This window comes from Sciurus vulgaris, assembly GCF_902686455.1.
Source record: "Sciurus vulgaris genome assembly, chromosome: 5".
Taxonomy (NCBI): Eukaryota; Metazoa; Chordata; class Mammalia; order Rodentia; family Sciuridae; genus Sciurus; species Sciurus vulgaris.
In genome coordinates this window covers 145,965,922-146,038,010 of record NC_136465.1, presented here as the reverse complement: position 1 = coordinate 146,038,010, position 72,089 = coordinate 145,965,922, and the positions used below count along the sequence as shown (strand labels likewise).

The 72,089-nt window shown below is 34.0% G+C and overlaps 1 protein-coding gene across 2 annotated transcripts; it reads left to right on the top strand.

Moving 5' to 3' along the window:
* Window positions 1-15,376: 15,376 nt before the first annotated feature.
* SLC6A15 (solute carrier family 6 member 15) lies at window positions 15,377-68,971 on the top strand. 2 transcript variants are annotated; one of them, XM_079141187.1, is made up of 12 exons: window positions 15,377-15,637; window positions 39,684-40,151; window positions 44,475-44,632; window positions 44,979-45,105; window positions 46,107-46,288; window positions 54,024-54,134; window positions 57,125-57,366; window positions 57,468-57,660; window positions 59,337-59,529; window positions 61,991-62,150; window positions 66,311-66,473; window positions 67,602-68,971. In XM_079141187.1, exons 2-12 carry the CDS (start codon window positions 39,863-39,865, stop codon window positions 67,980-67,982), a joined length of 2,199 nt encoding a protein of 732 aa, XP_078997313.1. In that variant the 5' UTR covers window positions 15,377-15,637; window positions 39,684-39,862; the 3' UTR covers window positions 67,983-68,971. The 2 variants fall into 2 exon arrangements, with proteins under 2 accessions (XP_078997313.1, XP_078997314.1); XM_079141188.1 differs by lacking the exon at window positions 15,377-15,637 and adding an exon at window positions 38,825-39,305.
* The last annotated feature ends 3,118 nt before the right edge of the window (window positions 68,972-72,089 follow it).

Below are 72,089 nucleotides of genomic sequence, written 5' to 3'. Positions count from 1 at the left end.
ACCAATACTTACGCATTATTAAGTTTCAAAAGGCCCAAAATATTATTTTCAAAGGAAATTTGATCTTCTTAGCTACATTTCCTACAACAAACAAAATGATTCTAAGAAATTATTTGACAAATTCTTACAGCTGTGATTGGATGACAGTATTCAGACTTAGAACTAAAATACCCTATGTTTATTACATTGTAAACAAAGTTTTTTTTTGTTTTCTTGTGTAAAACCTTGAACACTTAAACTCTCTTACAATTAGAACCTCTTTAATAAAATACTTGGTATTATTTAGAATTACCATGTTTCCTGAACGTGTGTTTTCAAAATACTTGCTGCTTCCAGCTCCCGAGCTCTTGCTTATCTTTTAGAAACCTTTTCTGGTGATGGACAATATCAACTTGCCAATTATTCAGACTTTGGCTAATAGCAAACTCTCACTCTTTTTTTCAGGAAAGTAAATCCAGTTAACATCAAATTCCTTTGTAATTGTTCTTTTCAGTGTTTCTCAAAGGTCTTTCTTTTCCTAATATTTTGCTGTCTCAAACTGTTAGCACCTCTTTTTTTTTTTTTTTTTTTTTTTTTCCATTTTATTCAGTAACAAGTTTTTTTTTTTTATTTGATGCGCTGCTATATCACTCAGATTAACACATTTTAATAAATGCAAACTAGGTAGATAGTAATAAAATGGGCACCTAGAACAATAGCTTTATGGCAAAATGGGCAATCAGTTAATTCTAAAATATATCAAACTTGTGGAAAATTCAGAAACAACCAGAGAAATTATATTGATAATAGTAAATTATTGCTTCAAAATGTTAAAGCAGATAGACCATAGTCCATAATACACAGAAGAGAACCTACTTTAAGTGTTTTTTTTTTTTTTTTAAATTGGGTGGTATAAGCTAAATTAGCTTAGTAGAGAATGATACTTTATGCTTAAGCATATCATCTGCTAGTTTTTTTCATACATTAGGCTTAACAATGAGAAGCCTCCATTAAAAGTAAAACCCACAAAAGTGAACTGGGAAAATGAGAATTTAGAATTCTTTTCCAATTATCTACTCTTCATCACAACATGATTTGTACCCCCAAATTAAGGGAATTTTAAATCATGCCAGCATAATTTATCACTTCTTGATGCAAATTAAGCTTTAAGAACTGCATCAAGAAATTTATTTTAGTATATAAAATATCAAAAAATTATAATACTACTCAGTGTTACAGAAAATATAATTATTTACACAACTGAGGCAAATACTTTTGTAAAAAACAATTATTTCAAATACAATCAGGAATGTATACCTTGGTAAAAGTTTCTCAAGAATTGAATCAATTACATGATTTTTATATCTATCAAAGGGCAGTGTTGCCAGGTGCAATAGCACATTCCTGTATTCCCAGCAGTTTGGGAGACTGAGGTAGGTTCATTGCAAGTTGAAAGTCAGTCTCAGCAATTTAACAAGGTCCTAAACAACCTAGCAAGGCTCTATTTCAAAATTGAAAATGCAAACAAGAGGCTGGGGAGCTGGGGCTGTAGCTCAGTGGTGTGACACTTACCTAGCATATGCGAGGCACTGAGTTCAATCCTTACCACTACATAAAAATGAAACAAATAAAGTAAGACATGCTGTCCATCCACAATTACAAAAATACTGACAAATAAAACAGGCTGGGTATGTGGCTCAGTGGTTAAGCACTGCTGGGTTCAATCCATGGTACCAAAAAAAGAAGGTGGAGAAGCATTTTTGCTGCTAATCCCACTCTACCACACCACAATACAATTATCACAAAATAAAGCAAATAAGAGGTAGTTCAAAAATAAATTATCTGACAAATGTCATTAGCAGCATTATTAATAACAATATAAAAATAAATGGCCTAAATGTCTCCCAATCAATAATTGATAAATTAAATAGGGTATATTCAATAATATAATATGGAATAAATAATAATGGAATGATATGTGGCATAAGAAAATGGAATAATATCTGACAGTAAAAAATGAAGCAGTGATACATACTCCAGCAAAGATCAACATTAAAAATGTCAAATGAAAGAAGGCAGTCACAATGAACCGTATTTATTATGTTCACTGTCACATCATATTTATGTTAAAAGTCTGGAATACCCATTACTATACAGACAGAAGGTATATTAGTTTGACCAGGGCCTAGAGAGAACAAAGAAATTGTGGGTCAAAAAACTTTACTCCAAGATTCAAATAATCCAGTCGACAAATGGGCTAAGGAAATGAATAGACACTTCACAGAAGAAGATCTACAAGCAATCAACAAACATATGGAAAAATGTTCAACATCTCTAGTAATAAGAGAAATGCAAATCAAAACCACCCTAAGATTCCATCTCACCCCAATTAGAATGGCGATTATCAAGAATACGAGCAACAACAGGTGTTGGCGAGGATGTGGGGAGAAAGGTACACTCATACATTGCTGGTGGGGCTGCAAATTAGTGCAGCCACTCTGGAAAGCAGTGTGGAGATTCCTTAGAAAACTTGGAATGGACCCGCCATTTGACCCAGCTATCCCACTCCTTGGCCTATACCCAAAGGACTTAAAATCAGCATACTACAGAGACACAGCCACATCAATGTTCATAGCTGCTCAATTCACAATAGCCAGACTGTGGAACCAACCTAGATGCCCTTCAATTGATGAGTGGATAAAGAAACTGTGGTATATATATACAATGGAATATTACTCAGCCATAAAGAATGATAAAATTATGGCATTTGCAGGCAAATGGATGAAATTGGAGAATATCATGCTAAGTGAGATAAGCCAATCTCAAAAGGCCAAAGGACGAATGATATCGCTAATAAGTGGAGGATGACACATAATGGGGGAGGAAGGGTTAGTGTTAGGGTTAGAGTTAGGGTTAGGGAGGGGGGCAAGTATGGAGGAAGGAAGTACTGTATAGAGGGTAAAGAGGGGTGGGAGGGGTGGGGGGAAGGGGAAAAAATAACAGAATGAATCAAATAACATTACTCTATGTAAATTTATTACACAAATGGTATGCCTTTACGCCATGTACAAACAGAGAAACAACATGTATCCCATTTGTTTACAATAAAAAAAAAAAAAGAAAAAAAAATGTGTATTTTGTGGTGGGCCGGGGATGGCTCAGTTGGTATAGTGCTTGCCTTGCAAGCAAAAGGCCCTGAGTTCAATCCCCAGCACCACAAAAAAAAAAAAAGAAAAGTGTATTTTGTTTATTCAGATGTGTAACCTTAACCGTATTCAATTTTGTAGTATCTTCAATGCTCCCCAAAGCACCTCTTTTTTAAACCACTGGAAAGACTTCTATGGTGCTCACACTTAGCATTCAGCCAATGTTTCCTGTAGAGAATGAAGGATAGGTTGCTTCTTCCATCTCCCCATTCAAACCCTCTCAGCATTGCCCATTCTGTATGGCATTAGACTCCAAATCTTTAACCTTGTGATAAAACAACTCTCCAGAAGATGATTTAGTTACCTTTGCAACTTCATCTCTATATCTAATAACTTTATTTTTCTGTTATGGTCAAAATGCACTCTTATAAGCTAATGCTTTTGTTAATAATATTCAGTGGATTTGAAATACCTTTCTCTAGATTTTCTATGCAAAAAAAAAAAAAAATCTATTTTTTTTTTCCTGAAAGACCCATTTCAACTCTTTAGCATTGTCCTTAAGATCACAGACTTCAAATATAGACCCATTTGGAAAAAATTCTGTCAGATTCTATAAAACCAAACATATACTCTATGGCATAGGAATCCTATTCCTAGGACTTTACCCAAGATAAATGAAAAAAAAAAAGTGTCCATTAAAAGAAGTGTGCAAGAGTATTTGTAGCAAAAATATTATAGCAAAAAAGGAATATTTGTAAAAAAAAAATAACAGCCAAAACTACAAATATCCTAGTTATCCTTCATAGAAGTATGGGTAATCATTGCATATTTGTAAAAAATTCCGCACATTAATAAAAATAATAACTCAAACCACACATAAATCAAACATATAGGTAATCTTTTTTTTTTTTTTTCTTGCGGTACTGGGGATCAAACCTAGAGCATTAGTGCTTATGAGGCAGGCACTTTTACCAACTGAGCTTATTCCCAGCCCCAGGTAAGGTATCTTAATAAAAGAACAAGACTGTCATGATTTTACTTATATGAATTTTAGAGTTGTAAAAACTAATGTATTGTGGGAAAAATCAAAAAGTGATTGCCTTGGAGGGAATGGTGTAGGTATTGCTTGGAAAGAGGAAGCAAATTTTAGGTGCTATTGGTGAGTTTCACCTCTTGATAGGTTTGGTTGCATAGTTATTGGAAAAACTCATCAAGGATACACTTACGTTTAGTAATTTTGTTTTAGGTAAATTTACTTCAAAGGGAAAAAGAAACTATAAACGTATATGGATCAGGAGAATGATATCTATGCCGAAAGTGCTTAGAGAGTGAATGGATTGACGTGTAAACTTAAAAAAAAATGATTCAAATAAAATGGGATTGATGGACAGTGGAATGATAGAAAGATGTATTGATAGATAAAGGAACTTTGTTTCTGTTCATACACAACACTTCTGATGTCAAATGTGTGGATTTTCTACACCAAGCACTTTTCTACTTCTCTGTGGACACCAACTGGGTTCCTACAATTAATCCAATGTGGATTGCTAAGTAACCTCAGGATAAGGGCTCAGTACCAACAGACTTGCCCCATTCAGCCCCTGGTCACAAGTAGTGGTCACTCACACTTCTATCCCTCTTGGCTACCGACTCGGGGTTCCTATGATTCCCTTCCATATTTGATAATTGACATAATAAATCCCAGCACTCAGGGAGGATACTTTATTGTTTATTAAAGGATATTATAAAAGTACAGTGAATGGCCAGATAAACTGCACATAGCGTGAGGTACTACAGGGCCCCAGCCACTGGAGCTTCTGTCTTCAAACGGTTGGGGTGTGCCACCACTGGGCACACGGATGTATTTCCAACCTGGACGCTCCTCACTCACCACAGTTTAGGGATATTCATACGTATGTCATCACATCGGCATAAGCAATTATTAAATCATAGTCCAGCCTCTCTCCCCTTCCCAAAGAATGAAAGATAAGGTTTGGAAGCTCCAAACTTTTAATAACCACATGGTCTTTTTGCTAGTCAGAATCTAGACAGGAGCACATAAAGAGCTGGCTCTTTAGAACACAGGATGCTTACATCATTCAGGAAATTCCAAGGGATTTTAAAGCTCTGTGTCAGGCCCTGGGGTCAGAGAACAATGTGTATATATATACATATGTATAATTTTTTTATTATATCTTAATGTCCGATAAGCCACATGTAGCAAGATGTTAATGGTAGACTAAGTAGTGGGTAAAGATCAGTGTTTTCTAGAAAATAATTCAAAGTTATCTGTATGTTTATAACTTTTCATAATAAATTTTGGAAAACATTTTTAAATACCAATTTTAGAAATCATAGTTTATATTACGCAAATCAATTACTGTTCTGGTAGTTAAATTCCAAATTCATCCACCTTTATTAGTTGGCATTTTACTATAACAAAGTGTTTTAACTTCTTCCTCTGAATTATTGATTCTCCATAGTTAATAAGTGGGAAGTCTTTTTAAGCTGTTGTCTGGTTCCATCGTAGTGTCTCTTTTTGGATCACTTCCGGCACAAGATTTTTCCAAGCTCGCCTATCTGTCTTTGCACTACATCTAGATGCAGCCATTCCTTTCAGAAACCTGGATTCTTTTGAGTGCAAAATGGTAATTTAGTATCCAAAACCTGTCAGCTAGAAAAGCTCATTGGTAGGTGTGTGTTTGCTTCTAGAGTTTAAATATATATAAATTTCATACTGAATATGTTGAATATATATATTTAAATTAATGAGTTTATTCTGATACCTGAAACTGCACTTCAACAATAGGGGATGCTTCTTTGGATAGTTTCCTTCTTTGGCATCCTTCATTGCATATTTTATTATGCTTCTTCACCAGTAAAAAACACTGCCTTCCAACATCCGTGTATTGTACATTATTCAAACCTATAAGATGCTATATTGTATAATCAAGATGATGATGTAGAGCACAGGCAATTACTCCTCCTTGGATTCTGACTGCAATGATCAAATGGAATTTTAAAGGAGTTTCTGAATACAAACTGAAAACTACAAGAATGATGTTTAAAAGAACTGTGAAGAATTTTAAGGTAGGAAGGGAGGTACAAAGAGGATTCTTTTTCTCCTTGAAAATCTGTATTACTTCGAATAATAGTCCATCTTTAATGCATTGTGACTTGTAGAGCAAGCATCAAGTTTTCTAGGAACTATGGACAGAGATATCATTTTGTCTTTTTAATTTTTACACTGTGGAAGAGTGTACATTTTGAAGCAGCTGAGACTTAAAACTTAAGACAATAGGCAACAGTCCCTGTAAGAAAATTACTCAAAGAACTTGCTTCTCTTCTCTCTGTCATATGAGGACACAGCAAGAAGTTGGCCATCTGCAATCCAGGAAGCAGACCTCGGTAGACACCAGATCTGCTGGCACCTTGTTTTTTGAATTCCAGCAATCAGAATCACAGGAATTAAATGCTGATTGTTTAAGCCACCCAGTTTATAGTAATTTGTTATAGGCAGCATAAACTCACTAAAACACAAGCTTAGTGGGAAAACTGATTTCTAAAGTATAAAATAATCATATGCACAACTCTATGTTTGATATTCAATTGAAAAAAAAAATTCCTGAAAAAAATTCCAAAACTACCAAAGAAGAGGAAGAAAATCTAAATAGGCAGATTTTTAAAAAAGATCTTGGAAAAAAATGTGAAAAAATTACCTCCCAAAGACTACTAGGCCCAGATGGTTTTACAAGCTAATTTATTTCAACTTCTCTGTGACAACTCAAAAAGATATATATACACACTATTCAACAATTTAGTAAAAGAAATATTCCTAATTCACTTTGCAAATCAGTATAGTAATAATAGCATGTAAACAAAATAGGTCACAAAGAAAAAGAAAAAAGCAAGAAAGCACACTCCTGAAGAAGATCTCAATTATAAATAAAAATACTTTGTGCTAAATTGACTGTTGGCTATTTGATACTGCCCATTACTTCCTCCTGGTGCAGTGGACATTATTATTTCTATGAATCCACCTCACCGTATGTTCTCAGAGATTACTTAAACATATATATATATATATATATATATATATATATATATATATGTACTTTGAAAGATAGAAGTGAAATGAAAGCCACCATTCTCAGTGGGTCATACAGTCAGGTGCAGAGGCTTATTGAACCCTCTGCACTTGAGAATCTCCACCTGCTACATTGCTTGAATCTGAAGTTGTAATGAATATTCTGTAACTATCTAAATATTTTGACCTTTACTTCTCTAGCCCAATTACTTCTATATATTTAAAGTTCTATTCCTACATTAAATAGGAAATATTTAATATAGGAATATAGTTATTCCTATAACCTTTATAGTAGCTCTGCTTTCCTGAACAAACCAAGGAAGTAGAAAAGTTCATACCAGAATGGAATGGGCAACAGACCTACAGGAAGAGAATTTGAAATTGATTCTAAAATCTGCTTAAGTGTCATGGCTTTAGTGACTTAATGACTGTGGTAAATGAGATTCTGATAACCTCTCTGATGTTAGCAAAGAGATTAGAAAACAGTGACAAAAATCTCCGAGAGGGCCATGAAGAAAGAGTGGGAAAACTGAACTCAAGCTATAGTGGCTACAAGCTTGTAATATCTGAACCCCATTTGTAGATATCTGATCTTGATCTCCCTTGTTGTTTGATTCCACAGGTAGATGCTCATACTGGTACTGTTCCTTTCTCCCTAGAACAAGCTTCCATTCTTTATAACTCATTCTCTTACAGTGAATAACTTTGTCTTGTTTATTTTTGGGTTCCTCATACAACAGACATTATCATAACGTTTGTTCATCTAAAGGTTGTCATTGTGATTCTTGGCAATTCTGTTAGAAAGCTGTTTATTTACTTACTGTCCTTGTTAGGACAAATGAGGGGCAGCAGTGAACAGCCAAGGTGTTTAATTTCCCAGGTGTCCTCTCTTTTATATGTGCTCCCCAATGAAGAAATACTGGAGTTGGACGAAAGACCACTGGTAATGTATGGGTATTTGAGGAGAATACACAGAGGTATTTATTTGATAGTAGGCAAACTGCATATGCAATATACCCTTATAATTATGACTTATTATTAGCATCTAATAAGCTAAAGAGGCAACAAAGATAAAGCCAAGATTAACTGTAGGGTTGGGAGAATCCTGTGCAGGAGGACAGTGGTCTTAGCAGATTCCTGTGCCCTATGTTTGGAATGGGAACAGCAGTAAACTGAGGGGATAATGTGAGCAGGAATAGTTGATATCTTTGTGATGATATCTGTTGACAGATAACTAATAATGAAAGGATATAAACCCTTCTGCCGTGAGTTTCTAAAATCCTTGATGTAAAAATAACAGGAGTGAGATTGGACACAGAAGATGCTTGAAGATTGTAAGGAAGTCACCTAAATGATTGAGATACATTTTTATTTTTGCCATTTAAATTGTATGTGAGCTCAGAGTGAGAAATTAAGTCAATTTACAGAAAATAACAAATGCAGGTACTGCTGAATATGATTTGATAAATACAGGAGATTTACCAATAAGAGTGTAGTGTATGCCAACTTTTGGATGTGGGCATGGACATGGGAAGCTATTTCTATCTGCAACAAAGTATACACATGCTGAACCCATGTGCACCACAATGACCCAGGGCTCCCGGACCTAAAACCGATATCTGAATTAGTAGACAAGTGACCTACAATCTAACCCTAGTTCAATGCTTATGAGGTAGAAGCCAAGGGTGAAGTACAGCAGTAACACTAGGAGACAAGTGATTGCACCATTACTCAGAGATGATGATCTTCCCTCATCTTTGGTCCTCATGACTCACAATCTCACTATTAGCTGAGAAAGCCAGACCTCAATTTCAATCATTTGCCAGCGGTGTTACTTGCCAGACTCTCATATTTTCTCTCAACAACTCAAATTCTCCCAGTTCCTAGAGTCCAATGCATATATTTCCTGTAGAAGGTATTTTCATACCATGACAAGTAGCAGCTCTTTTATTGGCTCATAGTTTTGGTCACTTAGATTTTAATTCCTTCTTGTTCCTTTTCTGTTTATATTGCCCTTTTGTCACTGGGAGAAATTTCTATCACTCTATGTGATCATTAAGGAGTTATGAACCTCATCTCTGAACCCACTAATGTATAAGAACAAGTATGATGAAACACAGATAAGCTTTTCCCTAGCAAGCACAAACAAAACAGTAAAATACATGCAACCCCCTCCTGAAAAAAAAAAAAAAAAAAAAAACCAACCCAAAAAAACTCCACATTTCAGTTTTTATAATCTAGCTACAGTAGGATTATGTAGTCAGATGGGACTTAAAAGTGTATGTAACATACGTGAAGATTTAAAATTCAAAATTAATAAGCTGAATTCAACAACAAAACATATATGATCTTTGGAAATGAACATACATGATCTAAAAAAAATTGAACAAGTACTAGGTCACAAAGTACACATCATCAATTCCAACGGGATCTATACCATAAAAAAAGCTTATGCAAATAATCAGTAGTAAAAATAAAATTCAAAGTATGCTTATAAATCATGCAAAGAAATTGAAATTTTTTAAAGGAATGCTTAATTAAAGTGATATATAACCAAAAATTGTAGTCTGTAGGAGCCATATTTATAAAGTAAATCATAACCTTGAAGCAACTTAGAAATAAATACAATAATGTTATTCCAAATATAAAAGCTAGAAAAGACATATATTAAATTCAAAGAAAGTAGAAGAAATACAAAACAGCACAAGCAAAAGAATTTACAAAAAACAAAAAAAGCAAAAATGCATGAGCAATAATATCACAAGTTGGCTTTTTGAGAAGTATAATAGATAAAAGTTTAGCACCTGATTAAAAGGATATGCAACATTATGCAGAAATGCATATGTTTACAAATACAATCTAGGATTTAAAACTCAAAAGAAAATAGTACAAATGAATTGATGGAAACAAAATTGGAAAAAATGAATAATTAAAATAAATGAATTGCCAAATGTACTCATTTACTTAAGAAGAAATAGCTCACTGAAGTAGATCGATAGAAGAAACTGAGTCAATTGTAAAATATTTGTATCTGACCCCCCTTCCTCCCTCTCTTAATTTTCCAGATGAGTGATAAAGAATCTCCGTCTTATGAGAGTTTTTGAAAGACTAGGAAAGAAGTGTAAACCTTGGATCCTCAAAGAAACTCAAATAACCATGACTAACCAAAAAACTTTATAAAAAACAAAATAAACAAATTACAAATCTACTTCCTTTATGTAATTAGATGAAAAACCCTATAAATAAAATATATAACTTTGAATCTATCAATTTATATAAAGAACACTCTCATCATTAAGTAGGATTATTTCTGGAAATGTAAAAGTATTTCAATAATAGAAAATGTATGAATGTAAGTTTTAAAAAAATAAATATTAAAAACCATAAGTTTGTTTCTATGGAGAAAGATCAACATTTGCTACTTCTGGGCTTCCTCTCCCTTCTTCAAAACGTATCAGATAACCTTTTCCTTAGGGTATTTTCATTCACCCCTGAGTGACAGAAAAGACCCTTTTCATTGACCTCTACAGCAAAGGCACCTCTGCTTCCTAGCTTCTACAAGGCTAACTTGTATAAGTTCTTCAAGTCATTGCTCCAATAAGATCTCAGTGAGACATTCCCTGATCACCCTATTGACTCTATTAAGACCACTCTGTTTAAAATTGAACTCCCTGCTCCTTTCCCAAGATAAGGAATATATAAAGGGCTTTAACTTTTCACCATGAATAAGCCCATGGGTTTGAATTTATTCAAATAGCAAGTATTTTTAATATTAAAATAATAACTTTAGAAACAAAAAAAAAAACCCACAAGTCTATAGAATCTGAATTTATTGGTTTTAGTTTTTGCAGTAAAAGAAAGAAGAGGCAGTTCACAATATTGCAGACAAAACAAATACCACAAAACATTTAGGTTTTGGATCTCGATTAATTCTGAACACAATATCTAATATATATATAAAGTGTTTTAAAAATGTACTCTATTATTACAAAAAATAATTTATAATTGAAGAGTAACTTAAGGACTAGGGATCATGATCCATACACGGAAACAGGGGGTGCATTTCTGCATCAACAAAGTGACAGCTTGTGTTGGTATTTTAATTTGCCAGAGCCATTTAGGCTTTATCTACAAAGTGCAGAAACATTAGCAAAATGTAGTCCTTTTTTACATTGTCGTGAATGCTTCACCATTCAGCCAATTAGTTAAAAAGTGAATTTAATTGCTTTGACATTTGTCAATTCAGTTAACACATTCTTTATCCAAAGAGAATTAGATAACCTAGTTATTGCCTTGTCTGTAGCATGCAGTCCTTCATCTGTCATGACAATGTAGGAAGAATAGAATATAATTGTCTTTTGGTGTGTTAGTCAGCTTTCTGTTGCTGTGACAAAACACTTGGGAAAATCAACTTATAAGACGAAACTGTGTTCTGGCTCACCATTTCATAGGTTCCAGTCCACGATTGCTTGGTCCTGTTACTTGGACCTGGGGCAAGGGGGAACACAGTAAAGCCTGTGACAGAGAAAACTAGTTCACCTTGTTGCTGTAGAAAAGGTTGGGGGTGGTGGGGTGGCGGGGGGGGGAGAGACAGAGAGAGAGAGAGAGAGAGAGAGAAAGAGAGAGAGAGAGAGGCAATCATAGGGCAGTATCCCAATATCCACTTATCCACGTCAACTGCATACCCTCAATGATCCGACTTCCTCAGATTAGGCTCTTCCTTTTAAAAATTTCATCACCTCCCAGTAGCATCATGGGCTAGGAGCCAAGATTTCAACACATGGGCCTTTGACAGATATTCCTGATCCACACTATAGTAATTGGAATCCATTGGGGATTGGTTCCAGGACCCCTGAGGATACCAAAATCCAAGGAACATTAAGTCCCTTATATAAATGGAGTATTGGCATATAACCTAGGCACATTCTTCTAATTTATACCATCTTTAGATTACTTATAATACTGAATACAATGCAAATGCTATATAAATAGTTCTTGTACTGTATTGTTTCAGAAACAATGAAAAATTCTGTACATGTTCAGTACAGATGTTATTTTTTTCTAAATATTCTCCAGGGGCATTGGTTGAACCTATGGATATGGAGGGTCAAGTGCATTCAGTAGATATTTGGGGACTGTGCAGATTGTGGTTTTCATAAACATTTTGAAACCATATGTCAAATTACATTTGGTATGGAGGACACTATAATAAAACATTTTATTAGAATGCAAAAAGGAATTTCCACAATACACTACACAAATAACAATATGGGAAACTAAATAAATAAAGTCTCACAATATGAATTGATTTCAATATTTCCCTTTAATATTGTGGTTTTAATTTTTTTGTAAATCTAAGAATTATTTCTGTGAACTATGGTGCTACATCTTTTGGAATTTTTACATTATATCATAATTCTGAGAGATTGTTTTAAGAAATACTAGTGTAGAAAAGCTTGATAAATCAGATTTTTCCCCCCTCCAGTCAAAAACAATGCTCAATTCTCTTATGATCTTTTATCAGAACTGTGTTCATCTGAGATATATGGTAATAATAGTTTAAAAGTAGATATCAAATTCGGAAAGTGATGGGAGTAGAGACAAGTATTTATTTACAGTATCTAGCAGATGCTTCTTGATCATGTAACCTTGAATAACCAATTCTTAGTGTTTTTCTTCTACACTGCTTGGCTACTTACCACACTATATCAAAGAGCTATTGTAATTTTTAAGAGAAATAAGATATATAAATTATTTTATACATTGCAAAGGTAACACGATTATAATTGAATCAATATCTTGCTAAAATTTTAAAAATACAGTGTAGTCAGAAATACTAGTCTCCTGTCATTTTGTGGGTTGAAATATTCTTCCAAGTACTGCTATTCCCCTTCTGTGTCCTGCCTCCTCCTGCTACAACATATGTGGTCATTTTTTACACAGTGTGATAGGAGAAGCACTGAATGACTGTCAGCCAAAAAGATATTAGAGGGGCTTGGGGATATAGCTCAGTTGGTAGAATGCTTGCCTCATAAGCACAAGGCCCTGGGTTCAATTCTCAGCACTGCAAAAAAAAAAAAAAAAAAAAAAAAAAAAAGTTGAACTTTAAATTTTTGAAGAGTTTTTGCTTCTAGAATTTTCAAATGGATATGCTTTACCCATGATTGGCGTTCCCAGCATCTTTTTGTGGAGAGGTCTTTCCACCCACTCTCCACTTCCTTTCAAAGATGCTAACACTTTTATTGATTCCTAAACATTTCTCCCAGGAAAAACTATGAATTCATTAAAACTTACAGGATATTATTTTAAAACGTAACTCTGAGAAAAGTAGATTTGGGTTTTATTCTCCATTCCGTCACTGAACTAGCTGTGTAGCATTTTGCATTTTTTTCTGTGTATCACCTCTCTCTAATCTCTTTATTAGTAAGTCACCTTATTAATTAGTTGAGGAGATTAACATTATAAGCCCAGACATGTAGTAAGAAGCTTTCCTATTTCTTTTAATCAGCATCAGATATCAGTCATTACTGAAGACATCATTAGAAGTATTTTGTGATACACTACTTTGTACATGTTTCTGAAATAGGTGTCAAACACCAGTGAAAAAGTGTAAAGGAGAAATATTTTAGTACTTCTTGGTACTACTGTAACCACTCCTGCAGGTATATCAATAACTTTGTTTCCCATAGATAAATGCGATCCTGATTATGGTGGACATAGCCCTACCTATATTATTAATTCTTTTTAGTTGTAATTGGTAATACTTGTACCTGTCTTTCAGTTTGAGTATGTAAAAAAATGATATTTATCAACATAAATATTTGCTTGTCACCATTATGTGAAGTAAAAGCAAGGTGTGTGCTAAGAAGTTTATTGTAACTTTTAAGTTTTTCCTGTGGTGCATCTATAAAAGAGCATTAATTTACCAGTGGCAGGGGAGTGAAATTCAAGGATTAATTTATTATTATTATTTCTTTTATTTTTAAAGGTGGGATTTGAAGAGAGGCTGAGAAAAAGCTCTCTTGGCTGCTTTAAAAGGATTAGTAACAATGTTCTGACCTGAAATTTAGGTCTTGTGATTTCTTTCCAGGAGATTTTTTTCACTGCATTAAAAACCTGTCGGCAATGGTCTTATTATTTAATTCAATCTTAATTAGATACAATCCATTAAAATTTAAGGGATTGTTGTAAGGTCTAAAAGTGCAGAAGGCATTTTTTAAAATGATAATATTAATCATCTAGAAGTGAAAAAGAGACTTTGCCAAGTAACCTTTCTTCTATAATAGTTCTATGATCATTTTGCAGTTCTTTCAAATTTTGAGTTTCAAAGATCATAAATTTAATCCCTAGACCACGTTCCCTGTTTAGGGGACGGTTCAGCCATTTTCAAAAGGAAGCTAAGCTTTGTGTTCAGAAACTTACTATGTTTAAGATTACGTGGTTTAATCGTGAGCATGCCTTGATTATCAGAGGAGGAAAGTCAGACCTCAACTGGTAATGAGACCCCTTGGAAAGGAGTCGCATAGTGAGGCACCAACATATGGTGGGAACCAGCTTCCTAAAACAACCTTTCAGAACCTTATTAGAATCACTGAGCACTGTCAGGCCACCGCTTGATGGAAAAGCAAATGCCCAGAGTGCTTTTCTTCTGCAGGAGATGTAAATGGCTGGCCTGAAAAGAAAGCTAGGGTCCCTTACTTAAAAAGCTTAGGGTCCTGTTAAAGACTTTAGGAGAATAGCCAGAAGGTTCGAGGTAGGACCATTGGAACAGGATTGTTATCCTCCCTGAGACAAAGGCAGGTGGCGGGCAACTGGTGCCCATCCTTTCACTTGAGTGGGCTGGGGGAAGACAGGGTGGAGCGCGCAGAATTGTGTTTTGTTTTGCTTTGCCTGGGGCTCCCCAGTTCCACCCTACATCCAGTCTGCCCAGCCCCCGAGCGCAGGGAGGACGCAGCGGGCAGCCGCAGTGGCCTCTGCGTCAAGGGGTGGTGGGGCGGGGAGGTGCGGCGCCCAGCCAGCAGACCTGGCTGGCTCCTCAGAGCCCTGTCGCCGCCCGCTGCCTCCTCCCCTCGCCCCGCAGCCTTCCGCGGCCGCAGCACAGGCGGGCCGGGCACGTGGCACCTCCGTCACACCCTCACTCACACACACTCACATACACCACGCGGGCGCGCGCGCATACGGATCCGCGCGCCTGTATCCCGTGCTGTTTCCCTGGCAGACACACAGGCGCTCACGAGTCTTTCCTTGCCAGTCCGCAGGGCAGCGACCCTCTAAACCCAGTCCCAGAGCCCGCCCTTGGCAAGCAACTGCTTCTCTCCAGACAGCTCCTGTGTGGCCTCTGTCACAGCTGCCTGGACCCGACCCTTTCTGGACTGCTGCTGGGACGTGGAAACAGCAAGAGGTGCTGGGTCAAGACAGAGTAACGGTAAAGACACACTCCTATGCTAAGGCACTGCTGCGGATGGGGTGGGGCTCGCCATTAGTAGCCCTGGAGTCCGGGGACCAGGAGCCACAGAACTGATGGATGGAAGGACTCAGGCTGGGTCCTGGAGTGGAAGGAGGGGAGAATGGCTTAAAAGCTCCGGGAAAGCTCTTCCAGGCTCAGTTGGCAACCCTTTAGGCTCTGCGTCCTGCACCTGTGCAAGTCTGAGATTGGGAGGGAGGAACCGGGGTGTGGGGGTGAGGAGAGGAGGCACTTGTAGGGAGAAGCACATGGGTCGAAACGTGCCGCCATCCTTCCTTCCTTCCTGTGGTGGAAATTGCCCTCAACATCCCTGGAGACCTACTGGTTTCCAAGTCAAGTTGGGGGTTGAAGGATGGGGTCAAACATCAGAAAGTCCGAGAGGAAAGTTGGGAGGGTCGGGGCGGAGAGGCACTTCCGAGGTGAATTGGAAGCTGATCCTCGTGCCGGTGGGCGGTGGGGCGGGGAGAGCTTCGAGCCTCATTTCTCATTCGCTTGAGGTTCTTTTGCAACTGCAGAAGGGGACTATGGAAGGCAGAGTGTTTTCACGTGACCCCAATTCCCTTTTGCTTAAGGCAGCCTGCGATAAATGATCCCAAAGTGGGCCTTTCGCCGCGCAAAAGGCACGTGGTTGCTGAAGAAAGCACACTTTGAGCGTTTCTGAGCATCCTGGAATTTGACAGCGTGGCGGCGAGGGTGGTGGCGCTGGGATTTTAAGGAACCGATGGGAAAGACGGGAAACCCGGATTGTTTTTACCTTTTATTCACTCGGTCTTTGCGTAGTTGGGGCAGAAGACAGTTTTAAATACAGTGCAGCAGGGAGAAAGCCTTTCACTCTTAACTGGCGCTCCAGCTTTATAAATATGAATGAATCTAAATGCCCGAGGCGTCCCCGCGAAAGACGTGACCCACCTAGTCGCAGAGGCCGCCAGAACGGGATCGTTTTCTCTTTAGTAAGGAAGCAACATTGGGTCTGTTGGAAGAGAGAGAAGCCTCCAGGCTTGCGCTCTCTAGTGTCTCCTTTCCCTTGCCATCCTCCACCCTCACAGGGAATGGCTGGAGTAAGGGCGGGGTCTGGACTGGGGTGTGGTGACGTCGGCAGTGTTTGGGTGCTTATGCAAATGAGACTGCAACCATTTCTTTTGGTCAGGCGGTTTCCCCCTCCAGGTCTTAAAGGTAGACCCGATCTTGGTCTGAACCATTCGTGCCAGTGGTTCACTACCGAGCAGTATGGGAAGAATGAAGGGTTGCCTTATGTGCTGCATTTGGGCTTTTCATTGCCCATTCTGTAAAAGGATTTTTATCCTTGTCAGTGCATGGTTGCTTTTTTGAACTATCAGGTACAAAGTGTTTGCTTTGGGGACTTACCATTCTCAGCCCACACAGTCCCCTGAGACTCCCTGACTCCACCCGCCCCCATTTCTGCAAGAAAGGTGTTGAGATACAGACCTACTTGTCTCTTCCAAACCCAGCACTAGACTTGACAGGTTGTAAAAACTTAATAAATACTTGATTTTGAACTGAATGTTCTTTGAAGAGGTTGTGTATTTCTCTCAAGTTAAATTCGGGGCATTCAACCGTAAGAATGAGACCGACCGTTTAATATCATTCCACCAACTTTAAAATTTAATTCATTGACTATTTTCTCTCCAATTTTTCAGAATGCATGTTATATAGTGAATTCAAGAATTACTACAATTTCAGTCTCAAAATGTAGTATCTTAATGGAATTGAGGAAGATATATACGTATTTCTAGAACATATGTACTTTGTCACCCAAAAAATGAGAAATACTAGAAATTTTTATATTGGATAACTGATATTTGAGATACCAGTATGCTGATGAGATGCCTTGTCCATTATTGAAACATTTAGAATAAGTCAGACTAGTTACAGAAACTTAAACTCTATTTATAACCATTAATTTATCCAGTGATCATAGTTCAAATTTTACTATGTACATGTTAGAAAATAGGCTTCTCCTATCATTAAAATAAAACTTGTGTGTGAATAGCTAAAAAATTTGTATTATTTTATATTCTGGGGTTTTCATCCTAGCAATTTAAAAAATCATTTACTTAATATGGCAGATCTGAAAGAGACCTGAGTACTTATCAAAAGCTCCCTAGTTTTTCTTTTACTTCTCAATTTGCCTCTCAACTTTTTTTAAGACTATGTTAATTCTTTATTGCTGCATACATATGCATGATTGGATAGTTAATGTATTCCTATGCAGAGTAGATTTTGAAATGATTTCTGAGCAGATGGCATTATTAACAAAAATCCACGGGCATAGTCTGATGCATGAAAAACATTCAAGGTTAGATGGCAGGAATCTTTGGATATAGTAGCAATTTACTTACTACATTACTCTTCTGGTAGTGTTCACTAAATAATTTTTGATCAATTTAAGTATTTAAATATTGCCTTTAAATTGTGGAATGAATCATAAGCCAAAAATATTAATTTTGATTAATAATTATGTTCTCTTTCTCTGTGAATAACAGGTCCCAATGATAGACTGGAATAAATACACAATATTACTTGATATAGGATAAAGTTGTTTTTAGTCTTGATGGTCACTTTATTTCCTTGCAATTAATGCATTAAGGTATCCTTTCACATATGACTGATAATTGTCTTTGAATAGAATGCTTACCTTGGGAGCTTTTTCACCTATCACATTGGCAAAGATCAAAAACATTACTAATATTGAAGTGATCAAAGACAAGTCACTCTCATCTATTGCTTGTGGTAGTGAAAATTGAGATAATTTTGTAAAGAACCACTTGGCAATATTTATCATAATTGTAAAAACATATACCTTTTGATCAAGTGCTTTCACTTCTAGGAATTTACAGACATGAAAAACAAAGTATACAGATTTTTTTGGAACATATAATAAGAAATTGTAAGAAATAACACATATATTGTACATCCAAATCATACTTAATTTTAAAATTAAGCTAGTTTATTAATATCAAAAGTTTTTGAAAATTTTAAAAATGAAAAACCAAGATGCAGAATAGAAATAATTGTATGAGAAGATATAGGTTGGAGTGTTGGGGAGAAAATACATATTGACTCTTTTTTCAGTGAATGCACTGAACTTTTTTTTTTTTTAATTGTAGAAAACAAGTTTTATTTGAAGAATGTTAATACAGATTCTTCACAGAGAAGGGGACCCAGAGTTGGGTGCCTGTGGGAGGGGGTGAATCTTGTCCTTTTTATAATTCCAAGGTTTCTTACTTCTCATGTCCCCTCCTTTTATTCCCCCTTCCCCGTCCCCATGCAGTGAAAGGCTGGAGAGGGGCAATTCAGGGGAGCCTCTCAGGGAATACTCATTAATAATTCTCTGCTGGGAGGGATGTACTCCCCTGAGGCAGGTGACATTTTGGTTATTGGTTAGGGGAGGAAGAAGTGTCCTGAAGGTATTAACATTCCATTCCCTACCTAACTAGATTCATCTGTCTACACTAACTGCCTGACTTTTGTTCTTGCTTCATTCCCTGCTCTAATTTTAGTGAATCCTTACTACTGTAAGAAAAATTGGCAATGATCTCTCTGAATGAAGTTTTTTTTTTTGTTTTTGTTTTTTTTTGTTTTTTTTTAGTTTTGAGGTAGTTACAGAATCAGGTATTATTAAAGAATGACACAAAGTTATTGTGAGCATTTTACAAAATTTTCTGCTGAAGTAACATCTTGTCAAAAAACATACAACATAATCAGAATCAGAATGTATACATGCACACATATAATCTTGAATACACCACAGAAAGCTAGGAAGTCTTTGACTACTTTGATGAAAGGGAGTTAGAGGTGGTACGAGATATCCTGGGGAGAAAGGATTGGAAGATATGTTTCACCTTGGACCCTTCTAGTACTACTTTATTGTGTTTTTATTCAAACTATAAATTTAAAAATTATGAACTGAAAATAGCAAAAATATTCCTTTGTTGGAGCGGTATTCAAACATCAGCTGTCCTCAAATTAATAAGGTACAAATTATTGTTTTTTATTTTTAGTTATACATGACAATAGAATGTATTTTGGCAAGCTAAGAATACATAAAATATAACTTATTCCATTAGGTTCCCACTCTTGTGGTCATACATGATGTGGAGTTACCCTGGTTGTATATACAAATACAAGACTAGGAAAGTTATGATCAACCAATTAATTCTACTCTTTCCTATTCCTCTCCCCCTCCCTTCCCTTCATTATCCTTTGGCTAGTCCAGTCTATTCCTATAAATAAGGTACAAATATAGGCATTTTGGCTCCATAATTTTTCTTGTTGTTTCTTGTTGTTCCTTCAACATTTTGAGTAATGAAATTATTTGTAGCATCAGATTTAGTGGCTTCAACTAATTTAGCCATTACATCTGCATAAAAACACTTCTCTTTTTAGTGAATGAACTAAAGTAACTTTGTTTTTAAATTTAGTTTTGTAGCTTCAGAATCACATGTAACTGATTAAGGAGTAACAGTTTCATCAGCTTTTACAAATTTTTTTTGCAAGTGTAGCATCTTGCAAAAACCTGGCTACAACCTCATAATCACAATATTGACATTGATACAGTCAAGTTACAGAACAGTTCAGTCACAGGATTCCCTCTGGTGCCCTTTTATAACCACAGTACTTCACTCCTGTCCCCAACCTCTCAACTCCTGACAACCTCTATAATCTCTTCTTCATGTTTATTAAGTCATTTCAAGAATGTTATATAAATAGAATCATATAGTATACAATCTTTGAAATGGACTTTTTTCACTCAGCACAATTCCCTATAGATTCATTCAATTTCTTATGTATACTAGTACATTGTTTTTACTTCTCCATGATATACATATACCAGATTTGTATAACCATTCACCTATAGAAAGATATATGGGTTATTTCCAGTTAAGAGTTATTGTGAATAATGGACACATCATTACAGGTTTTTATGGAACATACATTTAAATTTATATGGGATAAATGCTTAGGAGTGTGATTTCTGGGTTATTTACTAGTTGTGTGTTTAGTTTTTAAAGAAACTGCCAAATTGTTTTCCATGGTAGCCGTACCATGTTAGATTCTCACCAACAATAAATTAATGACCGATTTTCTCAGTATCCTTACTAGAATATGACTTACTATGTTCTATATTTAGACATTCTGGTATGTGTATATATAATATATATGTAGAAATGTATATATATAATACATATGTAGAAATGTAAGTATATATAATACATACATAATTAAAAGTATGTATTATATATACATTTAATATATAATATGTATGAAGTATGAAGTAAGTAATTATACATATTAAATATGACATATATTATATAGTTATATTTGTGGTTTTAATCTTCATTTCCCTAATATGAATGATAGCATTAAATCTCATTGCATATCCTTATATTCTTAGTTAAAATCTATACATAATAATATTCAGTGAAATGTTCCTTTATGTCTTTGCCTATCATATATATATATATATATATATATTTTTTTTTTTTTTTTTTGGTACCCGGGATTGAACTCAGGGGCACTTGACCACTGAGCCACATACCCAGCCCTATTTTGTGTTTTTTGTTCAGAGACAGGTATCACTAAGTTGCTTAGTGCCTCCCTATTGCTGAGGATGACTTTGAACTCAAAATCCTCCTGCCTCAGCCTCCCAAACCACTGGGATTACAGGTGTGTGCCACTGCAACCAGCTTCTAATTGTATTTTTAATGGTTGAGTTTTAAGAGTTGTTTATATATCCAAATATTACTCTATCCAATATGTAGTCTTCATATATTTTATCCCAGTCTTTAACTTATTTTTCATACTCTTTTTTAGGTCCTTTCACAGAACAAAAGTAATAAAATTTGAGACCTAGTTTATCAATTGTTGCTTTTGTTCCAGCTTTTGATGTCATGTGTAGAATCTTTTTTTAACCCTAGAACTCAAAGATTTTTCTCCAATGATATTTTCTACAAGTTTTAGTTTTATATTTTACATTTAAATCTGGGATCCATTTTGAGTTTTTTTTTTTTTTTTTGTATAAAGCATTAGGTTTACATCAAGATCATATTTTTGCTTACAATGTCTCGTTGTTTCTGGAACCACTTGTTAAGATGGTTATCTTTTCTCTCTTTCCATTGAAATTGCTTTTGTACCTTTATCAAAAATATATTAGGCATATTTTTGTGTGCATCTCTTTCCCTGTAGTCTCTTCTGCTTCATTGGTCTGTGTCTATATTTCTATTGACCCCATCCAGGTTTTATTATTTTTGCTATATAAATCTTGGAATTGGGTAAAATCATTTATCTTGCTTTATTTTTTTGTTTCCATATTATTGGAGCCTTTTTACCTTTTTGTATAAATTTTAGAATAATCTTGCTTATATCAAACTTTTTTCTGGGATTTTTATAGACATTCCATTAAACTCTATACATTCATTAAGAGAGAATTGGTATATTTCCTATATTGAGTCACGAGTCTATGAACATAGTATGTCTATTCATATATTTAGATCTTTCTTTTAAGAAGAGTTGGTGGTTTTCAGGGGAAAAAATACTGTGCCTATTTTGTTACATTTGCATGTAATTATTTCACTTTTTTAGGGGCTATAAATGCTGAGTGATTTGGGGGAAAGGGGTATTGGGATTGAACCCAGGGGTGCTTTCCCACTGAGCTACATCCCTGCCTTTAAAAAAAAAATTTTTTTTTGAGATAAGGTTTTGCTAAATTACTTAAAGCCTCACTAAATTGGTGAGGCTAACTTCAAACATGCAATTCTACTGTCCCAGTTGCTGGGATTACAGGCATATGCCCTAGACCTGTCTTTCTATTATATTTTGTGTGTCCACTTGTTCATTGTTAACAAGTAAAAATGTAAATATCTGTGTATGTTTATCTTGTATCCTGTGTCTTTGTTGAATTCACTTATTCTAGGAGTTCTTGTTTGATTTTTTAGTTTCTTTAGGATTTACAATATGAATAATGAGAAGACCTGCAAATATGGGAAGTTTCCCTTCTTCCTTTTGGATCTGTATTCCTTATATTTACTTTTTCTTGCCATATTACATTTTCTAGAACTTCCAATAGTATGTTGTTTCTGACCCTTAGGGATAAGCATTCAGTCTTTCAGCAGTAAATATTATGTTATCTCTGTTGTTTTTGTAGCTTTATCAAGTTAGAAAGTTCCCTTCTAATTTTTGACAGATTTAAATCAGGAATGGATGTTGAATTTTATCAAAACCTTTTTCTGTACCAGTCAATATGCTCATGTGAATTTTTCCTTTTAAACTGCATTTTTATGGAGAATCACATATTGAATTTTGAATGCTGAACTAGTCTTGTGTACTTGAAATAACTCTATTTGATCATGGCATATAATTCGTTTTACTAAATTCTATTTTCTACTGTCTTATGAATGAATTTTTGTCTATACTCTTTAGAAATATTGATGTATAGTTTTCTTTGTCTGGTTTTGATATTTGAGTAATACTAGTTTAATGAAACTGATTAGGAAGTGTTCTGTTTTTTCTATTGTCTGAAGAGACTAGAGTTCATGTAAATATTTATTTAACGTGTATTAGCATTCTCCAGTGCAGCCATCTGGGCCTGGACATTTGGTTGATGAGAGTGTTAAAATAGCATACTTGAGTTTTAAAAATAGTTATTGAGATATTAAATGATCTCTTTTATATTGGATAAGTTGTATTTTTTTAAGGAACTGGTTCACTGCATCTAAATTATCAATTTATATGTATATGTGTGTGTGTGTGTGTGTGTGCGTGTGTGTAGTTTTTGTTAGCATTCTCTCTTTTAGAAGACTTTGCATTTCATGTTTATTATCAGCATTTCATATAGAATATCTTGTAATGATTAGTAACAAAAACACAAAAGGTCTTTTCAAATATTAAGTGTCAGTTGTTTTGGGTAAATATTGGTTTTCCCCACACAGAAAACTAAATATTACACAGTTTCAGGAGATGGTGATACCATTAGCATAATGCTCCCAAATTATACAAATGGCAATACTTAAAATCATGCACATTATTTCTCCATTTCATAAACCTTCTTAAAACTTTCACAAACATTCCTGGTGCAAAAAAAATTCTTCAAAAACTGCATGATAACATTAAGCTAGAAAATTCACTTTGGAAAATAAAGGAGTTTTCTTTTCTAAACTTGGCTTTAAGATTTATAAAAAGTTGTTAAGACTATAGTGAGGAATGTATTTAAAAAGGTGGGGAAAAGGAACTTCCAGTTGATAAATTCAACATGTCTGAAAATATTTTAGTTATGTAAAGGGAAATTTTCAAGAGCAAGAATATATTATAAATAATAGTCTTTCAGCAAGATGGACAAATGAGTAGCTATTGTGTCAACCATACCCAGAAGAGAAAGGACTTCTTGAAAAATTCTTATTTATAGAATCTTCTGTAAAATAGAGTTGGTACCTCCAATTAATCTTTTACTAAAACAACATCATAAGAGTCCATGTGTTTGTCTAAAAGCACATGTGCTCTATCATTTAGATGTCCAATTTTCAGAATGTGTTCAGCATTGGCTACCCCATCTTACATTCTTAAATCTGTTTTATATTCTACTACCAGAATTATGTTGCTCTTATCTTTTTGTTGACTGAAATATCCTGTTTTCTTCATGATACCATGTTGTGTTTTTAAATACATGAATTAGTTCTTCTTTAAATCCTTTCACTACCCCATTTTCATCAAAATCCATGAGGCTGGATACCACTTTGATATTTGTATGATAAACCACAGCTTGATGGATAAGTTCCTCTAGTGTATCACCAATACCAGTCAAAAGTATGAACACAGGGATTCTTTTTTTTTTATTGTAAACAAATGGGATACATGTTTCTCTGTTTGTACATGGCGTAAAGGCATACCATTTGTGTAATCATAAATTTACATAGGGTAATGTTGTTAGATTCATTCTGTTTTTTCCCCTTCCCCCCACCCCTCCCACCCCTCTTTTCCCTCTATACAGTCCTTCCTTCCTTCATTCTTGCCCCCCTTCCTAACCCTAACTCTAACCCTAACACTAACCCCTCCCTCCCCCCATTATGTGTCGTCATCATCCACTTATTAGCGATATAATTCGTCCTTTGGTGTTTTGAGATTGGCTTATCTCACTTAGCATGATATTCTCCAGTTTCATCCATTTGCTTGCAAATGTCATAATTTTATCATTCTTTATGGCTGAGTAATATTCCATTGTATATATATACCACAGTTTCTTTATCCACTCATCAATTGAAGGACATCTAGGTTGGTTCCACAATCTGACTATTGTGAATTGAGCAGCTATGAACATTGATGTGGCTGTATCTCTGTAGTATGCTGATTTTAAGTCCTTTGGGTATAGGCCAAGGAGTGGGATAGCTGGGTCAAATGGTGGGTCCATTCCAAGTTTTCTAAGGAATCTCCACACTGCTTTCCAGAGTGGCTGCACTAATTTGCAACCCCACCAGCAATGTATGAGTGTACCTTTCTCCCCACATCCTCGCCAACACCTGTTGTTGCTTGTATTCTTGATAATCGACATTCTAATTGGAGTGAGATGGAATCTCAGGGTGGTTTTGATTTGCATTTCTCTTATTACTAGAGATGTTGAGCATTTTTCCATATATTTGTTGATTGCTTGTAGATCTTCTTCTGTGAAGTGTCTACTCATTTCCTTAGCCCATTTGTCAATTGGATTATTTGTATTCTTGGTGTAGAGTTTTTTGAGTTCTTTATAGATTCTGGAGATTAGTGCTCTATCTGAAGTATGATTGGCAAAAATTTTCTCTCACTCTGTAGGCTCTTTCTTCACATTGCTGATAGTTTCCTTTGCTGAGAGAAAGCTTTTTAGTTTGGATCTATCCCAGTTATTGATTCTTGCTTTTATTTGTTGTGCTATGGTAGTCCTGTTGAGGAAGTCTGGTCCTAAGCCGACATGTTGAAGATCAGGACCTACTTTTTCTTCTATAATCTGCAAGGTGTCTGGTCTGATTCTGAGGTCCTTAATCCATTTTGAGTTTAGTTTCATGCATGGTGAGAGATATGGGTTTAGTTTCATTCTGTTGCATGTGGATTTCCAATTCTCCCAGCACCATTTGTTGAAGAGGCTATCTTTTCTCCATTGCATATTTTTGGCACCTTTGTCTAGTATGAGAAAATTGTATTTATTTGGGTTTGTGTCCGTGTCCTCTATTCTGTACCATTGATCTACCTTTCTATTTTGGTACCGATACCATGCTGTTTTTGTTACTATTGCTTTGTAGTAGAGTTGAAGATCTGGTATTGCAATACCCCCTATTTCACTCTTCCTGCTAAGGATTGCTTTAGCTATTCTGGGTTTCTTATTCTTCCAGATGAATTTCATAATTGCTTGCTCTATTTCTGTATGGTGTGTCATTGGGATTTTAATTGGAATTGCATTGAATCTGTATAGCACTTTTGGTAGTATGGCCATTTTGACAATATTAATTCTTCCTATCCAAGAACATGGGAGATCTTTCCATCTTCTAAGGTTTTCTTTAATTTCTTTCTTTAGTGTTCTGTAGTTCTCATTGTAGAGGTCTTTCATTTCTTTTGTGAGATTGATTCCCAAGTATTTTATTTTTTTTGATGCTATTGTGAATGGGGTAGTTTTCCTAATTATTCTTTCCAAAGATTCATAAACATCTATGCCCCAAACAGTGGCTCATCCATGTATGTCAAACAAATCCTTCTCAATTTCAGAAACCAAATAGACCATAACACAATAATACTAGGTGATTTTAACATGCTTCTCTCACCATTGGATAGATCTTCCAAACAAAAATTGAACAAAGAAACCATAGATCTCAATAACACAATCAATAATTTAGACTTAACAGACATTTATAGAGTATACCATCCAACCAAGAGCGAATATACTTTCTTCTCAGCAGCACATGGATCCTTCTCTAAAATAGACCATATATTATGCCACAAAGGTAATGTTAGCAAATACAAGAAAATAGAGACACTACCTTGTATTCTATCAGATCATAATGGATTGAAGTTAGAAATAAATGAAAGAGTAAAAAACAGAAACTACTCCAACACCTGGAGATTAAACAATATGCTCTTATATGATGAATGGATAACAGAAGATATTAGGAAGGAAATTAAAAAATTCTTAGAGGTAAATGAGAACAAAGAAACATCATATCAAAATCTCTGGGACACTATGAAAGTAGTACTTAGAGGAAAATTTATTTCATGGAGCATATTTAATAAAAGAAGTAAACTCAACAAATAAACGACCTAACACTACGGCTCAAAGCCCTAGAAAAAGAAGAACAGACCAGCACCAAAAGTAGTAGAAGACAGAAAATAGTTAAAATCAGAGCTGAAATCAACGAAATTGAAACAAAAGAAACAATACAAAAAACTGACAAAATAAATAGTTGGTTCTTCGAAAAAATAAACAAAATTGATAAACCTTTAGCCACACTAACGAAGAGAAGACAAGAGAAAACCCAAATCACTAAAATTCGGAATGAACAAGGAAATATCACAACAGACACGATTGAAATACAAAATATAATTAGAAGCTATTTTGAAAATCTATACTCCAACAAAATAGAAAATGTCGAAGACATCAACAGGTTTCTAGAGACACATGAATTGCCTAAACTGAACGAGGAGGACATACATAATCTAAATAGACCAATTTCAAGTAATGAAATAGAAGAAGTCATCAAAAGCCTACCAACAAAGAAAAGTCCGGGACCAGATGGGTTCTCAACCGAGTTCTACAAAACCTTTAAAGAAGAGCTCATTCCAATATTTCTCAAAGTATTCCATAAAACAGAAGAGGAGGGAACCCTCCCAAACTAATTCTGTGAAGCCAATATCACACTGATACCTAAACCAGACAGAGACACATCAAGGAAAGAAAACTTCAGACCAATATCCTTAATGAACATCGACACAAAAATTCTCAATAAAATTTTAGCAAATCGCATACAAAAACATATTAAAAAGATACTGCACCATGATCAAGTGGGTTTCATCCCAGGGATGCAAGATTGGTTCAACATCAGGAAATCAATAAATGTAATTCACCATATCAATAGACTTAAAGTCAAGAATCACATGATAATTTCAATAGAAGAAGAAAAAGCATTTGATAGAATACAGCACCCCTTCATGCTCAAAACACTAGAAAAAATAGGGATAGTGGGAACATTCCTTAACATTGTAAAGGCCATTTATGCTAAGCCCATGGCCAATATCATTCTAAATGGTGAAGAACTGAAAGCATTCCGCCTGAAAACTGGAACAAGGCAGGGATGCCCTCTTTCACCACTTCTATTCCATATCGTCCTTGAAACTCTAGCCCGAGCAATTAGACAGACCAAAGAAATTAAAGGGATACAAATAGGAAAAGAAGAACTCAAACTATCCCTATTTGCTGATGACATGATTATATACTTAGAGGAACCAGGAAATTCCACCAGAAAACTTTTAGAACTCATAAGTGAATTCAGTAAAGTAGCGGGATATAAGATTAATGCACATAAATCTAATGCATTTTTATACATAAGTGAACACAGGGATTCTGTGCTTTTGGAACTTAGCTAAGAAATTCTCATATCCTTCTTTCAGTATAACATCAGATTCTACCAGAATTTCTGAAGTTTAGATTTTGGTGTGACTTGTTCAAACAGTGTGATTTGATATACCATTCTTCCATATAAGGGTATGTCTTTTCCACAGTTAAGAACAGGATCAACGTCTATGGCATAATACTGTTCCTTTAGTTGAACTCAATTTTTTGAACATTCATCATTTTGTTAGTGACATTATGACATGTTAGATATGTTTTCCCTTTGTAGGAAAATCTACTTGGCACCATATAAAAATCTATAATTCTCTGAAGTCTGGCAGTTCTTTCTTTGATAAGACTACAGATAATTTCTTCAAATTTATAGGGTTCTTGACTCAAGTTTTCTGGAATTCTGGTATTATTTTGACATGTACAGCAGATTCTTGATCAGTTATTTCTTGGGTATCCAAGCTACTTTGGTTTCATTAGTTGTGAGCAAATAGCAATATTCACTGGACATCCATGGGTTTGTACAGATTCTCATCTCCATGTTCTTGATCTTGCTGCCTATCTTTCTAACTTGAAGGTGAATATGTACTGAGTCAGTACCACTGCACACTGTCGCTGGCTGCCTCACCCACACTGGATACAGTTGCCCAGTCCAGGGACAGGCCCTTGTGTGCCTCCAGGTCAGAGAACAAGAGTCCACTTTCTAGGTCTGTGAGTCCTGGAAGTGCTGGGGCTGCACATGCTGCAATGTCAAGCCCTCTTTCTTATCTGCTGCTGCTGTTTTCTTATGATCATTTTGATGTCTGCAGAATTTTCAGACATAATCCCTGTCTCATTTCTACTTTGAGCATGAATGAGATCCACCATATGGAGCTTATATACATAAGACTAAATATGACTTTGGAAGTTATTATGAATCTTGTGATAAAAAGAAAGTAACTGTGTGGATTTACAAATCTACACCACACTTGTTCCATACAGGTCTAACTCCATTGTGAAGATATTTTTTTGGACAGTATTTTACATTTAATGAAGTATTTAGACTTTTAGTTGTGTCTAGTGAATATTTATCTGTTTCATAAGCATATGTCTCAGTTATCTATTAATATACAATAAACCATTCTAAAACATAGTAGCTGAAAACAAGAAGAATGACATTATTTATTTTTATTCTGTGGCTTGGCTGGGCTCAGTTGTGTGGTTCATTTGTTTTAGTTGGTATTAACTGGCAGTTTGGCTGGGGATAGAATGTCTTGTTATTGTGCCTGGGGCTTCAGCTTAGATGCTAGAATAATTTGGTGCATGGTTGAGAGCATCTCTCTCTCTCTCTCTCTCTCTCTCTCTCTCTTTTTTCCCTTCCATGTGGGGTTTCTAGCAATGATGATGTACTTTTTCCCATGGTGTCTGGCATCCAAAAGACAGAAAGAAGAAATTAAAGGCTTGTTCAGCTATTGGAACTTTCATAGTGTCATTTCTCCTGCATTCTGCTGGCCAAATTCAGAGCTAGCCTCAATTTAAAAGAATAGCAAATAGACTTCATACCTTGATTGGAGGAACAGTAGACATATACAGAGTTGGGAGGATCTGTTAGTGTTTGTTTTTGCAGATAACCTACTACAGAAAGTAACTGCCAAAGGTCAAACTTGATATTTGATGAAGATAACAAAATATGTTAAGAGCTTTCAAACTCATATTTTATAGGACAAGCTAATATGAATATGTAAATAAATACAAATAATAGTTTATGCTTATGGTAAGCTTATGAATGACCTCTAAAGACATGTCTACTTCCTATCCTTGACAACTCTGTTACCTGATTGGAACAAATGTGCTTTGCAGACATAATCTTGAGATTTAAGAGATTATCCTGGGATACCTAATGGGTTCAACATACATAAGTGTGCATGAGAAAGAGGCAGAGAGAGATTAGATTTAGATATACCTAGGCAAGTATAGGTCAGGTGACAAAGAAGACATAGTGGGGTGACATGGCCATAGATCAAGGCATGCCATCATTCACCAGAAGGTCGAAGAGGCAAGGCTCAGACTGTCCCCTGCAACCTTCAGAGGAAATACAGACCTGCTGATAATTTAAATTTAGGGCATTGAAACCTATTTTGGCTCTGTGGTCTCCAGAGCTCTGAAAGTAGACATGTCTGTTGTTTTAAGCATCTACGTTTAAAGGAATTTGTTACAGCAAACTTAGGAAATGAATGCAGTGCCTATGTCTGAGGTGTTTTCAAGTTAATAAACCTTTTATGTATTTAAAAGATTTTTTGTCTATTTTAAAAATATTTAAGATTTTAGTTAAGATTTAAAATCTGCCTTTGGTTCATAGGAGTCAACAAAAATATAAACTTTAATTTATGGAAATTACTTAATGATTATAATTAATTTTAAACAAATTCACAAGAAGGTGAAAAGGGAAGTCTTTAGCACCCTTTACCAAACTCCCCTGCCTTAACATCTGTGTCAAACAAGGTACAGTATCATAACCAGCATATTGACATTGGTATAATCCATAAAATTTTTCTAATGATATAGCAATTTTTATTTTGTATATGTTTTTGTATGAAGCCTGTGTAATTTTTCAAATATAATACTTCATGTCACGCTTACCATTAAGTTGTACCATCCTGAAATATTCCCTCCCGCTTCCTATTTATAGCACACCACCTGCCCTAACTCTTTGCAACCACTAATCATTGTTCATCTTTGTAATTGTTATTTCACAAATGTTGTATAAGTAAAATTAAGAAATATGCATTCTTTTGAAATTAGCTTCTTAATTTTTTTTTAACTTGGTTGGTATTATTTCCTTGAGGTTCATCTAAATTCTTGCAAGTGATGAGAGTTCTCTCCTTTTTAATGCTGACTGGTACTTTATGGTGTGGATGTAGCACAGGTGGTTTCAAGTCTTCACCCATGGAAGCACATATAGGTAGTTTCCAGTTTTGACTATTATGAACATTTGTGTACAAACTTCTTAAGTTTCTGTTCTTTGGGGTAAATGCTTAAGAGTACAGTTGATGGTCACTACAAGAAGTCGAGTCTGTTTTTTAGAATGGCTATGCCACTTGGCATTCCCATCAGTCATGTATGATTCATCCAGTTTCTTCACATCCTCACCAACACTTGGTGTTATTAATGTTTAAGAAAACAGCTTAGTCATTTTGTTAAGTGTATTGTAGTCCAACTTTGTGGCAAAAGCATATATTTTATAAAGTATAATTGTGTCTTTTCGTATTGTCATTTGTAAAAAAAAGGTTCCCTCCCTTTTGATTGGATATGAGATTTTTAAAAATCTTTTTACTTAGTGTTATCTTTTTGCTTATGTACAGGAGTATATAATTTATAAAATAAATTTTTAGACTGAATTCCATATTTAGAAAATATTTTGCCTCATTTGTTGAGATCTTTGTTTTAGTCAACTTTTTCACTGCTGTGACTAAAAGACCTGACCAGCACAATTATAGAGGAGGAATAGTTTATATAGGGGCTAGAGGTTTCAGAGGTCTCAATCCATAGCAGGCTCCATTCCTCAGGCTCCAAGTGAGGGAGAACATCGTGGTGAAAGAGTGTGGTAGAAGAAACCAGCTCACATGTAGATCAGAAGACAGAGAGAGTCTCCACTTACAATACAAATAAGTACCCAAAGCCACCCACACCCCAACGCCCACCTCCTCTAGTCATACCTACAAGTTCAATTAATCCCTATCATAGAATTAATTCCCTGATTGGGTTAAGACTCTCACAACCCAATCATTTCTCCTCTGAACCTTTTTACATTATCTCACATGTGAGCTTTTGGGGCACACCTCGCATCCAAACCATAACAATCATTATTTCAGTATTTTATCATGTCTCTTGTTACTCTCCTTGTGCAATTATTCCTTAATCACAAAATAATCAGCATTTTGTTCCAATTTTTCCTGTAATATGATTCAACATTTTGATTTTATTCAGGCAACCTATCTTATTTATTAGAATTAGGAAAATTTATTCATTGTGTCCATAGTGAACTTCAAATTCTATGTTCAGATTGATTTGTGTTTAAGGAAAATTTCCTCAAGTAAAATTTGAACTTGTCAATGTCAGGGAGATAATTTCTCGGTGCTCTAATTCTTTCTTATAGAACATTAAGCTTGTGGTAAATGCCAAACTTTAGCCAGTGCAGACAAGTCTCTAGGAGTCATCCTTCTGTCTAAGATGTAAGAACCTGCCTGCTATTTCAGGTCTTTTCATATTTTCAATTAAAATGTGAATTAAAATTTAATATAACATAACTTCAAAGAGGTAATAACAATAGTTTGGGAGCTAAAAATGCCTAGAAAGATGGGACAAGAATTGTCCAAATATTTAGATAATTTTCTGGTGAAAATACTGGCATGATTGGTTGAGATAAAAGAAGAGAAAAGGCCTATTACCAATGTCAAGAATAAAGAGTGGGATATGAGTACAGGTGTTTTAAAAAGTAGCTGTGGAATATCAGGAATCACTTTATGCCAATAAATGTGAGAGTTTTAATGAAATGGGCAAGTTCCTCAGAAAAGATGACTTACTAAAACTAACAGCAAGAAAAAGAAAATCTAAGTGGCTTTATGTCAATGAAAGAAATTGAATTTTTAATTAAACATATTCCATAACAAAAATTCCAGGCCCAGATGGCTTTATTGGTGAGTGCTGCCAAACATTTAAAGATGAAATAAAAGTAAACCTCCTCATATTGTCTCAGAAAATATACAAAAAACTCTTTTCCTGGGGCCACCAAAACGAGAAAAGCAAAATCCAAGAATAAAACAACAGACCACATTCCCATGAATGTATTTGAAATCAATCCACAACAAAATATTCACAGATTTATTCTAGTGGTATATTAAAAGGGTATAACATCCTGATCAAGGAAATGAGAGATTGGTTTAAGATATAAAACCAATCAATGTAATCTTGTATAGTTACAGATTTAGAAGTTTCAGAATTATTAAAGACAAAATTATCGTGCAAAATTCAACATGTTCATTAAAAAAAAAAAAAACCTCACTGAACTAAGGATGAAAAGTAACCTAACTAAACTGATAAAGGGCATCTATATATTAAAAAAATAATAATAAAATAAACCTTTGTAACTAAAGTTGTACTTATGTTAAATATTGAGTACTTTCCCAAGGATACTGGGGCAGGGGTGAGGAGGTAGCTCTTAGCACTTCTGTGTAACATTTTAGTGGATTTTCCAGCTACTAAATAAGACAGAGAAAGAAGCCATAGGTGACTAATTAGAAAAGAATAAGGTAATGTATTAATAATATGTCAAAGTACACTCTACTGTCATGTATATCTAGAAAGGACAAATTTAAAAGAAGAAAGAAAAGTAGAAGTTAATTGTCTTCACTCATTGAGGGTGTAGTTGTGTAATTGGATAGTCTTTGTGAACTTAAAAAATTAAAGACGAAACTTGGTCATTATTTCAAGACAGAAAGATTGTATTTTAAAAATCTGTTTGATTCCTCATACTAGCAACTTGAATCAAGAAAGCAATTATAATCATATCCAAAAGTGTAGACTAATTAGGGATAAATTTAACAGATGATGTTCAGGACTGGTAACGTTGAAATGTTTAAATCATTTTTGAGAGAAATTAAAGAATACATACATAAAAAGATATACCAAGTTCATAGATTGGAAAACTCAACTCTTTAAATGTCATTGTTTCCCAAATGGATCCATAGAATTGATAGAATCTCATTTAAGGTGGAGTTTGTTTGTTTGTTTGTTTAAGAAGAAATTGAAAAACTGAGTTCAACATTTGTGTGGAAAGGCAAGAACCTAAAATAGGTAAAATAAACTTCAAAAGGAGAAGACATAACATGAAATGGTTGGTTTTGACAACTGCTGAGTTAGCAATTTGTGATTTAAAAAGCTTTGGGTCTAGTTGTAAGTGCTTCAAAGGTTAAAAGTGAAGATAAAGCAATACAAAATGGGAAAAAGAAAACTGTAAATATAAATTCAAATTTAAATAAAGTCCTGATATTTTATGTGTTTATAGTCATATACACAGATGAATAGAAAAAACAATAGTTTTATATTTATAGTTGGTGTTTTATTTAGGGTTCTTTAAAAGCTATAGAAACTAATGCTGGCTAAAAGACAAAAGAAAAAGAATTTTGGCTGCTTCAGGGGCTCAAAGACACAATAGGGTGCTTGGAAATAAGATGGAAAAGGGCAAGAATGAAAGTAGTTCTGGAGAGTAGGCACCAGGATCCATGACTACAGTGGTAGTTACAGCCTGGGCATCATGCCTTTGATGGAACTGACAAGATGCCAACATTTGTGATTTCTTTGTCACCTTGAGATTCCAACTTTAGGGAGGGGAGTCTAATTTCATAAATGTAGGAGATGTTTTTCAGAGATAGCGACAATATTTTTAATCCTCCCTGTTTTCATACCCTTTGCAATATGACTTCGTTGCTCCTTCCATCAAGAAGTGGGATATAGCCAGGCTTGGTGGTGCACTCCTGTAATGTCATGGCTCAGGAGGCTGAGGCAGGAAGATTGTGAGTTTAAAGCCAGTCTCAGCAATTTAGCGAGGCACTTAGCAGCTCAACGAGACCCTGTCTCTAATAAAATATTTTAAGGGTCTGGGGATATGGCTCAGTTATTTCTGTACTCTTGAATCAATCTGGATTTAGTTATGAGACTTGCTTTGGCAGTGAAACGTTAGAAAAGGGACACAGAAACTTTAATAGCACTTTCCCATTGGGCTTACCTTCTTTTGGCTGCAGCTGAAAATCTGAGCTTACAGTATAAAGAAGTTGGAGCTAGCATTTTGGAGAGGCTGCATCCACCAGGATCAAAGTGCTCTGCCTAATAGCCTAACTATCACGAGAATGAGAGCTAGATCTTCCGACCATCCACCCTCAATGGACTTGACAGATGAGTCAAGATAAGTAGAACATCTGATCATCTAAGTGTCACTCATATTGCTGAACCAACAAATCCTAAGCAAGTAAAATTGTTTTATTTTAGTCCACTAGATTTTGAGATGACTAAGTACATATACACAGCTATAGATAAGCTCACACACACACAAAAAAAAGAAAGTAAAAGAAAAACTGAAACATGTATCGTTGGTTTTGCACTTAACATTATATTGAGTAGACTAATACACAACAAACAAGTTATAGTATAATATAACCTGTAAGAGTGATAATATAGTAATAAAAGGATCTATATAATATATAATATATTTAGTAATATATATGTATATATTGCATCCTCTGCATATGGTAGTGTTTATCCAAGCATTTTATTAGGAAAACATATAATTATGCTTACTTTATAAATGACTTTCTTCATTTATTAAGTCATCTGGCCAAAAAACCATAAATCATAGAGCTAAGAATGACTTTGGACAATCTGTCCCAATCTGTTGGGCACTAGTACATCTCTTCATATGGAGACATTAATTCCTACAAGATCCCACTGTAGGTAGGTAAGGAAGATTATTGAAAATGTGAAGAGGTAGAGGTTGTTATCCTTTTTTTAGACTGTGAGTAGTGTCATTCTTAGTTTTATTCTCTGCATGGAGTATAAGGACATTTTCATTTATTTCCATTCTTCCCATTTTAATTCTTGATTTTGTTGTTACTTTAAAATTTCAACTTAAATTTTTCTTCTTTATAATTTTTACAGACAAAAAGTTATTTTCTTGTTTAATGTTCCCTTTTATTCTTTAACGTGGGCTTTTTGTAACTGAGGTCTTTGTTTACCGTCTGGATGAAATTCATGATCATGTAGCCCCTTCCCCCACAACTTTCCTAGGACTCATCCATTCTTTAACAGATGGAATATTTGCCCCGGGATTTTTATAATTAGAATACAAACTAATTGGGTAAAAATAAAAACTGGGGATTACTTATTTCCCTTTGATTTTTACAGGTGTTGAATATTCTGAGAAGTCTTTTTAGTTTCGCTTTGTACTTCTGCTTGAAATACCTAGGAATTCTTTATTTTCAAAATTTCTGTTTTTACTCTTTTATACTGTTACTGTGATTTGAATGTACGCATCTGTAATCAAAATTTCTATTATAGTATTTTATGTTTCATTAGTTCTATCCTCTTGTTTGGATAGACCAATTATAAATTTTGTGGATCACATTTATCTGACTTCAGTTTCCATTAATGTTTTGTGTACATTATTTCAATTATTTGTTTCTCTTAACTTTTGTTTTTATAGTGTGTGTAGTTACTCTAGACCAGTCTTCTATGTCTCCAAATACAGTCTTAGTAGTATGTATTCTAGTTTATATTGTTTCTAATGTGACTATAATTCCTATGATGAGTTCTCCCATTTCATACCTGTATTCATCCACTAACTTTTTCTTTCCAGTTAATCTTTTTAAATAAGTGATCTCTTTGTAACCCTGGAGCCCTCATTTCCTGATTTATATTTATATTCTACATTCATCTGATGCTTATGTTTCTTTTTCTGTCAAATACCACCCTTTTAACTCCATTTATATGAAAACCTTTTTCATTCTTTGTAATTATTCATCTTTGAATCAGAAACATTCTATATTGTCAGAATATTTGATAAAATATTACCCTACCAATGGAAGGTAGATGCAGTGAACTGGGAAACTCCACATCTTCAATTCAGATTTATTTTCTAGAAGAGAGGCTGGCAAACATTTTTGATAAGAGAATTGGTACATATTTTCGGTTTTGTAGTCCATGGAATCACTCTACTGTCATATTACAAAATTAGTCATAGGCAATTTGTATGGGAATGGATATGTTCCAATAAAATTTTATTTACAAAATACAGACAATAGGCTGTATTTGGTCCATAGGTGATATTTTACTGGTTCCTGCTCTTTTGTGCTGCTGTAGACAGGAGGCCCTTATCAGATAATGATGAGGACAGCTAATGCAGCTCCTAGGTGCAGATGAAGTCAGTGGGTGTAGGCTTGTCCCTCAGTTAATTCTATCAGAATGATGCCGCCTGGGCAGAGCTGTGCAGTTACTTGAGTTTGCTTAAGGTTGTTGCATTATAAAATATGAGTGTATATATTTATGTGCATTTAAAGTATTTATAAGGTTGTATTTAAATTTTATTTACATAGATACCATGTTTTTAAGTTGAAAATATATGTCTATGTATTTTGACCAGAATTTTTAAATGTAAAATTTGCCAGGGGATATCTCATGTACATTAATGGTTATTCATTTGCTATCTAAACAATAAGGAATAGAGTCAAAAGGTGTTGCTTTTCATCTTGGTTTTTAAATTGTATTTATTAATTTACTTTTTCTGCAAGAACAGGAATGCATAGAAAAATATGCAGTAATTTCTGGATAATTGATTTGGGGGAGTCCCATGTTGAACAATATCTTGTGAAGTTTTTCTCCATAAAATGGTGGGTGTTTTTTTTTACTATAATAGTATCTTCAAATCTGTATACATTTATTTTTAACCCTTCTATTGTCATGGGAGAAAAATAGACCAGTATTTACTAAAGAAACTAAGGTTAAGAGAGGTAGAACTATCAGAAGTTACAAATTTAATAACCAATAGATCTAGGATTCAACTTCAGGAAGGTCAAGACTGAAATCAATGCTCCTATCAAGGTATCCTTTGTTACTATGCCAACAACTTTTATCTTTAGATAATTCACTAAATAAAGAATTTTAATGTGGATAGTTCATGTTTTACAAAACACACTTTCTTATGTATCAGGTTATGCTCTTCCAGCAAAAAATATTTGGAAACTTAGCTTATTTCAGTTTCTCAGTGGTGGTATTTATTCATTTATGCCGATGATATTACTGAGCCCTAGGGTAAATAATGCAAATCAAGCAGATAAATCTCAAACTTCATGAACTGTTTACGTATCAAACCTCATTTAAATCTTTAAAATAGGCACTGTGAGAAGTTGTTCACTTCCAGAGGTGCTTCCCTTCAGACTTTCCTAGAGCTTCATCTTAACCTTCACCACATCCTACATGAGTGTTTGCTTTTAGGGTATATATTTCAATTATGGATGTGACTAAACATTATCCAAACCTAAACCAACACATTAGTTAACATGGTCAAGTTATTTTTTTTCCCCTATTGGATTACCCAGCACTATGTTTTGCTCATTAAGATTATAGAGGGGGTGTGACATTTGTTTTTTGACTTTCAATGTACCTCTCTCTCTCTCTCTTTCTCTCTCTTTTTTTCCCCCAGTGCTGGGGATTGAACTCAGGAGTACTCTCCTACTGAGTTATATCCCAAGCCTTTTTAAATTTTCTGTTTTGAGACAGGGTATGACTAAGTTGCTGAGTCTGTCCTTGAACTTGTGATTTCTCCTGCCTCCTGAGTTACTGAATTGCAGTAACTGCACTACTGTGATTAATATATGTCTAATAGTAATCCTGTCAAGAAATTCCAAAATGTTTTCCCAGCAACGAACGCCAGAATTGTAGGATCATTCGTTCTAAAGCTTTCCCATCCAATTTTGAAGAAAAACACTCATCCATTTAGTTACTTTTTAAAACAGACATTTCTGTTGGTCTGTAGATGTGGTCTCCACACTTACTCAGCCCATGTCTGAGTATATAAAAGGTTGTGAAATGTAACATAGAAATAGAAAAGGTAAAAATTCCAAAATGATAAATGTTTTACTTGAGTTTAGAAAGATGTTCATACATATATCAGGAATTTTCCCACTTCCTGCTTCTATTTATCCTAGTTCTTATGTTTGGTATGATTTCACTCCATTCATGACCAATCGTAATATACCTTTTATCCATCATTTCTGATCTCTTCTGATGTGAAGATATCAGGTTATTTAAATTCTGCCATGTAATATAACTATTTAATAGTTGTTTTATCTGTTAGATATAAGCTCCTTAAAAGCCAACACTCTGTGTTTCCTTAATGATTGTGTCGCATAAGTTCCCATTATAATATCAAACAAGTGAATGGATGAGGATGAGGAATACCTGAGCAGAAGAAAAGATGTGGAAGACAAATTTATGGGATTGACTTGCAGTTGTGTATGTAATTGTATCAGGAACAAAATAAGAGATGTGCAAGAAAAGATTTACTTTAGTTAGGGAGGAAAAAAGAAGAATTTTTAAAAAATTGCAATGTTTTAATTTTTAATGAACAATATACATTATTTACTTGGGCATATCTGAGATCAAAGATTTTTGCAAGGAGGAAGTTAGGTAAAAAAATGTGTATGAAACTCATATGGTTTTATAAGTTTTACACTTTTAGAAATATTAAGCTCTGAGAGGCCAGGGTAATCATATTTTTATACTCTGTAGAAAGAGTTTCCATTGTAAGTATGAACAAGAAGGTGTGGTGATTCAGTATTTGTAACATTTGCATCCTTAAATATGATCAATTTTCAACTTGCAATTTTGCAGGTATCTACAGAATATTGAACATACAGATCCAGGATCCATAAGACTTTATCACATTGAATCAAGGATTTATTTGATATTCTCCTCAGTCTTTACTTCATATCAAGTAACATTTTTAAGAAAGAGAATTAACACATTTGCCATAAGGGAGTTTTTAAAAATAATACTTCCAGTACTTTCCAATGCCTAAGAATAGCAAGGTGGTAAAAAGAGAATTAGACGATGAGGTTATTGAGTCTGTCAAAGACCTTCTTTCCAATGAAGACTCTGCAGATGATGCTTTTAAGAAGAGTGAACTAATTGTTGATGTCCAAGAGGAGAAAGATTTAGAAGTTGAAGAAGGATCTGAAGTTGAAGATGAAAGACCAGCTTGGAATAGTAAGCTCCAGTACATCCTGGCCCAAGTTGGATTTTCTGTAGGTTTGGGGAATGTGTGGCGATTCCCATACCTCTGTCAGAAGAATGGGGGTGGTAAGTTCTTTGTCTTAAGTGTTAAAGTACTGGAGTTGTAAATTGTATTTGGTTATTTCAAATATCTTCCATTGTTAGTCTCATTATTTTTGAAACTAAGAATTCCATTGCAAAGCTAGGGAGACTCATTTATGGGAAGTGAGCCCAGCTCTGTTTTCAGATTAGGTTTCCATAGGAGCAGATTGGCTTGCTACAAATACTCAGGGAATGCTTAAGGGTAACACATTCTCAAATTCTTTCTGTGAATGCTATAAACATCTCTGGATTTCTGACTGGAACTTTTCTAGCAAATGTTACATCCATTGTGCCTGTCAGTTATTCCCTTTGAAGAAGAACCTGAAGGTTCTGACATAAGACAACATTGGTAAAGGAAGACAGAAGTTTCTCCCTATGGATTCATTAACTCTGAATTTTAATTTGCCACACTCTTCATAAAGCAAAACTGACATGTAATTTAGAAAGAATATGGTCTTTAAATGCTGACCAGGACTTTTAGAGCCAATAGAAGGAATGTAACCAGATAATATAATGCCAGTCATCTTCATCCTTAAAGATTTTAAATCTTTGATTTACAGTTCTATAGTTTTTGAAACAATGTTTACCTTTGATAAAAATTTTAATACATGAGCAATCTTAATTTTAAGCAAACATAACTGTACCATCATTGATAATCCTCCTATTTTTTGGTAGGTGTATCTGGGATTGATCTCAGGGTATTTGACCACTGAGCCATATCCCCAGCCCTATTTTGTATTTTAGAGACAGGGTCTCACTGAGTTGCTTAGTGCCTCACAGTTGCTGAGGCTGGTTATGAACTTGTAATCCTCCTGTCTCAGCCTCCCCAGCCCCTGGGATTATAGGTGTGCACCACCATGCCCAGCTATTTGTTTTGTGCATATAATCATCAAGACTTCCTTAGTAGAAATTGTCTTCAAAATCTAGGAAAAATATCTAAACAAAGGAATAAATTGTTGATGTATGATATTAATTCTGCAGCTTATCAATATCAAGCTGAATGTTAAATTAACATTTGGGTTGAAATTTTATTATCTATGTACATGAAAGCTATTAAAATAAGTTTGACTAAAAATTAAATATTCCATAAGTTATGCACATCACCACACAAAGAATAGAATTGCTATTTGATTCAAGTCCATGATAATTTTGTAGACTAGACAAAAGTGTGGTTTTCTTTTTAATGAAGTTTAAATCTAAATATACAAATGCTGCATCAAATTAAATAAAATAAACATTTGTATGTGAATTTTTTCCCTTAGTTAGAGATAAAAAGCTAAAGTTTTATGGTAACTAAATACGTTTAAGATAGTTAATTCATCCAGGCACAAAACAGAGGTTTGCGAAAAGTAGCCTATTTGACAAATCTTCTATAGGTAAAAATTAATAATAAAATCATGATGCATTACCTGTCAATCATTGAGAGTGACCCTCTTCTCATGTGACTTAAATTATACTATCTTGAGTTTTTGTTTCTCAAAATTCATTCCATTTGCCAGGACTGGCAGAAGGTGAATTCTGATTTTGAGATCTTTTTCTTTGGAGAGTTACTGGCCATTCTAAGGAAGAAAGCTGTCTTGACTGAAAATTCAGGTTGCACATTCCATTTAGGACAAAAATCTGTCTTGGTAGGGAACTCTAAAATTTTTCATATTTATTATTTTGTTGTTAGCAAACATGGATCTTCTATCTTATTTCCTTATGTAAAAAAGTCAAAATACCTTTATATTTTGTAGTATTGTTTTCTGTCTTCCAAACACAAAGACCAAAGAGCAGTATTGCATGTATCGTAAAACAACGGGTTTTATCATTCAAGATGGCATTAGAGGACCAAAGGTTATATTCACTGTGTAGTATAGTACTGAGGTTTTTTTCACTTATCCCAACAGCCTGAGGCTACAAAAATCTTATTCATTAATCATTTGAGACACTTTATGAACAATCAGAAAAAAATAATAGATCCAATAATGCTGATTTATCTGAAGATATCATGCTTAAACCACAGTGATTAAGCTTAGTAAATGCTATGGTATAGAAGATAAGTAGGTCATTTTTGAAGTCACTTTGGTTGTTTTCCATGTTTTGCACCATGTGACCTTTCATAAGTTACCACCTGAGTTAAATAGGGTTAATACTTGTATTTGCTCACTGGATTCTTGTAAGGAATAAAAACTATGTTATATGCTTAGAAACGTGCCTCGAAAATAGTGAATTCTTTAATAGTAAATAGTATATTTTAGCTATGACTTTTAAACATGAGGACTAAAGTTAGAATAATTTGAGTTAAAAGAAAGGGCTGTATATACAGTAGCATATCTTGTACACATAACAGGAAAAGATTCCAAGTGAGTTCAGTCTTAATTCTCTCTCTTTCCTTAACGATTCACATGTACATAAACCCATTCACCATCTTTAGATTTGATCTGGTGTTGAAATTCATTTTCAATCCTTTGGGAAACATGTTCTAGTCAGGAGCCCCTGAAAATTACTCATCATTTTAGAATTAGAATTTAGGTAATTTTGTTTTGTAAGCTCAGGCATCATACTTTAAATTACATCACCATTCGTTGAGTCAATTAAAGCCTGAAAGATTGAGATTAATTCATAGGGTGGTGGAAATTATGTATCAACCACTCTTTTGGGGGAATTATTATATAAAGTCATTACTAAAGAGATATATAGATACTGAGATAAGTAATTTGAAAAAAAATCTATAACTATTTACTTCTTCAGCTGAAAAACTGCCAGAACAATCTGAATACCTTCCAAAATCTATTCAATAACATTAAACACACTTTTTAAAATATGGAAGATATAATAAATGGCCTCATAAAAATGGGAATTAGTACCATCAATTAAAGGCCTGATACACTTAACAGAGTCTAGTTGGACCAAACTTTAGATAAGAATTTGAATGTAAGAAGTCCAATTTAAAGGTCTTTTATTGATAATTTGCACAAGTTTTTCTCATGTGTAAATGAGTACAGGTTTCATGATTAACTTCTTTAATTAATTGGATCTAATGTTAATATTGACAAACTATTCAGCACATTTAAAAATCACTAGTCATATGTTTTCACTTGGAATTTAAATGGAAAATAGGTTTCTCTTTAGGATTGGAAGCTTTATTACAAGGATAATGGCACATACCTTTTTATAACAGACATTAAATGTTTCAGTGTTTCAGTCCTTCAGTTACTTGTGCATCTCTTCTTACAGATTTGAGGGAAAATTGTTTTGTTAAGTGTGCTTTTATATATAATGTACATGAGAAAAATGACATTTGACTCTGGTAGAAGTCATCTTGTCTTTTTAAAAAAAGTTTCAGCTGAGGTAGTCATTTATTATTCTACAGTATGACTATTTGGAAAACAAGTCACTTTTAATACCATAAAATCTCATTCACTCCAGTTTGACAGGTTTGGAAATCATGATTTAAATCAATTTATATAGCCATTAATAAATGACTTCATAAACATTGTATGAAGCTTCCTAGGAATTTGTAAAACCTACTCCAGAAAACGATTCTTTTTTTTTTTTTTTTTTTTTTTCTGGGCGCAGTGATGCACACCTGCAATCCCAGCCGCTCAGGAGACTGAGGCAGGAGTATTGCGAGTTCAAAGACAGCCTCAGCAACAGAGAGGCACTAAGCAGCTCAGTGAGGACCTGTCTCTAAATAAAAAATACAAAGTAGGGCTGGGGATGTGGCTCAGTGGTCAAGTGTCCCTGAGTTCAATCCCTGGTACACCGCCCCCGCCCCCAAAGAAAGCAATTACTTTTTGATTATCCCATTTAAAAAAAATTAGTACATTGTAATTATATGCAATAGTGGAATTCCTTGTTACAGATTTGTACATAAACACACTGTAATTTGATCAACTTTTTTCCTCAGTACCTCCCTTTTCCCTCCCCTCCTCCCTCCTCCTAGTTTTCTTCCTTGGTTCTACATCTCCCTTCTCTTTACATGTGATTTCTTCCACCTTTTCCAGGTGATTGTAAATGAATTCAATTGATTTTAAAGAATCAGTTATTTAATTGGAAAATAAAGAAGCTGTTTTACTTTAGCAATAAAATGAAACTAAAAATGTTAATATCCTTTTATCATAATTATTTTATCAAAAAAGTTTTTGTAAGTCAAGTTCAGTTTTAAATTCTTGAAAGTTTAAAGTAATAAAATTAAATTTTCTTCAACATCTATAATTGTAACTTAAACTCAAATATTATCTTTCCTGAGACAATCAGAATTAATATATTCTCTACTGCGACTATTGAAAATATAATCTATTTTATTTGTTCTTGTCTCTCTAGGTGCATATCTTTTACCATACTTTATACTGCTTCTGGTAATAGGTATTCCCCTTTTTTTCCTGGAACTTTCTGTGGGTCAAAGAATTCGACGAGGCAGCATTGGCGTGTGGAACTACATAAGCCCCAAACTGGGTGGAATTGGATTTGCAAGTTGTGTAGTAAGTGTTCTTATGTTATATGCTCTATTTAATATTTGCAGAGTATGGAATGATATAATTCATATCTCAATGAATCCTCAGAGAGTGTTTCTACACAACTCTTTAAGCAGGTTTTAAGAACTCTACTGGAGTATAAACAGACAAGACAAATTATAAATATTAATGTAGCTCAGTCTCATTAAGGCCTATCAAGTGTCATTGATTTTTGAGAAAAGGTAATGTGTTTCAAATAAAAAAGAAAATGAGGAGGATTTTTTTAATGTTAAATGGAGTTTTATGCATTTCATCTCTTTTTAAAGGAAGAGCCATGAGAGGTTTAATGTAATTGTATTATTTTATGTTGCAGGTGTGCTATTTTGTGGCTCTCTACTACAACGTCATCATTGGCTGGACTTTGTTTTACTTTTCTCAGTCTTTTCAGCAACCTCTACCTTGGGATCAGTGTCCTTTGGTGAAAAATGCTTCACACACTTGTAAGACAAATGCCATGTAGTGTTTGTATTTAAAGATTCTAAGATTGTTAAAAGCACACACTTTCAAAATTTTATTTTGCTTTTTGAAATAATGTGGAAAGATCTTTCAAAATTATCATCACGACAGATTTCCTTCCTTTTCTGGATTGTCACACTTAGAGAGACTTTTGGCATTATCTAGTTTTACTAGTTCTTTCCAACTTATTTTACTTAGCCTGTGACATTAGGGTTAAATGTTGTAAGCCTTCAGTTATAAAGTTTGACAGTCTTTTTTGTTGTATACCATAATTGATGCCTCACATCTTTATTAAACCTTACAAAAAAGTGGCAGAAAGATGAATGTGAGCTAAAGTAATTGTCTTTACATCTTTCGTCCTATTGTTTTGTAGGTTTCCCATCATTTAAAAAATACAAGAATATAAAGAACAATTTCCTGTAAAATAGAACTCATGTATGTTGTTAAAAATTTTCTACTAGCCACATTTAAGAAATGTGAAAAGAAATACGTGAAATATTTTATTTAATCCAATTTTTCTAAATATTATGCTTTTAACACATAATTAATAAGCATTATTAACATAATAATTAAAAAATTTCACATGCTAAGTCTGAAATTCAACTTGAACTTTACACATAAAGCACATGTCATTGCAAAAGGTGCATGTGGCTAGCAGCTAGGGTATGTGACAGTACTATGCCAGGATATCAACCAGATCATTTGGGGGTGGTAGGTGCAATAGACCTAATTTGTTTTAATTACTTTGATAAGAATCTCACATATTCTCACTTCAGAACTTTGTAATAAGAAATATCAAGGAGGATAGATGTCTTTTGGCTTTTCAATTTTTTTGCACTGTTCTTCATCTGCATTTAAATGCTGGTATACAATGGTAGTATTTCTAGAAAATGTTAAGAATGGATTTGTAGGCTTACTGAAAAAAATAATGGACTCATTTCTCTTTATAATCTGAAATGATTTTGTGTTACTTTTCTTTCTACAGTGATAGAGCCAGAATGTGAAAAAAGTTCTGCTACCACCTATTACTGGTACAGAGAAGCCCTGAATATTTCCAGTTCCATTTCTGAAAGTGGGGGCTTAAACTGGAAGATGACTGTCTGCTTGCTGGCTGCCTGGGTCATGGTTTGCTTGGCTATGATCAAAGGCATCCAGTCTTCTGGAAAAGTTAGTATGTTAGAGTCACTCCTGATTCCACTAAGCACCATTCCTGGTATCTCAACACCCCAAGTTGTCACAAATCTGTATAGCATTTTATTCTGGGTAAAGACTGGTGGAAAGTGATACTTTTGAGAATATGTTCAAATTAAGGAAAGGACATAAATAAAGATATCAGTGTTTTAGAGTGAAATTTAATGTCACATATTACCTTTCCTTATTTCAACAAAATCTTTAAAATTTTCGTCCATATTTAAAAGACCTTTTATTGTTGTCATTGTTATTTATTCAGTTGGCCCTAATGTTTCAATTTTCTCATTACCATTTAGTTTCAGTCTTGGAAACTGGGGAAAGTAGTATAATAAAGAATGTGTTTATTCTCTTTGTTTTATATTATGCATTTCTCTGCTGTAGGAATTCTAAGAAATAGTTGCGTAAAGATTTTTAAAATAGTGTAGGATGGAATGTGTCTTAAAGTTCTAAACATCAGTTAGGCAGTTTTGATAATCCAACAAGGAATTTAGAGTAATATAAAAGACTTAAGAACGTGTCTACCAGGGCAAATTGAAAATCTGAAGAAGCCATGGTTGAAAATACCTTCAGTGAATTGTAGATGTCTTGATTTGTTGTTGCTATTTGAAAGGATGTGTTAAGAATGTAATTGGTATTAAATGTTTTGCTTTCGGAATGCAATGTTTTTTTTTTTTTTTTTCAGTATTAATACTATTGCTTTAAAGATCTCTATATCTCTTTGGTGGTCCATAACACGAATTTATTGTATGCCCTTCTTTCTGTCCCCTAAAAGTCCATCTCTGTTATTTTTCTTTCTAATCTTATATTTTTTTTTTTTCAGGCTAACTCACCATCATTTATTAGCAGAAGTAGGAATAGTAGCAATAGTAGTAGTATTTAGTAATAATGATAATAATAACAATAATAATATGTTGGTAAAGACAACAATTTGTACAAGAACAATAAAAGAAGTCAATATTTAGTATATGTGCATTTTGCTATGGGCACTGGGATAGCTATTTGATATATTTTATGATTATAAAAGTAATTCTCAGAAGTAATTGCTAATTTTCAAGCCTATTTTACAGAAAATAAAAGAGGTTTGAGAAATTAAGTAACTTGCCCAAAGTTACTTAATGGCAAGATGTGCTAGTATTTTAAATCAAACATAAATCTGTCTAAATCCAGAGCCCACATTCAGTAATTGCAATGCTGAAATACCCATCACTCTGATGTTTGCTACCACCAGATATTGAACTTTTCAGGGTCTGAAGTCTGTCTAATTTATCTTTGCTTCTTGTTACTTTCAATTAAAAATAATTATGACTTTTTAACGTATAAATGATAGTTCATTTGCATTTATCTTCACACTGGAACCTTTATGCTATTTTGTCCTTGAAGAAGTAAATATAATGCATAACACATCTGAATATCTTTAGATCTTTCACAAATGTTATTGTGTTTAATGTTTAAAGAAGTACAAACAATTGGTTTGAGTGTATGTTCTATGTCAGAGTCACATTACAGTCAGATTATAAATAAAGGAATAGAATTTAATACAGAGCTAACCACATTTAAATGATTCCTAAGATAATGCATGTATAGAAAGAAAACCAATTGTGTCCAGCCAGGGTTCTTCAAAAATGATTGTTCTGAAGTTCTTTTATTACCAAGTTTTGTTCCTTTCTTTTTCTTAGTCTTTGTTTTATCATTAAAGAACTGCTCATCTTAAAAAAAAAAAGTACTTCTTTACTTTTATTATTACATATTGACAAAGTTGTATATATTTATGGCATGCAAAGTCAGTGTTATGATTTTTTGAGCATAATATAGAATGACTTAATTAAACTATTTAATGTATCTGTCACCTAACATTTTAACATTTTTGTGAGAACATTTGAAATTTCTCAAGCAATATTGTTTATTTCCCTAATGTCATAATATACGAATGAAATATAATGCAATGTACATAGTACATACAACTTATTATTTTGAAAAGAAGGCTCAGTGAGACAATGGCATTTGTGTAAAATATGAAGAAAAAATTTAATAGTCCAGATGGGGCAAAGCTAACTGTAAGTAATATGAACAGTAATATGAGAAATGATTACAACTTCTCAGTCTGGAACAAGACAATAATATAATAAAATAAAAGTTGTGAGGAATATATCTATATGTATATGTGTATATATATATATACACATAAATATACATGTAAATAAATATATATATTTCTGTATTTGCCTACACGCCCCACAAAAAAGCCTCCACATAAATGGCTACACAAGTACAGAGTAGAGAAATATGGTATAAATGTTGTATGTGTAAAACTCTCATGGGGAATTTAGCAACTAAAATTAAAAATATGAGTTAGTTTGTGATATGCTTCACCAGAACACACATGTACACATATACTCACGTGCTAATTGGAAACTGCATGATTTAAAAGGGGTGTGATAGTGTCATTATCCTTTGGATTAGGTAGACACACCTCAGTTGGGTCACACCTAAAATACTGGATTTAATTGAAATCTTATTCTCACCTTCATTATGGAGAAGAGAAATAGTTGCACTGGGATCATACACTTCTTTATAGTCAAATCAAAAGAATAAGATTGTTCCGTGTGGACACAGAGAACACAACTATGATCCAATACTGGGAATCATGAAGAGTGATGGGTTGGTGATAAATCTTCAGAGAAAGAGTGCCTTTCAGGAGTGAGGCCTGGTAACAAGGAAATCAGTTCCTCAGAGGTAGAGCTCAGCATCATTGGTCAGAGGCCACACTGTCTCCCCATGGGAGTGTCTATTAAGGGGCCTCCTGCTCAAAGAGGAAGCATAGAAATGAGAAGCTCTAAGGTTTCTTCTAAGACAATGTTTTCCACTGCTTTGCTATTGCCAGAACTGTGCTAAATACTTTGCATATATTAGCTTGTTTAATCTATCAGTCATGATTTGCATGTTTTCATCCCCATTTTATCACAAAGTTGACAAACTTAGAAAGAATAAATAGTTGTCCAGAATCAAATAGCCAATGAATGACTCATGGAACTAAAACTAGGTGATGCAATCCTCAAAAAGAATGATTCTTTCTGAAGGTGCTTTTATAATAAAGGAAAAGGAAGATAAAATGTAAAAAAAAAAAACAAAACAAAAAACTAAACTTTATTATGTTTTCTAGTTTTGCAAGAGGTCAGTAAAATGAAAGTATTTTTTGTACATTATTTTGATTGATAAACTAATCTTTCTTAATAGACTTGCTGTGAAAAGTGTTTCAGTTGTCATGGGTTGAGGGGAGTCTCAAAAATTAGCCAAAGGAACATATTACATTGTTTTATTTCCCTGTTCTGAAACTATGTACTTTTGGTATGGAGGAGTCACTCAGGCTTTCATTGATTTATTTAACAAATATTTATTGAACACTTACTAAAAATACACTTAACAAAGAAGATGACATGCCTGTCTTCATGGAGTTTCTATTCTAGTGGCAGAGGCAATAATCCACAAATTCACAAAATAATTTCAGTTAACAATGTGAAAATAACAATGTATATTATTTTAGGTAACAATGTATATAGTATGTATAATAAAGTAACTTTAGATAATAATGTATACAATAAAATAATTTCAGGTAGCAATGTATACAATGTTTAGGAATGTCTGTGGTATATTTAGCTACTAAGGTTGAATTTAACCCCATTTTTAAGGAGATTGTACAACTATTTTAATGTAAGATTAGAACCATATGATTAAATGCAAAGTATTTTTATTTAAAAACAACACAGATGCTTCTGCACTGTATTAAGATATATCTTTTTACATCTTGGAACTTAATAATTGAATATTTTGCCCTTTTTTCTGCTCACAGAACAATTGGAATATGAGCTACTAAGTACAACTTTTTTGATTGCTATTTTTCCATGTTTTAAGATTGAAATGTTTCTGTTCCTTGTTAGGAAGTTATGTTATCTTATCAATGAATCCAGATTAGTGCCTTCAAGAACTGGTGTGTGTTGAATCAATAAATGAAAATTGAAATAAGCCTGATTATATAATTAGTATATACAATTAAGAAATACTATAGGATGTAAATAATTTTAAGGGAATGTGTACAGAAAGGCAAACTTAGCTTCCTGTAAGTTCTTTTTCAATGTTCAATATTTTTGATTATCTACTATATTCTAGGCACCGAAGGATATGCAGAGATTAATAGGCCATAGTCTTTTTCCTCACGAAACCCACAATTTATTGTAGGGACAGATAACTACAACATCATAAGTGCAGTGATAGAGAAAATTCTTTATGGAATCAAGGGAACCTTTGAAGATAACCTGAATTGGGGGGAAGAGTTCAAAGAGGAGGTAACTTTGGGGCTAGGGTTTGATGGTTAAAGAGGTCTCCAGAAAATTCAGAGAGAACACTATGGGTAGAGAAAACAGCATTCTCAAAGCCCAGATTACTGAGTCCTCCTGTGTGACTTTTACCTACATTTTTTTGCAGTTGGTGGGAGATAAAGCATGAGATGTAAGTTGCTTGCAGGTATTGAGGTATTTGTGAACATTGGTAAAATGATGGGCTATGATTTAACAAAAACTGTGGAACATTTGAGGATTTTTAGTAGGTCACTGACACTGTCAGATCTTTAGAAGTAGTGTGGATGTGGATTTCTTTGGATACAGAGGGGAGCTGACAGAATACAGAGGCACGATAATCAGGAAACTACTTTCAGAATTAAAGTGGAGTGTAACTGAGGACTGAAAGAGAGCTGTGTGATTTCTGTGGTAGAATCAATTGTACTTGGTGATCAGTTGGTTATAAGCATTGGGGAGGGGGGCATATTGAGGATTTGTTATAATTATTTAGCTTTGGAAAATGTAAGTACAAGAGGAAGCTTTTCTTCCCTTAGTGACTATTTTGAAATTTTACTAAAAATAAAGAAGAAAAATATGAATATAAAATAATTAAGAATAAAAAATAAAATAGAAATATAAAATTTAAAAATTTGAAAAGTTTTGTTTTTTTTGGGGGGGGGGAGGGTACCAGGGATTGAACTCAGTGGCACTCAACCACTGAGCCACATCCCCAGCCCTATTTTGTATTTTATTTAGAGACAGGGCATCACTGAGTTGCTTAGTGTCTCACTTCTGCTGAGACTGGCTTTGAACTTGAGATCCTCCTGCCTCAGCCTCCTGAACCAATCAGATTACAGGTGTGCACTACTGCACCTGGTTTAAAATATATATTTTTATTAGAAAAATAATTCACCTATTCAGACTATTTTAGTATATAATTTTCATTTCCACTTTTAAAGTAAGTGGGGTTACTGGAATTCATTTAAGTCACTAATGAGTCAGCAGGTAGGAGTTTTGTCCAAAAAAAAGTTAAGGTATCATACAAAAGACAATTCATGCTTTTATCTTCAAACGCTGTGAAGAAGAATCATAAAGGGCATAGATTTAATTCAAGTGAGATCAAGACAAATGATAAATCTAAAAGATGCTAAAAGTAAGCAGGGAAAATGAAAAAAAAAAAAAAGCCACAAGTTTAAGTGAAGAAATATAATCAAAGAATTAAACCAACTTGAAATGATTGGGAAATTATATTTTGTTACAACCAATTAAAGTAAAATAATTATTTTTATTATTTTGATTCTTAATATGCTGAGATTTTATACATAACTGTTGTCTTAGGGTCTTTCACATGTTTAAATATAATGATTAAGTGGGTAAAACTATAGAGGAAATGCAAAATTATTGTCATGATTTTTCTTATATGTAATTTGTAGTAATTATTGGCATAAGTCTCTTTTCTGCCCTGAGCCATGCTGCGTGATGGAATTTTTTTCTCCATTCTTCCTGCCTCCTGCCCCACATTCCTTCCTTTCACAGATACATATCATAAAGCTATGGTGTGTCAGCTGTTTGACATACAGCAATGAATAGAAAAGACCCTTGCCCTCACAGAACTTATAATCCAGTATTCCAGTAAAGGAGACTGGAAATAATAGGACACATAAATAATTTCAGCAGTGATAAGTGTTGTCATAAAATAACCAAACCAAACGAGGTAATATCATTACCTTTCCTGTGGCAGAGAGGAAGACACATGGAAAATGCAGAATAGAAAAACATATGGCCTTATTTTGGGTGGTCAGGGAAGACTTATGGGAGATGATGAAGATGAGATTTAAGTAAGAAAGAGGATCAAATTAGGTGAAGATGAGGGAAAGGTGCAAGCTTTGTACACCCACAAAACAGCAAAGGTCTGAAGGGCCAAAGCTCAGCAGGGGAGAGTGATGGACAGCAGACATTCTAGTGCACAGCTTGCTGGCCGGAGGGAGCAATTAGCCTTTTATTCCAATGGTGTTAGAAATTGCCAGAGTGTGAAAATCAGTGAATGACATAGCCCAAGGGTAGACTGGAAAACAGTTGAGAAACTATTACGAATAGTCCAGGACTACTTCTAGATGGTTTGCTTCAGCAACTGAATGGATGGCAGGCCATTTTCTGAAAGAATATGGGTAGGAAGAGCTTTTAGGGAATTGAGAAGTTTGCTTCTGGATCTGAAACGTGAGACCTATTAGGCCTATGGAGATTTCAAGGTGGCAGAGAATGTCTGGCTAGGACTATTCCTTTGTAGTGGTAACTGCTGAATTGTTTAACAACAAAATTGCTGAAACAAAAGGTTAAAATTTTACATGGTTAATTGTTCAGTTTGTATAGGAGACAGTATAGAGAACATTCTCTACTTTGTAAAATTTATAGAATTATAATGGCACTTTGATTACAAGAAAAAGAACAGCTTAAATAGAAATAGAAGTAGGGATTTGTTAGGGAATTAGTTTCCATTCCTTTTTTTTTTTTTTTGCCATAAATATTACCTGTTTTGTGAACTCTAAGGAATCAACACTATTTAAGCTATATCTATGGACTATTTCAAAAGAGATTAAATAAGTTCCCTTAATCTCTCTCTCTCTCTCTCTCTCTCTCTCACACACACACACACACACAAACACACACACTCACACACACACACACACACACACACACACACACACACATATCCTGTGTGGCTATTCAGCCAACAAAATGAAATCCTATCATTTATGGCAATGTGGATGGAATTGGAGGATATAGTAATAAAAAGAAGCAGGAACAGAAAGATAATTTTTGCATGTTCTCACTCATGAGGAAAGTGAAGATGTTGATCTCAGAGAAGCAGAGAGTAGGATAGTGATCACTAGAGTCTGAGAAGGGGAGAGAGGAGAGAAATAGAGGTTGAATAATAGGGACCAACTTACAAGTAGGAGGAATAAATTCTACTGTTCTGTGGCATAATAAGGTGACTATAGTTTACAACAGTTTATTATATTTATAGTTTACAATAATTAAGAAATAATTTGACACAAGTTAATTGCCCCTATTTGGTACTTACACACATATACATTCATATATTTGTATTGAATTATTATACCATATCCCATAGGTGCATGCAATTATTATCTATCACTTAAAAATGAAAAACAAATTATTATTTTTATTATGTCTCAAATAGGATCTTTAATAAGGCCAAATCAAGACTAAAACCTATTCTTAAAAGAAGGCTTTATAAGTCATTAATAGTAGTATTAGTTATATTATAAAAACTGTGACTGTGAACACATATAAAAGAAGAGCAGTTTTAATGGTAAATTTTTTGTGTGAATCTCACCTAATTTCTTTTTTCTTTGCAGATTATGTATTTTAGTTCTCTGTTCCCATATGTGGTACTTATATGCTTCCTCATTAGAGCACTCCTTTTAAATGGCTCAATTGATGGTATCCGCCACATGTTTACACCTAAGGTATGTGCCATACATTTATTTAAGGTTTATCATCAGGAAAGCTTCATATTTTTTATTAAAATATTCCCACAGTTATGTGTCAGGGATAATTGTTCTAACATATAAATTAGGTTTTTAAATTATAATTATGTTAACTACTCTAGCAAAACTAAAATGTTTATGTGTCTATAATTAAATCACATGATAAATGTCCCATTTTAGTTCTAGAATAAGATTATCAGAATTTAATCCTCAAAAATTCATCTTTTAAAATTAACTTCCAATTTTCACAGTAAGTTCTAGAACTTTTCAATCTTCACTTACTCTTCCCCTTCTATTTCAATGATTCCAAAACTTTTTGTGTCCTAAATCATTCAGAAAACTAACGATAGTTATCTTCCTATCAGAAAAAATAATGAGCACATTAATTTGCTTAGAGTTTCAGGAGATTAACAGATCACCAGAAATCCATGGGGCCAGATTAAAGACCCTCCCACCTACAATCTAGAATATTGCCTTATAGAAAACTAGCATTTTCTTGTTTTCATTTTGTTTTGAAGTTTTTTTTTTTTTTTTTTTTATCTCCTGAAAAAATATTTGTAGTAGTTATCATGGAAATTTTCATAAATGCTTATACATTTCAGAAAAATTCTCACTGGACATCCTAGATGGATTGGAACTTACATTGTCATTCAACTTAGTAGAGCTGAACTCCCTGTTAGGCACAGGGAACCTGGTTATTAGAACTTGGGGACTTAATCATAACTTGCTAATTTGATTTGGCAGAAAATGAATAAATTTTGGGGTACATAGATTTTTGTTATTCACTAAAATGAAGGACTTTTCACTACGAATTTGCTGATGCTATCATAGACATAAACGTAAGAAAGTATAAAGACAGCTTCCAAAGTCGTTCAGAAGTTGGAATTTATCTGAAAGGCTAGTGTGGGCTGTGACTGGGCAGGAGGGATTAACTTCTGTGGAATTCTTTGTGTCTCCTGGCAGCTGCCTTGATAGGAGCTAAAAGCAGCTGTGTTCTTTCTGTGTCTGGTTCTGAGTTGGTATTACTCTGTAGTAGCAAAAATGCTGACATTGGTGTCTGGTTTTCTTGCCTAGTTCAAAAGTACTGTGTAATATTTAGAGCTGTTGGAACCTCTACCCAGTGAGAAACTAGAATTATAAATTTCAGCTACCATTATAATTGAAATCTGCTTCAAATGGGCCATACTTAATGAACCCAAACATTTATGTTTATAATATTGAAAAATTTTTTTCTGAGCTCAAGACAACCAAATTCCTCGTGAATTTCTGGAATCCATCCACTTTCAAAGTTGTCAATTACTTGTGACAATTCTAAACCTTTGATTTACATAAATATTTTAGAATTTGATAAAGGACTTTTACATGGCCCCATCATTGAAAACTGCAGCATAAATTAGCATTTTTAGCCTGGAGTAGGGATTACTGTTGAAGACTTAATTTTTTCACTTTTCATTGACTATTGATGAGTTGCTGTGTTAGAATATAGCATATAGAATATTATAGCTAACATAAAAATAATAGTAGTTTAAAATTACCTTTTAATTTATAATGTGTAGGGAAAAAAGTACTTAAGTACACAAAATACACTCAAACTAAATTGAAGAACGCTGAACAATGCCTTTAGTAAATAGGTATTTCCTGCCATCTAGTGGGCAAAACTGAGATAGTTGCATGTTTTTGTGACCAGCATTTATCAGACTGGTAATGCAAAATGGTTATACATATCTTAGTTGCCTGTTTATAATCACGATTGTGTTTAATGATAATATTAAATAAATTTTAGAAAATGATAAGGGCTAAAATTAATTGAAACAGTAAATCCTAACATTTGAGATAGCATGACTTTTTTTTTTTAATTTACCTATTTTCATATTTTATTTCGACCATAAAACTGCTGTGAAATCTTAAGGAGTTTTTGTAACCTTTAAAAGAATTAGATAATAGTAACAACAAGTTCATAGGTTGTTGTGAATATTAAATGAGATAAGCTCTATAGATGCCTATCAATATGTTGACCACTATAGTTTATATAGGTTATCAATTATTGAGCACTTAGAGTAGGGTCCGTAGTATTACTTCCATCTTTCTGTTGAGGAGGCTGAAACTTAGGTTGCATTATTATTAAATCATTAAATGACAGAATCAGGATCTGAAACTCCATGGAGTTCATTTCTTAACCACGTTTGATTCTGCTTTCTATAGAGTTAATTTCACTATAGAGGTAAAAAGAACAATTTAAACTTGTTACTACTGAAGTAGAACTTAGATGTCTGTTGAGGTCTATGTCAACTAATAATTGTTCTATTTAAAAGTTTTGGTTATGTCTTTGAAATAATTTGATAGTTCCCTAAGAAGTAAAGCCATAGTTAAAATACGTTTCACAGATTCAGAACATGAGAACATTGGATCTTAAAGGGTATCTTATTAATGACATTGTTGAATTTCTTCTATTCTCAGAGAAAAAGCTTTCAGGAAACTTTTGAATAAATGAATAATATCTGTGAAAATATGCAAAGTACACATAGTTCAACTTTACCAAGTCGATGATTGTTATCTGCTTCAACCACTAGATTTCCTCCAGAAGACAGAGAATGGAAGAGTATTAGGGAAATAATTATTTAACATTTATTAGTAATTTGCTTTGAAAAGAAAAAAGACACATGGGAAATAATTGAAGATAATTAATTTCTCTTTCATATGCTTCTGAAATGATTTGCTGTAAAATACTTAAAATTCCTGTATAAATAAAGAATCTGCATGTTAGTAAAGGCTCGATCGTCTTTCCTATTCATATTCTTTCATTCTTTCTTTGAAAAAGAAAAAAAATTCATGCTTAAGAACATATTACCCTCCAGATTTAAATAGGCTTTGGGTGCATAAATGTCATTGTAATTTATTTAAAAATAGAACTACTGCCATTTGATTTAATTATTTTGTAGCTGATTTCTATTCTGTTTAATTTCAAACAGCTTGAAATAATGCTGGAGCCCACGGTGTGGAGAGAAGCTGCTACTCAGGTGTTCTTTGCCTTAGGTCTGGGATTTGGAGGCGTCATTGCCTTTTCAAGCTACAACAAGAGAGACAACAACTGCCACTTTGATGCTGTTCTGGTGTCTTTCATCAATTTTTTCACTTCTGTTTTGGCGACATTGGTGGTGTTTGCAGTTCTGGGGTTCAAAGCAAATGTTGTCAATGAGAAATGCATTGCACAGTATGGATAATCAATTTCCATTAGCTTTTGATGGCATAATTGTACACAAAATATGTGGCAAAGAGCCTGTGTGCTCATTCACATGTTGTTCTGTTTTTCAGAAATTCTGAGATGATCATAAAATTTTTGAAAATGGGAAACATTAGTCAGGATATTATTCCCCATCATATCAACCTTTCCCACGTTACTGCAGAGGATTATCACTTGGTCTATGATATCATTCAGAAAGTGAAAGAAGAAGAGTTTTCTGTTCTTCATCTCAACTCCTGCCAAATCAAAGATGAGCTTAATAAAGTTAGTAGGTCGTGTTTGAGCAATAGAATAATTATCATTCTGTTAAAATGTGCATCATCTAGCAGATTTTTTTTTTCCAGAAAATGGTCTTTTAAATGCACAGGGAAGATCATGCTGTTACAAAATTTGAATGCTTCATTGCCTCACATCATGAAGATATACTTTATTTTAAAAAGCCATTTCATTCTTTTACATAGGATAATAGTGTTTGATTCATTCTGTTATTTTTTCCTTCCCCCCATGCCTCCCACCCCGCTTTTCCCTCTATACAGTTCCTCTTTCCTCCATTTTTACCTCCTTCCCACCCCCCACTATGTGTCATCATCCACTGATCAGGGAGATCATTCATCCTTTGGATTTTTGAGATTGGCTTAACTCACTTAGAATGATATTCTCCAATTTCATCCATATGCCTGCAAATGCCATAATTTTATTCTTCTTTATGGCTGAGTAATATTCCATTTTTTGAATATATATATATATATCTCACAGTTTCTTTATCCATTCATCAATTGAAGGGCATCTAGGTTGGTTCCACAATCTGGCTATTGTGAATTGATCAGCTATGAACATCGATGTGGCTGTATCTCTATAGTATGCTGATTTTAAGTCCTTTGGGTATAGGCCAAGGAGTGGGAGAGCTGGGTCAAATGGTGTGCTTTTCCTTCATGTACAAACAGAGAAACGGTATGTATCCCATTTGTGTACAATAAAATAAATTAAAAAAAAAGAAATGAAATCTAAAAATAACAAGATTGTCAATACTGAATCACTGATAAAACCTTTAAAACTTACATTGTAGAACACATTCGATCTCTGTTTCTTTGAGGGGAATGGCTTATTTCACTAGGGATGATGGTCTCCTGATCCATCGTTTTCTGCACATGTTATAAATAAGGTCATTCTTCCTAATGGCTGAGTAATACTCCATTGTGTACATATACCACATTTTTTTCCATTCATCTGTTGAAGGGCACCTAAGTTGACTCATAACTGAAATTGTTTTTTATTTAAAAATCATAAATTTACATAGGGCAATGTTGCTTGATTCATTGTTATTTTTTCCCTTCCCCCCACCCCTCCCATTCCTCTTTTCCCTCTATACAGTCCTTCCTTCCTCCATTCTTACCACCCTCCTTATCCCTAACCCTAAACCTAACCCTAACCCTAATGCTAACCCCTCCTACCCCCCATTATATGTCCTCATCCGCTTATCAGTGAGATCATTCGTCCTTTAGTTTTTTGAGATTAGCTTATCTCACTTAGCATGATATTCTCCAATTTCATCCATTTGCCTGCAAAGGCCATAATTTTATCATTCTTCATGGCGGAGTAATATTCCATTGTATACATATGCCACAGTTTCTTTATCCATTCATCAACTGAAGGGCATCTAGGTTGGTTCCACAATCTGGCTATTGTGAATTGAGCAGCTATGAACATTGATGTGGCTGTATCTCTGTAGTGTGCTGATTTTAAGTCCTTTGGGTATAGGCCAAGGAGTGGGATAGCTGGGTCAAATGGTGGGTCCATTCCAAGCTTTAAGGTACACTCATACATTGCTGGTGGAGTTGCAAATTAGTGCAGCCATTCTGGAAAGCAGTTTGGAGATTTCCTTCCCTTTCTAAGGTGATATTGCTCTGTACTAATGTTGCATTTTTTTCTGTATTTTTCAGGCGGTTCAAGGAACTGGTTTAGCTTTTATTGCCTTCACAGAAGCAATGACACATTTCCCTGCATCTCCCTTCTGGTCAGTGATGTTTTTCCTCATGCTTATAAATTTAGGGCTTGGCAGCATGTTTGGGACCATTGAAGGGATCATCACACCAATTGTGGATACTTTCAAAGTGAGGAAGGAAATTCTTACTGGTGAGTTTTTATGCATTTGGCTTTTCATTGAACTGATAGAGGTCATTTTATTCTTGGTGAGAGATTTAGAGATGAGAACTGCAAAGTGTTTGGCTTTAGATTTATTAATATCCACTGACATTTTTATTTTAATATATACTTTCTATAATAAGAATATGTTTAATATAGATTATATTTAATTCTTCATTAATAAATATTTATGTTGCTATTTATTAATAGTAGTGCCGGGCTGGGGTTGTGGCTCAGAGGTAGAGCCTGGAATGTGGGAGGCACTGGGTTCAATTCTCAGCACTGCATATAAATTAATAAAGTCCATTGACAACTAAAAAATTATTTTAAAAAATAGTAGTGCCATTAACATAAATTACTAAGACTAGAACAAAATCATGGATATCCATGAATAATTTTGTATACAAGTCAAATAATTATAACTAGACTAGTTTAGATTGAATAATCCTCAACCAAAAGTACCTGTTTGAAAATGATAAGTCCAAATCCAGTACTTATATACAACAATTGCAATTTACTAGCAGTTAATATCTCTAGGTAAGAAGAAAATAAAAGTTTATCAATATTGTAAATATGACCATGTTGAATGTTAATATGATTATTAAAGTATCAGTTCTTTACTGCATTATCCTTGCATTTGAGAAACATAAAGACTATGAGAAGTCACAAGACAAAGATATAAAAAATCCTTTTCTCCAAAAAAAGTAGTACTAACATTAAAATTAAATAAAACTTGTATCATTGTAATGTACTCATAGCTTAATGGAGATGTTATAATAATAATTCAGAAGAAGCTAAGTGATGTAGGTACATTATGGAACTTTGGAGAAAAAGATGGCACTTAAATTGGAAAGGGAGAGCATCTTCCTAGGGGTCACAAGATAGCTTTAGTAAACATATATAAATGAAGATAAAGGAACCAGTAAGGAACCTAGCCATGACCATATAGGAGCAGTACTGGCAAGTGATGTAGAATAAAATTGTAAAGAGACACACAGGTGATTTTGCATACTGGGTGGTGGTGCACAAATTTCCCAAGGCCACCATTTTTTTTGGCTTGAACAATTTAGTCATAATTTATGTATAAATAACTCACTTGCTGCTTTAAGTATGTGGAACATGTGTATGTATATGTGTGAGCAAAGCAATTTAATTTCAGCAGTTCGTTAAACATTTATACATATAAGTCCTGCACTTAGCTGAACAAAAAAGTGATGGACTTCTTTTTTTTTTCAGACTTCTTTATTTTCTCCCAGAAAGCCATTAGTACTTCTGAATATCAATAGCCTACCTGATAAACAGTTTAAAAAAGTCATCTTTACAGTTTTGTCTTTGTCACCCCCATACCAACCACTCCTTCTTATAGTTGGGAGCATGCAAAACTAAGGGAAAAGTAACTCGTAGAGGGGAAAGCACAAGGGACAGTCTTTGCTGATTCCCAGTGGATGATTTATTTGGAAAGAGCAAAGGAAAATGCACTCTCTTCCCCATTTCCTGTCTGTTGGGGTCATATTTATATTTCAAGCCATATTTGAACTCTGAAATGTTACCTCATCACCTTTGTTAGGTATGTTTTTTCTTCTTTAGTAGGACATAGTATAGGGATATGGGAATCAGTCATTATTTTTTCCTTTACATCACCACCACCACCACCAAGTGGAGGGGGTGGGAAGCAAGAGAAAGAGAATAAAGAGTCTAACAAGAATTTGGAAATTTGGGAATATTGTATAGATTCCAAAAGAGTCTCAAAGTTTTTACATTAACTATAACTGTTTAGAAGCTTATGTATATGTTTCTTAAATATTACTGGGAAAGCTTCTTCTAGATGGTTTTTTCCTTAGTTATTTGGATAATCAGATCACTCAACTCTGTCATCTTCAGTTTCCAAATAAACTGGTTCAGACAAGATAAATATATAAATATGAGTTGGTGCCGAGGTGAGTTCTAGTCAGATTTTCCCACTTATGCTTTAAAGGGAACTATATTTTGAAAAATCCAGTGCAAAATACATGGGTTTTAAAATCATATGGTAAGCCACATTAGACTCCTTATTAATTTAAAACTTTCATATAGATTTCAAAACTATAGAACCTTACTAAAGGTAGGAAGACCTATGAGGGTATGCTGCCTTAAAGGTCACTTTGCTATTAATAATAGAATTAGATTAGGGAAATTTATTCTTTTAAAATTTTCTCTCAATTTTGCCTTATATATTATTTGTGCTTGGTGATGAGTTCCCTCAGACCTGGGGAGGTGAGTAATTGTTTTATAGTGAATTGATATTACAACTCAGGCTAATCCCAGGTAACCTAACTCCCAACATGTAACATTCCTATAACAAATTGTGGAGGTTGAAAATTATTCTTTGGATATAATAATTAATAATGAAGCTTAAAAGATTTGGCTTTGAGTGGGGGCTCATTACTTTTTCCCATTTATTCCTTTCCTCCAGTTATCTGTTGTCTTCTGGCATTTTGTATTGGCCTAATATTTGTGCAACGCTCTGGAAATTACTTTGTTACAATGTTTGACGATTATTCTGCTACATTGCCTTTGCTAATTGTAGTCATTCTGGAGAATATTGCTGTAAGCTTTGTTTATGGCATAGATAAGTAAGTATGTTTGCTTTTATGGTTTCATTTTTCATCTCTAGTTTGAAAACACCAATTACCAATACCTATTTCATTTAGAAGGGTGAGAAATGAATAGAGGGAAAATCCTTTACAAAATCAAATCTTTTACAGCCTCTTGTTTCAACAATTTTAGTAATATTTACTTCTCTCTTAGATGAGTATTTAGAATTGTGTAAATACAATATCATCGAGAAGTCTGGAACTTCAATTTAATTCTGATTATCAAACTAAAACCCAAGAGCTAGGGATTGTTAACTTTGTTCCAAGAACCTTAAGTTATTTTGGGTTACTATTGCTATCTGCAGTTCACAGATGAGGAAAATTGGGCTTTCAGATAACACCAAGTGACTAGGTCATCACACACCAGGACAATAGCCAATCTGGAATTCAAAGTCATTTCTGTTTAATCTAGTAGCTATCTTCTAATTATTGTGCTAACCTATATTATGAGAGAACTGTTTGTGTCCTAATGCTGTATTTAGGATGATGATTTTGGTAAGTGATATATCCTGTTCTGTGTTATATATGTGAGATTTGTTGCACCCAAACTTCATATGGAGTCATTATTTGAATTCACTGTGTACCCAAAGCTCCTAACTATGTACCTGTGTTGTGAAAAATATATATAGTTGATGTGAAATGAAGCATTAGATTAATCTCAGAAGACACGTATCTTTTACACCTTCGGCCCATACATTTTAAAGTCATTGCCTCTAATTAACATATATAGACTGAGAGGGAATAAGATTTTCAGGTTATAAAAACCTGTGTAAAGTAGGAAGGAGTGCATGTTAAGTGAAGAGCAGAGTCCTCTTAACTGACATTAAGAACATTACTGATATTTAATGAGTTGTGACAAAGCTTAAAGAATTTTTTTTTAATTGTCAAAAGCTCCAGGCCAGGAAAAACAGGAAGACTACATTTAATGGTCTTATACTGATTATAAATAGCAATGATAGAGATGTGTGACATTCACTGACTTTTATGCCTCATAAAAACACTATATGAAATGCAAATAAGCCTATGAAAAGATGCTTTATATTATATGTCACCAGAGAAATGCAAATTAAAACAATTTGGGATACTACTCTGCTCTTACTAAGATGGCCAACACCCAGAAAACTGACAACACAAAATGCTGGTGACGATAAGAACAGCAGGAACTCTCACTCATTGCTGGTGGGAATGCAAAATAATGCAATCATTTAGAAGGCCTTTGGGCAGTTTGTAACAAAACTGAAGATACTCTTCTTATATGGTTCAGATCTCTCCATCTTCAAAGGTCATATTTTGTCTTAAGAGCAGTATAAAATTCTCATTTAATTACTTTCTCCTGCCTTATGACTCTGGAGCAACTTTATATTTTTCCTGTTCACCTTCAACAATTCCATGAGTTCAGTTCTGCTCAATTTCCTCTGCCACTCTTACCTATATTTCTTTGGACAGGATTGAAAGAAAGTAGGCAATCAAAACCTAAATGTCTGAGACAGCCAGTAATTCAAATGCAGAGAAAAAAAATGTTGGAGCATAGCAATTTATTGATCAGGAAAAAAACATGAGGAATATGAAATGAATAGGAGAATGCTCTGGAGTCAAAAATGGTGGCAGCAGTTTTGTTGTTGTTGTTGTTTTTAATTTTAAAATATCTTCAAATAGGGCATGTATGCAATAAGGTATTTTCATGAACATTCAAATATGAAAACGTAGGGCAAAAGTCTGCCATTTACAGGACCTGGTGGTATCCCATCAGTGGGACTGACTACAGAGGGTATGCAGCTGGGTTTCTGATACTTCCCCAGTCATCAGCAGCTCCTCCCTGCTGAGTGTGACTTGCTACTCTGAAGACATGGACTAAACTGGGAGAAATGTCATAGGTTCCTTGCTCTAATTTCAAAAATTACAAAGGGATAAAGTCAATAAAGTCATCAATGCTGGAGCAAAACCTCTTGAAACTAACAAACCAAAGTTTCCTCTCAAGACCAAACTCGGCACTGGAGAGAACATGATGGAATCAAAATCCTCGTTTAATAGGGTGATGTAAAAAAGAAAGTGAAGATAAACATGAGGCAGAGAGCAGAGGCAGTAGATTTGAGGCATTGTAAAGCCAATCTTGGATTATTTTGCAGAAAAGGGGGAAATATACTAGTCTTGCCTTGTCAAAAATACAAGAAAATTTCTTTCAAAGGTGGTTGAGTCTTAAGAGCAGTTGTTTTAAGGTAGTGGGGAGAAAAGGAGTAGAATGATTATCCCTGCAGACAACAAAAAGCACAGAGAAAAAGTAATGATAAACTAGTGCTATTTCAAAACAAACTAAAATAATTTTTCCAAGTGGGTAGATGATATAAAAGGTCAGGATAATATCAGAATTATTTAAAATTTCAATAATGGTAGCAAAAAGGAAGATTTGAAACAGAGATGTGGAACTCAGGGAATAATTGTGAATAAAATGAAAACACTTTAGAAATGTACACCAAATTAAAAGGAACATAAAACTGTAAGCACAACATTAATTCTATGAGAAATAGGCAATAGCAAAGAGGAGTATATTTTTAAATAAAGAAGAAATAATGAAGGGCCAGGTGGTGGCACCTGTCTGTAATCTCAGCTACTCGAGAGGTTAAGGAGTAGGAGCCCAAGTTTAAGACCAGCCAGACCAATTTAGTGACATCCTTTCTTAAAATAAAAGATAAAAAGGGCAAAGGATGTAGCTCACTGGTTGAGTTCCTCTGAGTTCAATCCCCAATACTGCCAAAAACACAAAGGAAGGATTAAAGATAAAAAAGAAAGAACGAACGATTTAAAAAAACAAATAGAAATTATTGTTAAAAGGAAAGCTAACTCAAATACACACACACATAAAAATTATTTGCCAGAACAAATATAAAGCTATAATTCAAGAAAATTATCTGTAATAAGTGACAATTTGAATGTTGTTGAGTGTTTTTTCATAGTGTTGGAAAATAGGCATAATGGCCGGCACCAAGTCACAATCTAGATTATAAAAAAAAAAAGAAAAAAAAAAAAAGGATCATCCATGCTAAAACAAGACAAAAAATAAGACAGCAAAATCATTTCTCAGAGAAAAATCTGAGTGTCCACAGACTTTCTGGAACAATATGGTGTGGTTTGAGTTATCTATGATATGATATTAAAGGAAAGAAAAATCTACTTTTAATCAGTCAAATTGATATTCTAGTATGGTGACCACCGATAACTGCGAACATGCATTGTTATTATGATCCCTATAAAGAATCTATCTAGCTTTATTAGTTGTATAAAGGAAAAGAGACTATTATGTAATGGCTCTGTGCTCTGTGTCTTGACTGCCTTGCCATCAAACACCTTGGGTGAATTTTACTTCATATTTTGTCTTAAGAGTAGTATAAAATCCTCATTTAATTACTTTCCCCTGCCTTACTTCAGGTAGACTATACCTCAGTAACCTGCCTTTAAAAAAAAAACAAAATACCCCCAAACAACAACAACAACAACTGCAACAACTACATCAAGAACACCTTGTCCAATCATGTCTCTAGGTCCAACTATATTTTACAAGAAATAGGATCATATGTACTTGTGAACAACATTGTGGTGAGACTGGGAGACTGTGGGCAAAGAACCCAGCTGACTTGACAGAAAAAGGGAAGAAACACAAAGATAGAAGAAACTTAGAATTAAACAGACTTGAGAGATTTGAGAGATATATCATCTAGTTACAATGTGAGCCTTCTTTGAATTCAAGCAGACTGTGCATAGGAGAGAGAGTTCAGAAAATGTGAATACCAATTAGGGATATTTGATAATAGCAAGGAGTTATTACTATGTGAAACTAATATAAAGGTTTTTAATGTACTGCAAATATTGTGCTCATAAAATAGAAAGTTATTTATAGGAGGAAACTTTTTAATAACTTGCTTAAAAGGATTTTCACTGAACAAGAATTGTAGTACTTAACTGGTTTCATTTTACTTTATAAATTTTCTTAATTTATAAGTCATCTTCTAATATGAATTTTTGACTTACTATAAAAGGTTACAAGGTATTCATGGTTAAATCTTGGTCAAACATTGATATAGTGCACATTTTCAGTTATAATTATGTTAACTTGAGGAATAATTAAATATTTTCTTTTTATTCAGGTTTATAGAAGACCTAAAAGATATGCTTGGCTTTGCTCCCAGCAGATACTACTACTATATGTGGAAATATATTTCTCCTCTAATGTTATTGTCTTTGCTAATAGCTAGCATTGTGAACATGGGGTTAAGTCCTCCTGGCTACAATGCATGGATTGAAGAGAAGGTAAAACACAAAATACAGAAGTTTGGTTTTAAGAAAAGGTCTATATGAAGCCACCTTAGAGATTGTCATTTGTTGTTTTCTTCATAGTATCGTTTGGTGTTTAATGGTATTCCTTTTGTTCATGAATCATGAGATTTATGTTACGTGCCCTGAGCTTCCATGGTTGTTTTTATACATCATGAATCTCTTTAGCACTTGGGAATCGCTGACTTGTCCTCATTAAAGAAAATGCTTTCATCTTGACATTGATGAACTAATAAAGATTAGGCTTTAACTCCAGAAAACATGTTAATCAAACCTCTGGAAATATTTTTTATATGCTTTTATTAAGTTGTATCTCAGACATTATATAATAATTGAAATACACACTAGCCAGATAAGTATAATCTAAATAACTAAATATTGAAGTATTATTATAACCGATTTCTATTGGCAATGACTCTTTGCATTTGTTTTCAAGGTGATTAACTACATATTAATATAATCATCAGATATATATTAACTGTTCTAAAATCAGGGTGCTTATTTTTCTAAGATAATTCTGTCCTTTTACTATGTTATGGCCAATAATTATATAATAATAACCATGTCATAACTGAGACATGATCAAGCCTGCCATTGGTACTAAAACCTTTGGGATCAGATGTGCTTGAAATTTTAGGTTTTTAGATTTTAGAAAGATAACTTGGCACATGCTACAGGTTATCTATTAGTAACAAACTCATCTATAACTTAATGACTGAAAGCTATGGTGATTTATTAGTTTTTAGGCTTCTGTGGGTGAGCTGGACAGTTTTCTTTTATTTCATTTTGGTCTTTGGTTAACTCATACAGTTGTGTTCAGGTTGGAGAGCCTCTCTTAGTGGTCTTTCATTCTTGCCTTTCCCCAAGCATTATGAACTCAGGGCAGCGATCTATGAAACAGAAGCAAAAATTGCAAGCCTTTAAACTTGGAAGTTTCTGAATGTCACTCCCACCACTTTGTATCACATAAAGCAAGTTACAAACTAGCCCAGATTTCTTTGCTTATGAATTTGAGACAAATACAGTTTTTTAATGTATGTTCGTATTAGAATATTAAGAATATATTTATATATATATATTTTGTTTGTTTGTTTGTTTTCACAGGCATCTGAAGAATTTCTGAGCTATCCCATGTGGGGAATGGTTGTCTGTATCTCTCTAATGGTCCTGGCAATACTTCCTGTCCCAGTAGTCTTCATTGTTCGTCGATGCAACCTCATAGACGATAGTTCTGGTAACTTAGCATCTGTGACCTATAAGAGAGGAAGGGTCCTGAAAGAGCCTGTAAACTTAGAGGGAGACGATGCAAGTCTCATCCATGGAAAGATATCAAGTGAAATGTCATCTCCAAATTTTGGTAAAAATATTTATCGAAAACAGAGTGGATCACCAACTCTGGATACAGCTCCCAATGGACGTTATGGAATAGGTTACTTGATGGCAGATATGCCAGATATGCCAGATATGCCAGAATCTGACTTGTAGCTGGATGGAAACAGCGGGCTGTACTTGGTTCATTTATCAATGAACATTGGCTCTACTAAGAGAAGCCTTGGGCTTCACTTACCAGAGGGCGCTCTCAGGTGTTCCGGGGCTGTGATCTTTAATCCTAACAGTATGCATCAGTTCAGCTAGAGCATTTCTTTGGATTCTTTGGTTTACATTTGTGCAGAAAGGATTACAGACAAAGCTTACAATGACTGAGGCCCATGTATGTCAGGATTTTTTTAAAGTACTTTTGGTGTATATCAAGTATTTCTATCTCTAAAAAAACAGGTGTTACCTCAGTTTCTAATAACTTCTGGATTTAATAGTATTGGCAATTCAAAAATCGTATACCTTCAAATTTCTAGGTTTGCCTTCAGGGTAACTCCAGTATCACAATGAGCAGTTATGTAAGTTGGTGTCTCTCTGCACATTTCCATGAATATACTGTGTAGATAGGCTGTACTTATTTTGGTAGCATTGATACCTTCTTAGGCACTTAGTTGAAGAAAACTGCAAAATATTTTCTTATGTAATAGCTGTATAGAGCAATAGTATCAAAGAGCGAGAAGGCACTAATGCTGGGATGAAAGGTCAGATTTAGAGGTGACTGAAGATCATGTGGGTGATGGCTGTATATTTTGTGTAAAATATATGTGTGAAAATGATCCAAGAATGAGTCACTCAGCACTCTCAAGAATCATGCAGACTCTGCATTTTTTCTTATGCCGTGTGCCTAAAAACCTACTTGATATTTATTGTGGTTTCAAGATTACTCATAGTATATTTATATAATATACTTGCAATGTATATAGATGTATATTGGTACTCTTAAGTACTGATTTGAAAACTTGAAGCAAGATGGCATTTTATTTCATATATTTCTGTTTTGCTTCTGTTTTATGCAAATAAAAATCCTTTTTTAAGTGATTGTTAAAATTGTATGGCATTCAACTTTAATCTACAAATAAACAAAGTTTAAAAATGGTGTTTGTTTTTCACATTGATTTTCCTTGTATCTCCTGGACTGGATTATCTTCCGTTTCATAATAATTGGACATTGCATTCCACATAGAAGTAATAAATTACTTAATAGAGCTACAATCACTTTAGGGACAGAGGAACAATAGAGAGACAATGTTTTAATATAATCTCACGAGTTTTGAAAAATACTTATAGCCTCCCAGGAAATCATGTGTACCACAGAGTCAGTTCTTGCTCCTTCAATAACTGTCTCTGAAGTTAAAATGTTGTGAGTTTTGAGAGATAATGTTCTTATTTATATAACAGTTAAAGCAGAGAAACCTAATATGTAGCAAAATTTCAGGAAATAAACACAAAATTATTGTCTATGGTCCTCAGGCTTTACAGTTTATATCTCTGCACCTATTCATCTCACATAATTGCAAGCTTGTTTCTTTTGTCCTAATTCTTCCCATTTCCTCACATCCCCCCACCCATAACTCATTGTTCTACTCCGTTTCATCATACGTGGCTTTTTAAAGATTTCACATGTAAGCAAGATCCTGCAGTATTTGTCTTTCTGTATCTGCTTTATTCCACTTAGCATATCCTTCAGGTTTAGTCTGTGTGGTTGCAAATGGTTATATCTTCTTTTCTAAGCTGAACAATATTCCATTGTATGTATATATTCCAATTTCTTTATCCATTCATCCCTTGATGGACATTTAGGTTGTTCACATTCTTGGCTATAGTGAATATTGCTGCAGGGAATGTGGGAACAGAGAGATTTCTACAAGGTGTTGGTTTTATTTCCTTTTGGTATATAGTCAACAGTCTGGGTACCTGCCTTGAACTAGGAAATAGATCTCCACCTTTTCGTTTACAGAAAAATAGTGTGAAGAATTTAGGAATAATATTTTTGACATAGAAGAAAATTGAAATCCCTTCTAATGTTCTCTCTTGGCAGAGGAGGAAAGAATTCTAGGAGACTTGAACAAGGTCCTCTCCTTTTTGCTTCTTTTTTTTTTGGAAAGGATGATTTTATTTCCATCCTGAATGATTATCATACCATTATTTAAACATGTCCAAAAAAATCCTGACATAATTTAAACTGAAGGCACAGAACAAATCAAAACATTTAACTGTAAAAGATTAAATGAGAAAATGCAAATATTTCCACAGTAGCAATAAATTATGAACAAGTTTCCATCACCAAATATCATTCTGACCAAAAGCAACATAGTCTTTTCACATGAAATCTTGGAGTCAGCTCCTCAGCTATTCTTTCAGTTGATTTGTTCACCCTTTGTTTTAACATCTATTAACTAAAAATATACTTTATTCTTAGTAGTAAGTGGAGAATCATTTTAATTATGGTATTAAATGCTATCCATCTTTTCATTTACTTCCCTTACCAATGCAGCCCCTAATGTGCCCTTTCTCAGGCACTGTAAGTATCTAATTAATAAATAGTTGTTTGAAGCATCTTTCTTTGAACTCTAAAATTTGAGGCTACTTGTCTTTATGCAACTTTCCTCTGCTTCTATACACTCTGGTCCAATTCTGCACCAAACGAACACAGCCCAAAATTGTTTATGCTTTACAAAAGAAAAGGAGTCTTGGGAGTGGCAGGAAGTCTAATTCAGTGTTCAGAGTGGAATAAAAACGTGAGAAAGAAAATTCACCCACCCTTAGACATGAAAGTCATGGGAGGAGACCAGCAGCTTGATGCAACGGGGTGACAGATACAGTTTCATGAAAGTATATTTGCTTTTCCACATATTTGTGTTTACGTGCCCTTTTAAAATTTATTTTTCAGTTCTTAAAAATTTATCTTCAATTGGTACATAACAAGCACACTTATGAAATATACTGTAATAACTTGATAAAATGTGTGATGTATTCAATGAGGCTAATTAATACTTCCATCTCCTTAGAAAGTTATCATTTCTTGTGTTTGGAGCCTACAAACTGCTCTCTTCAAGTCCTTTATAAAATTTATAATAAGGTGGAAGCTATTATCACCCTACTGTGCTGCAGAATATTAGAACTTACCTTTCCTATATAACTGCATTTTGTACTTTTATCCAAGGAACTTCTCTTTCCCCACCTCCTGCCCTCTCTACTGTCTAGCAATTACTATTCTACTGTCTTCTACGAGATCAACTTTTTTAGCTTCCACCTGTGAGCAAGAACACTTTAGGAGAATATTTTTTAAATTCAGAAATTACTTTTTTCCTTAAATTTTCAAATATATATGATTCCAAAAAGTTCAGGATCAGTACATAGTTGTTCTAAACTGTATGATGTTTTCAGGTTACCTGTGCCTTTTCACAATCCTAATCTACTGAATACAATTCCTTTTAGGTGCAGCACTTGAGTTTTTTTTTTTTTTTTCCCCAGAGATATTTTGGTCTACATTCTTGGTTAGGAATTGTGAGAACAAAGAAAAATGAAAAAATAACAAAGGAATTATTATTCCTAATTGGCTTCTCTCCAAGAGAATGAAAATGAAGATACTACAATTGTGATAATTCGGGAAAAATTGTGTTAATGTGGAGAAGTTGGATTTATTAATAATAATGAAACTTGAAAACATATTTTTTTCCTTTTGAGTTTATTCTGTAATCATTGTGTCTCCTGAACATCCTAAAAAGAGATCCATATCTTCATTGGTTGAGAGTTATTGAATTAAAATCAGTATCAATGATAGCAATTACATAGATTTTTTCCCATAAATTTAAATGTAAATCTTTGAGTCAGAAAAGTTTTATGAAAAGGGAAAAGCCATAAAACTATAGACATCTGTTAGAAATATTTAATATTCCATAAGCTGAGTACAGCATATTTTTACCTACATAGCTCAGGAAAGAAGTAATGTATTCTCTCTGCCTCAAATGACAAACCCCAAAATTGGCTTGTCTAGTTATTAAGACCTGCCTTCCTACCTAATAATACATTATCTTAAAAATGCTTGTCATATGGAGGTATTAAGAAAACCCAAGTGAGTACCCAGATGTTATCGTGTTCTAAATTCAATTCCTTTTGGATTCTACTATTGTTTTAACACTACTGTGGAGCTTACCATCATCACCAAATCTGAAAATGTTTTATTCATTTCATCAGCAAGAAATGTGCCACGTG

Excerpts from the sequence above, each read along its gene's own strand:
- SLC6A15 (XM_079141187.1), top strand. The coding sequence starts at position 39,863 with ATGCCTAAGAATAGCAAGGTGGTAAAAAGAGAATTAGACGATGAGGTT. Across the intron at positions 46,289-54,023 it reads GCATCCAGTCTTCTGGAAAA|ATTATGTATTTTAGTTCTCT; the intron begins GTTAGTATGTTA and ends TTTTCTTTGCAG. Across the intron at positions 62,151-66,310 it reads TTTGTTTATGGCATAGATAA|GTTTATAGAAGACCTAAAAG; the intron begins GTAAGTATGTTT and ends CTTTTTATTCAG.